The sequence below is a fragment of the Paramacrobiotus metropolitanus genome, unplaced genomic scaffold, assembly GCF_019649055.1.
Source record: "Paramacrobiotus metropolitanus isolate TYO unplaced genomic scaffold, Prichtersi_v1.0 Parri_scaffold0000110, whole genome shotgun sequence".
Taxonomy (NCBI): Eukaryota; Metazoa; Tardigrada; class Eutardigrada; order Parachela; family Macrobiotidae; genus Paramacrobiotus; species Paramacrobiotus metropolitanus.
Window position 1 is genome coordinate 339,816 of NW_026570330.1, and position 71,103 is coordinate 410,918.

Below are 71,103 nucleotides of genomic sequence, written 5' to 3' on the forward strand. Positions count from 1 at the left end.
GTGCAATTTGAACGGTAGCCTTCGAAAGTTCATGTAAGTTTACATCACTCATGGGCATGTTGACTGTTTCAGCCCACCACACGTATCAAACCATAGTGACTATCCAGACAGCCACTGCCCGCTTCTTATCACACTTGAGTGTGATCAAAATCTATTGTCTTTCGGTGTTTGCTTTGATTCCGCTGACCGGTGCTCTGTTTTATGGCTGGCAGTAGAACAAAAGATGCGTATTCCGATTCTGTGCTCTCCATTGATTTCATCGCAGGTGCGCTAACTTGCATATGCGTTCGTAATGGTGCCCCGGGTCAGTCACTGCTACCATCGTTACTCAGTTTAGGCAGCTAACTTAAAAAATTTATATTTCATAACCTTGGAATTTTATCACTTCAATGTTTTTACCATCGGATAGAGCAGCCTTCAATCTGTAAAGCGCCTTTCTCCTGCAAAATGGCCTGTTAGGAATAAAGCCGAACTAGCCATGGCCTTAATCGGTCAAATCCTACGTCTTATTGTACTCGTACAAAATAAAGAAAGAAACACGAAAACTACAAAAACAAAATCTTGTTCAGTTCATCCAGACCTACCGTCGTCTGTTCCTGGCCATGGGTCCCCGCCTCCAAATGCACACATGGATGGTGGTGTTCGTTACCGGATGCACATATGCACGGTGGCCGTGAATTATCATAATACACGGCTACCGTGGTCCGTATATTGTAACAGTACTTTATACGGTGAATACGCACGCTGCATGGAACTCGTCGTATCTGTGCGATCTGTGTATGAATTTTGCAGTTCGTAATATCCGTTTGACTAATTTGCTGCTGCTCTGCAGCAGATAAAATGCTGTAAAGTTTTAATCTGCAAAACACCGTACAATGCACTGAACCTAAATATAAGTTATTTATCTTACACTCCTGCTACGCTTCGACCCGTAAAAAGCGAGTGCACTTTCTTAGTTAGGTATTGGTCGTTATTCGTATACCATTACCATGTTTTATGCTCAACTGGCAGATAATCGAAATGAGATTCCGGATGTTGAAACCCATTTTTAAATCTAATATCATTTACAATAATAGTACTCGAATATTTTAGTATATATATATACTCATATATATTCTATACGTATATATTATAATATATACGTATATAATTTATTGGCATAATGGTTGTCAATCCTGGCGCTATTAGAAGGTCAACGTTTGTGACCCTTCCCGTGTCGGACCATCGCTCAGAAGACACATCAATCTTCTACAGCGCGGTACAAAACGGGACTGGTTTTCAACACGTCTTTAAGTACAGAGTACGTGTAATTTAATTTAATAAGACATGCACGGTACAAGCCCGAATGTAGAATGACATGAAAATATAGAGGTAATACAAATAACACAAATTCCTGTTACTACGGCAGAAATACAACAACAAATACAAAGGTCATTCAGTACATAGTGCTTAATACTTACAGCCTAGGATGCACAATATTCGAAATGTGCACAGGACAAATTCTTTATCCTGTATCCATGTTCAGTTGGAAGCTGCATATTGCTATGATAGAAAAATCAGTTGGACCTATCCCAAATTTATCCAAGGAATGGGAGCTGTCACCTTCTGATGCGTTGGAGGCTAAAGGTTATCAGCCGTTACGGAGTGTTCTCGAAATGCAATCCAAAATACCGGCCAAAGAGAAGAAGCACCTCGTATATCTTCTTTTACAACTTCTCCACAACGATCAGAAACAAAGGCCAAGAATGTCATCTCTAACCCAAATGGATTTTTTCCAGTCCCAGGCTGCAGCAAATGAGGCCGAAGGCGATGGTGATGATGACCCTGACGCTGACGATGATGACGATGCGGCGAATCGTCCTGATGAGGATATTGAGGAAGATGGGCATCGTGATGCGGCAAACGTGCACGAAGACGATGACTTGCACAAAAATTTGAGAAACAAGAAAAAAAGGGGACGCAAGCCAGTGTATCCACCTGGAAGCACGTGTCCGAATCCGATCTGTGGAAGAAGATTTGATTCTAGAGCTAATCTAAGAAGGCACATACGAGATCAGGTTTGCCAGAAGAAAGGTTACTTTCCACGTCGACTCAAGAAAAGCAAAGGCGCGTCTAAGCCGAAAATCGGCCGGCCGAAGAAGTATCCATCTGATAACACATGCGAGAGATGTGGAAGAATATTTAAAGTCCGAAAGACCTTTATCAAACATGTGCACAAATGCGATCCGAAGCAAAAGTAAAGGCCCGCGCAGTTTTGTGCGGAATTAATCAGCGCTGGATGGGCACGCAAGAATACGCTAGGCAAACACCTCGTGGCATTTTCTCGCGGACATTACATAGTGCTTAATACTTACGTGCTGATGTGCACGTGCTGATGTGATACTTACGTGCTGATGTGCTGATGTGTGGTTAGTGAAATAAGTGCAAACGCATTCGACAAAGAATCACAAATACGACCCATGCGAATAACTCAACCCATTAAAATTCTGTCAGCAAAATAGTTGTGCTGTATACTGCACTGCCACAGTCAAACTAGCTGAGTGCAGGTTATTTGAGTCATTTCTGGCCTTACAGTATTAAATTTTTTGTACTATGCTATGCTACCGTAGGTCATCTATTCTATTTACTGCGTTGCACTGCAAATGTCCTACATGTCACGTAAATGCAATATCTCCACTTTGCAAAGTTAATAAAAATACCTTAACTGCATTTATGTACATAAAATAAGACCAACGGAACTTCACGGAATTTTAACTGATGCCAGTAATTGAGCGCGTCCGTATCTCAGTTTAAGCGAAAGGCAGCAAGCAGACTGTTGTGATTAGCGGGGTTTTTTCAAATAGTATTTTTTCGCGATGACAACTTCCGTTCCCATTTAAATTTCGGTGCGTTTGATCCATGCAGAAATGGATGGTCCGAAAAGCACGACGGCAGAACACTTTGGCTTTAACCACGGAATGAAAATCTGTTTACAAGAGCAAGACGACCGACAGAGTCAATTGCTGGTATCGAATACCGTTTCGCTTTTCTGCAGCAAAGGACTCGTATATCAAAGAACTGAATGGAGTCGACCATAGTGCTTCATGTTTGTTGCGAGTTGATGATTTTGGCAATTGCAGCAGTGGACCCAAATAGGCTCGATCGATTCGCTGCACCGGAGGAAGCCGGTACCGTGAGGATTATCTTCAAAACATTTTGACAGCCCAACGATATAAAAAAAGAATTTTCGCCGTGTTCTGTAAGTAAGATCTCCAAAACATTAAACTACTAGACGAAGTTGCTTCACACCCGCACTGGTTTACTGGATGTCGTCACATTATGAAAGCCGCAGTGTCTTGAATATCTCATATGGAATATGTATCTGTACAAACTGTTCAACAGCTTAACTGCGCAGCTGCTAACGTTACGGTATTTGAACGGGTACAATGTACTGTGTACTGTGAAAATGCGATGCTTTGAAATATCAGCGAGTTACTTTTGGCGCCGACATCGTCATTCAGTGTGTGGAATTGTTGAGACGGGGACAAACCGTGGAGAGATGCGGGCGTACTTGCCAATGTGGTAAAAGGGCGGATGGGCGTGGTGGCACACGCATTGACTATATACAGTAGAACGTGAACTCGCACGCAAACACAAAACCAGCCACGAAGCAAAAAAGGCAGAGAAGGTTGAAAAGACGGTTTGAAAAGGCAGTGACGCGAAAGGCTTGCGAATTATGATGGGTAAAAAGCCGAAATTTCGAAGGAGTGTTGGTTCCGGACATTTGAACCGTGAGTGGTAGTATGTAGGCGTCGCCTGCAAGACCTGTGGAAAACGTGGACACCAGGACACTAGAAATATATCCAAATATTGAGGTTCGCTAGTAGTTAATAAGCGCTGCGTTCTCGTATGCCAGTCAACACCAGCACTGATTATTCGTTTTTTTTCAAGATGCAAGTGGATCTATAACGAAACAGCTGGCGCAATTACTACATATTAACCAGAAACTGAGTTTTGTGTCACTGAGTAGGGTAAAATGTGTAGTATTTTAATAAATTTTTGTTTTCTGATAAATCCATAATATTTATCGGAAAATAAAAAATTCATTAAAATACTACACATTGTTATGCGGGTCGCGACGGCGTTAGTTAATGACGGGCGATGGTTGTAGGCGGGTCACCGCGGGTGTATGGTGGCGGCGAAAGAGTAGAAAGCGAAAAAGCGTGCGAAAGGTCAGTGGTGTCTGTGCAGCGTAATGGGTCAGAGGGCAAGCTGGAAAGTGACCTTGTGAAGAAAATTGATTAATTAAATTATGGAATCACAGCTCCGCACTGCACTATTCAGCTCTTCGGTAGTCAGGGAGTAAATTCAGGCAGGCCGCGACATTCTTACGTCATAATACTGAGTTCGGGTATATTATAGATATTTACCAGCGTTATTTCCGGTAGAAATAACCTAATAACTGCAGTTAAATTATTGAGCATGTATCAGGCGCATAACATCGTAACTGCTGTCAGTTGCAGTTTCAATCCGATAATAATTATGGTGACGGGCCTGAGGGCTATGCGCCTCGACTTACGGGGCACGTGGAATCTGGCTTTGTGCCCCGAACTTTCGGGCGCAAAGAAATTGACTTTGTGCCCGCCATACGATTTTTATTGCTTAATAATTAAAAGTTGCTTAAGTCAAATGTTGACACTCTGGTAAGTCTGGTTTATGTATTGCTGTCATAGTGGGCGCCGTTTGCGCACTAGCCAGTCCACTATTGGGAATTTCATTTACTGGATTGTTGCACCCTTCATGGCTGCAGTGTATGTCACTGCCAGCCTGATTACACAATACAATCTGTAGTACGGTACAAAAGGTACGTGGTGATTTCGACAGCGGAAAAATTATTGCCCAGTTGATGCACAACACGCCGGATCACGTTGTTGCGCAAATACATGGAGACGCAGAAGCGGGACAACATCAACGTCCACGAAAGCTGGGATGACCTCCACACGCGTTTTGTAGGCGAAAGTTCATCGGAAAAGGCGAGATCCGATGTCGTTGACATAAAAAAACAGAACAGGGCCGAACAAGAACCCCGAAAAAATGTCAAACACGTACGGAGATTGCTTCAGAAGTCTCTGTAACGTTTATTGGGGCATGGAGAATGCAAGCAAAATCTGGTTGGATAACACTCAGTTCATTGGCTTATGACGTCCTTGGCTGAACTGTAAGAGGAATTAGAGAACGTGGAGGACTATTCGTACAAAAGGCTTCTACTGATAGAAGGCAATCGTATCCTACGCTGACGCGTGCATTGCATTTGGCTATTTGGCGCGTAACCATGCATTCGAAGATGCGCAGGAAAATATTGAAAAACCCAGAAAAGCCATTTCAGCGCTTGTCAAGAAAATATTTTTATAGACCTTCTGAAGGTGCAAAAAGTGGCGCGTGTTGTCCACACACAGCTGCGGGCTACCCTGACAAGTGACAGCATCACAGCTACCTTGATGGGACACAAGTGTCCCATCAAGGAAGAACTGGAGGAAAACGGGTTGCTTTTTTTAACCAGCTAATAATACTGTAAACGGACATTTATTTCTGAAAAGGGTGCACTTGCATCGGCCAAACAGGAAGATGTATTGGTTTGCTTTACCCCTGCCTGGTCGGCTGCCGCTTGTACTTCAAACAATAAAATGTCAATGATAAAGCAGCTGAAGTGCGTAATTAATACGTCGCGAACCTTCGTCGCTGGAACCGTCGAACGCCATTTTACAGACAGCTGCATGCTCGAGAAACTGACATTGCCAAGCGTACCTGTGCATCCGGCTAATGCGCTTTTCGGAATCCAGGCTACAGCCAAACTGCAAGGCCGCTAATTCAGTTGTCGTCCGGGCAATATCAAGGCAAGCTTTTAGGTTGCCTTGCTACTGTTGCACCTGCTCAACGCTGGCAACAACTCCGTTTTAAGCCCACTGGTACGGATACACAAGAGACACTCACTCTAAAAATTGATGTTTGCTAATGCGTGGTACAGAGCCTTACTATAAATTAAAACAAAATTAACTGCCTTACTGCCTTACTATAAATTAGTTTGCTTATGCTCTGTACGTACGCCTTACTGTACCATAAATTAAAAATTTCCAAGGAAACTGCACATTTCTACAGGTTTATCAGCAAGGCAAAAGGTAATGGAAATGCTAATTAATTCGAATTTGTCGTCGCAGATGGCGTTGTCATGGAAATCCCTAAAGTGCTGGACACTGCACTCCCGTCCGTCACAATAACCTCTGTTTCGATTTCCTGCATATTACTCCATGCCTACATCTACATCTGTCCAAGTAAATTTGTTAGTTTAGAGAGACCGGCAAAATAATATTCCGCACAATCATACAAGTGCAGTCTACAGGCCCGTCGTTAGACCCCTATCCGGTTTTCGAAGCACTACTCCTCCTACAGTTTCCATCCGATAATTTTTTTGAATACACCATTGAACTCAGCGTAAAATTCTGAACAAGATGATTGATGCCGATTTTTGAAATTCGTTTGCCCATAAGGTCTCATCAACGGGCGGTCCCCACTGCGACACCCCCTTTTGGGGTATTTCCCCTCGCAATTTTCAAAAATTTACTCCTCCCACAGTTTTCATCCAATATTTTTTCTGAATACACCAATGAACTCAGCGTAAAATTCTGAACAAAATGATTGGAACCGAATTTCAAAATTCGATTCTTCCCAAATCCGACTACCAGGGGCGGTCAGACATGCAACAACATATTTTCGAGGGCTTTCCCCCTGACTGCGCCAAACGCCCCAAAACCATTTGCTGTTAAAAACTGTATTTTTTCTTCCGCAAACAAGTAAACTCGACATTCTTGTTCGTTTGGGGTGGCCAGGGGAAACCCGTTATGGGTCGCATTGGCCGACCGACCATGATGTCGACTTTTGGGGTTCTAAAATCTGCCGCAATCATCTTGTTCAGAATTTTACGCTGAGTTCAATGGTGTATTCAGAAAAAATATCGGATGGAAACTGTAGGAGGAGTAGTGTTTCGAAAACTGGATAGGGGTCTAACGACGGGCCAGAGTGCAGATATGTATTTGCATAAGTGATTCTTTAAAGAGCTGTCGAGAAAGATCAGTAATTGTGCCGGCAATCCTCGTTCTGGAAAGTTTCCACGCCAGAGATACGACGTGGAAATGCGGGTTCAGTTCCAGGAATATTAACCACAGTGACGTAGTTACACTTACCATAGGAGATAGTAGTCATTCCGCTGTGTTACAGTTAACAACCCTCAATTAATGCTTGTAGGTTAAATAAGCATTATCTAGTATAAAGTATTCTGCAGTTTCGGAGAGCGCAGCACTGCTGTCCGGCAGGGTGTTTTACGCAAATCTGATGGCAGTTTTGGAAAGGTCACGTGCGGACCTGAAAGTCATTTTACCCGGGGGATATACTTAAGGCTCAATGTGACCGCACGTCAGTGTTTCTAAATGCAAGCAGTGTTTGTTGTTTGGCGCAACAGCTCAGTGGAAAGTTGAAACCTAATCAGTCTGTCACAAAACCCATGGTGGATTTCTGCCGCTAGACTAAACAAAATTGCGTTCATCTTAAAATTAAAAACATATCCATGAAGAGCTTATGCCAATGCACGTTACTGAGTTAACACATCGTTAATCTCAAAACAACATTACTCGGATTACTCGTACAACATTCCCAAGATTGTAAGTGTATCTTTAGTCGGTGTTGGTCTGGTTTTCTAGCATAAAAATGTGGTCCAGAGCCAGGAGCGTCAGTGCGTTCAAGTTATTAACATCCAGATCCCTCAAATCCACCGCCTGCCAGCTTTGTGGCGATCCATTGGGCCGAAATCCATTGAACCTACAAAAGTCCCACCTGAAATGTATGCGCTCGCTTTGCTATGTAATTACACAGTGCGCGCAACTTACAGCTGGATGATTTCTCGAATCTGGGCCCACTCGTTGGGATACGATAACGTCTGGAGCATTCGTTGATGGATAGCCGTCACTCGCGCGTAAATATTGGGATCGGGAGAACAGCTGCTATTGACAGCCAATAAAATCGTCCGTAGTAACTTCGCCGGCGGGTCACTGCAGCGCAGATTACACTGACTCACCGCAACATCGCGCCGGGGACGGCAAGTAACGCTAAGATACGCCTTTGCGCCCATTTTCGGAAGGAGATCGGATATACTGCCGCGTGTGTAATTAAGGTTGTATAGGAAATTCTTCAGCGTACAGTCGAGGAGGATCAGCTGGCGACAGACCGGAATAAAACGCAACAGGTGGTGGCAGGTGTATTTATATATCGGCGTCGGTACCAAGTGTTTGGCGCGGAGTACGCGCAGCCGCGCATGGCGGTCTTTAATGACCAGGTGATCTAGCATGACTCCCTTTATCTGCAACAGATGGAAGAGGGCGTTCTCCCACGGATCATCGTCCAGGTAGTCGTGATGGCGGGCTCTGCTGATGTACGTGATGCTGCGAGTTTGTTGCGTGATCGCCGCCTCCAAAGCGACTGCAATCCGGTAGTGATGGTTTTGGGAGTTTTCAGCCGTGGAATCGAAGATTGTGGTATCGATGATCAGATGCTGGCTGGCGTCGGGGTCAACCAAAATTGAACGCCATAAGGTGCATACGCTGAAATAAAAAAAAAACGTTTAACGGTGTTTCTAACACGAGAATCATCATAACAGCACCGCTGCGCTTCCACGTTGAGGTACAGTACAGTAAGTACTCTTTCTCAATTGTTTAATTCGGTATATTTTTGTAATTCAACAGACTGATTACCTTTTAGCAGTACTCTGCGACAACAGATCCAGACAGCAAAGAATTTTCTCCACTACACAATAGGGAAGGCTGTCAAATCGCCCAGTTTCCTCTGCAAAAATAGCAAAATGTACATACATTGTGGGAAAACGCACCGCTTTAGGCTAACACTATCAGATCGAAGCGAAGCTAGGACAGTAAAGGGAACATAGCATAGCAAGTCCTACATTCATGTCTTTTTGCTAAAGACCACAATAATATCAGATTACATGCTACGCTACATTCATGCTACGGCAGCTATGCTATGCCGAAGCGAAGCTAGGACAGTAAAGGGAATATAGCATAGCAAGTCCTACATTCATGTCTTTTTGCTAAGACCACAATAATATCAGATTACATGTTAATTTTGTAAAACATACATTTCTAAAACATGTACATGTATTATCTGTGGCTTCTGAAACTATAATATCGCTTATGGTTTATGAAGAGATTCGACATCCACAGGATAACGTCCAGTTAACAAGATTGGCAATGCCACTGTTGCCACAGTACCTTCGACAGCGGGAGTATTTTCTCGGCTGACGACTACCCAAGTATCTTCAGTCCGTTGTTCTTTGGGAATGACTATCCAGGCATGCGAATTCGCTGTAGGACTTTCTTCGGAACCACTGATACAATACTGCCAGTATTTCTTTTCAAGACAACTGCGGCTTAACGTTTCCTTGTTGAATAGCATCGCTTCATCTGGCACCTCACTATGTAGTTCAGCGAAGATAAAGGTGACTGTGTCGTCCTCAGCCCGCACATACATTCGCCCATCGCCGAACTCAGTCGGCGCGCCCCTGCGAGGGAAAGCAGCCTGCACGCAGAACATCAGATTGTACAGGTTCCTCTGTATCCGGTGAGCATTTTCAAAAGGCACGACATGCTTCGTCCAGACCAGGCCGTTGCGCCGGCCGTAAAGCGGCTCCTCGTTCGGAGCCGGCAGACGTGCCAAGAGCTGGAACCCACGAACAACCTGGGAGCGCACTATTCCGGCTTGATCGCTGAGATCGTCAAGAGCAACCCAATTGAACTGAATACGACCGGGACGAATCAACCGACCCGGACGAATCACGTACGGACCGTTGTCGTATACACGGATGGCAATTTGCGCTGGCACAGTGTCACCAAGTCGGTCGGCCGGCGGTGGCTGGCAGGAGAGCGGTTCGTAGGGCCAAACGTGGCGAGAGTGGATCCAACCAGGAGGAACGCTGGTCGACATGAAGTCGATGAAGAACTCTTCCCCTTCGATATCGGTAAGGCGTCCCAGCCACCACTCTCCAGTCTCTCGCTGGACGACCACGTAGTTGTTAAAAGCCCATTGCCGGGCGGTTGGACTGGGCCCTGGCCGGTGCGTTTGTACCACGTCCGCTTCCGAATAAAAAGCGCTTGCCACATTCCCCATGTTCCTACGGAAAATAGAAAGTTGGGTGTAGCCGTTTAGACGAGCAGTGCAAGGTTAATTATTGAAAATTTGCTATTTATCGTTATTGTATCAACTTTACATCGCCGTGATATTGTAGCATCACCGCATATACATGTACACCGCATATATATGTCGCCGCATATGTATCTCGCGTATTCACCGCATATAATTATAATTATGTCGCGTGTACGGTGTAACCGTTCTCTTGAATGGATGTCCGCATGCACACCTCTCATTTCATACCTCTCATTCATACCTCATACCGCATTCATACCTCTCATTCATACTCATTCTCATTCATACCGCATTCATACCTCTCATTTTCGCTTTTTTTGCTATTTGCATCTGATGGTGGAAATAATGCCTTGGACGCATAATTTCCACAATTGTTAAAGGATGTGAGTGCGTCCCGCAATCTCATCCCATGTTATTTGGACAAATTGATATTTCATATTTACTGAGCGAAACTCGTTGTGCAGTCTGTAGTCTGTACACATATTGCAAATAAAATTTATATTTCCTCGTCCTATGTCTTACTGCCATACGATAATTAGATTGGCCGTCCACATAGCAAAATGCATGTAGCTGTATTTAGTTAAATTTATTTGAGTCGGAGAAGGCGGCCCATTTCCGGTTCGGATAAGAATGGGATTTTGAAACCCGATTAAAAAAATGTCAAAACAAACTTTTGCAGGAGTTTAGGAGATTGTTGAAAATAGCTGAACTACATAATTATACACTAGACGCCATAAAAAATTATGTGGAAAAAATTAAAAACATAGCCAAAATTGTAAAAAAACTATTATATACATCAAAAACATCTTGCCGTTTTATGTGATCCCCAGCAACACAAACGTGTAGAGTCGTAAGCAACGCAGGTGCCTGATACCGAGCCGTAGATACCTGCTGGTCTCACGCAGCCACGCTAGTTATTTGCATACGAGTGCAAAAATCCAGTTTTGGGGAAAGATGTTATAGACTAAAAACGATGGTACCTGACTTCACTTCATAGGATCGGTGTAACAAAAAAATAATTTTCAAAGCACTGATTACAGCAGATTGCAGAATAAAAAAGTTACGGACATTATTATCCGCAGCCTGGGGAGGAAGAATCGCAGTACATGTTAACTAATTAGAATACAGAAGGTTTTAACATCATTACCACTTACTGTAAGCTGTACGGCGCGCAATTTGAGTGGGTTGGTAGTTACAACTGTTAATGCAAATGACTACGCTGTGAAATCTTTATTGGTTAAATCATACTTAGTGCCAAAATAAGGAAAGAAACACAAAAACTACAACCAGAAAATTTCATTTAGTTTGCCCAGCACTGACGCCGCGTTACCAGGTTGAATTTCTATCGACAAGCGCTGTCGTAAAAATGCATGCAAGCGTGCTTCGCCACCGCAACTACGCTTATGCAATCTGGAATTACTGTTACGACTGGTCTCCTTTGCAGCCGTGGCCAACTTTGAAAGCAAACTGCCATGCAGCTTTTTCTGCGTGTCTCTAGAATCTCTTTTGATAATTTTACCAAGACCGGCAGGGAGGAGCAGAGTCAGCATTTCAGCCCAGAGCAGGCTCGTGTTATTTATATCGACCAAACGGCAGTGTGGAGTGCAAACTGCAAAGAGATAGGGAAGACAGGGCGGCAGAGACAGCCAGGGTAGCATAGCCAGTGGCCACCGCTGAAGGCAAAAATGCTGTTCTACCTGACTACTGGCACGCCGCTGCTGGTGTCTTATTAGAAAAGTAGGTCAGATCGGCCTTGGGCAGGCCATGGTACGTTTTTAATAAGTACTCTCTGAAAGGGGACCAAACTCAGATACGGCGGGTTTACCGCTTAAATAGTTCTCTTTATTTTGTATACAGTACTGTATGTATAACATTTTGCTGTTAGTATTTAGAAGCTAAAGGAGGAGAGCATTGGTAAGCATTATGGAATCAAAATTGGAAAGCATGGGAATTTTGGAAAAAAAAAACAGATCAAAATAAAACATATTATTAGATACCATGCGGCCACACAACGCTGTTTCAACTGCGTAACCCATTGGAAGCCCATTCTTTTACTTAAAAGATTTACCTCTGACATCTTGCAAGAGTTGTGGTTTGTGGTAGCTGGTAAATCCTACAATGCCCTTACAATCTTACAATGACAATGCGATTTGTTTTTCTGATTCGAACTTTTTTTACACTAACAAGTAGGTGCTGATTAGCTGTTTGAAAGAGTATCGCATCGATTTACCTTCATTTAGACAAATCGATGCAGAACTTAACCGCTTTGTGTAGCAGTACCACATGATCTTGTGTGATGCAATTAATACTGCAGCGAATGAGCGGGGCTGATCTCCCGACTCTCGAAACCCGAAAACACCACAAGACATGGGATGAACCAGTCATCCAGGGTTCAGCGGAAGCCTTGCTGGCGGCCGCCCAGTCAGACATGTCCAGTGAAGCCCGTCTCCGAGGCGTGAGCAGCAAAGAAAACGCGGCATGGGTGGAAGCGCTCCCAGCAGCATCACTGGGGAATTTCCTGAACGATACCACACTCAGAATCGCAGTCGGCCTGCGTCTCGGAGTACCGATCACCACACCACACCGTTGCAACTGCGGTGAATCGGTAGACCCACGAGGATATCATGGTCTCAGTTGCAAAAAAAGCCAGGGCCGGAAGTCCAGACACAGCTGCCTGAATGCCACCTTAAAGCGCGCCTTCGCTTCAGCAGGTATTGAAACGGACCTGGAACCACCCAGTATTTTCCTAACCAATGGTAAGCGCCCCGACGGAGTGACGTTGGTACCGTGGGAAAGAGGAAAGATGTTGACCTGGGATGCTACATGTGTGTGCACAGTAGCTTTGTCGCACATCGCGGCAACATCGAAACAAGCGGGAGCAGCCGCGGCGCGCGCAGAGCAGGATAAAGTGGAGAAGTATCGCGACATCACACCGGATTACCTGTTTCGTGCAGTAGGCGTCGAAACACTCGGACCTTTGGGACCAGATGTCTCTCGCATGGTCACCGAGCTCGGGCAGATGATACGCGAAGAAACGGGCGAGATACGGGCGATTGAGTATCTGCGCCAGCGGTTCAGGGTTGAAATTCAACGCGGGAATGCGGCCTCCGTCATGGGAACAGCACCAGCATCGGCTAATTTAGATGAGATGTTCTGTATAATTAGACCGTCTGGTTTTTGTTGTCGGTTGAGGCTGTGGATTAAGTACGAGGCAAGCGGCAACTCTTTCCCATCGCTTCAGTAAATTACCTCACTTTCCCTGCTGTATTTTACCCGTGCGCAGGCGCTCACGTGATATTTGATTTCAGCCGTTTCACGTCTAAACCGGTTTGCGGCTATAGTTGATTACGCATACTGATAAAGAATATAGAGAAAAGCAACGGCAGGCGAGATTTTATCGCCGGCTCAGTAAGCGCTGATCAGTGATCACAATGGATACGTTATCACGTGAGCGCCTGCACACGGGTAAGATGCAGCAGGGAAAGTAAGGTAATTTACTAAAGCGATGGGAAAGAGTTGCCGCTTGCCTCGTACATCTTTATTATGATAGAAAAATGGTGCGAGTTTTGCATACCGCCAAATAAGAGTGCAATGCTTGAAAAAAAAATTAATACTTACCATATTGCTATACATGACAATGTTTCCGTTCCAAACTCACAGATTATCGAAACAGGTCTTGCTTGCAATGTTGAAGAATTATTCTATGTTGAAATTCTAACCCTTAATCTTGACACGGTGTGTTAAAACCGTTATCTTTTTGGCAACACTATTTTCAACACTTTTTTTATCTTTTTGGCAACACTATTTTGAACGCCGGCTGTTCGATTCTGCAATTTCTTTTGAGTAAATTTAGTAGAGAATCCCCTGTATGCGCACTCAACACAATTTCTCAGGATTGGTCGTCAGAAAATGGTACAGACTTGTAGTGGACTGCTGTCAATACTCACGTTAATTAGAATTAGTCGATTGGTTAACTAACGTGTGTGACCTTTCCCGTATTAGACCGTCGCTCAGGAGACACACTGGTCCTCTACAGCGCAGTCCAAAACGGGACTGGCTTTCAGCAACGTTTCAATCTTAAGCATACCAATAACCAATTAACCATGTCCTACGCAGTACCTCATATTTACGCATCCATAAGCATTACTGACTTTTAAGTTTTTGTGCAGTCATCTATACTAATTACCGCGTAACAATACGAATGTGCTATAATTATTTACGGTATAGAAGTATAAATCTGCTTTACTGAGTTAGTTGTGGTCATGTTGCGCTACAGTTACCCCTTACCAGTTACTCTTAAGAAAACACTGGAAATGCATTAAAAGAATAAATAAGACTACAAAGCTAAATTAATGAAAACTGATGTCTAGCATTGTCAGCAATCACATGCGCATTTGCCTACATCAACAGGCTTATGCGCTCACGGTGAAATTATTCGATACACGATGTTCTGTTCCAATTTGATATTTGAAGAGTTTAAGCCACTTGAAATCTGAACGATCTCAAGCAGCAGGGAGCGGACACTAGGACTTCAACTATGGAATACACGTCTGCGGAGCGCGAAAACTATTTTGACGGGCCATGGCTCCTGCACTACACAGCAAACCCGGTCACACATTGTAAGTCGCTACAGGAAGCGATGGAGCTACTGTTTCCACGCGCTTACAACCTCTTCTGCATTAAGATGCTAGACCTGATGGCCGACGAAAGCGTCCTGGAGGAAAATTTAGTGAAGAAAAGAAAACTAGAAACAGACGATACGGATACCGACAAAATATTTTTTGTTGTATCTATTTGATGTTCAACGGACACGAGCATTTTTTTGTCTGGTTCGCAGTAAATATTTTTTTTGTTAGTACACATTTTTTCTATACAGTTTGCAGTTATCGTTGTTTTGCCGATACGAGACGAATTGGAGCGAAACTGAAGAATTAGAAAAAATGTATAAACGAGAAGTGATGTGAACAACGAACAATCGGTCCTTGTTTAAAATTTAGTTCCAAAAACATTCACTAGTGTTGCCGCAAAGACACGGGATCCGGAAAGCCTAACGGAATCGGAAGCGGCGACGATACCGGATTCCGTTAGAAGCTGCACCATCGTTTATACATCCGCTGCCAATCGGCGCGAGATGCTGAGACAAACGTTAATTGTTTTTCGTTCGGTTTCCGCCGCTGACTGTGAAGAACACGCATCTGGCGGACAGACCGGCCTTTGCAGGTCCATCCGCCGACGTTCTGTACGGGGCAGCGCCGAACGGTTTCCACGGATCGACAATACCGTGAAGCAGTCTTAAGAACATGTGCTTGTGCAACGTGAAAACCATCAGAAGTGGCCTCCCAGTGACAAAGCGATCATATTAACCTGCTAACACAGAATTAAAATAAAGCGAGCAGCTGTGCGGGTATGTTCTTATAATTATGACCTTTAGAAACCCTTGCACTGCCAGATGTGGCAAAGCTAAGACGAAAACCTAAGGAGCTAGACTACGGCTAAAGCCACGGAAGTCCACTGAAATTCTCTCTGGCAGGCGGGAAAACTTTGAGCTGATCGCGCGCTAATAAAGGTCGTGGAGAATGGGCCGGTAGGAAAAAATCAACAAAGTTTACGTAATGTCATCAGTTCGAAACAAGAAGTAACGCTCCGGGACATAAAAGTAAAACAGAAGGTCTGGAACCAATTTGAGCTATCTTAAAGAGTTTTTTGCCTGCAAACACTTTCTCAGAGAGAACGTTGTGCCGAAGCGCGGCCGGCCACCCGAGCATCTCGGCGTACTCAATAGTTAAAAGCAAATCGTTTCAGAAAAATCTTTGCTTTGGTTAGTACAGTTGATAACAATGAAGAGGCTTGCGGAATTATTTGCCCGAACGTTGTGGCGCGCATAGTGTTCCACTATTGCATAGAGGCAGTCCACACTAACGTCTTCATTACGTTGGCGATGAAAGGTTTCATCAAATTTACAGTACCAGGAAATGAAAGACGTGTAGAAATGCAAGAAGACGTGAAAGACATGTAGAATTCCAGGGACGTCGACGAAACAAAGCTATAGTGCGCTCTTTCCGGCTACGAGAAAGGTTAAAATGTTATAGAACCAAATGGCAAATCGAGCGATATACGTGTAAAATGCCTTACAGTAGCAAAAAGTTAATAATGATAATTATTAACATAAATATTATTAATAACAATAATAATAATTTTGGATTAGAATAATATATTTTTAAAAAACTGATGACCTTTAAAAAATTTTATTTAAAGTGGCACTACGCGGTTTACAAGATAAATTAGATAATATTATGTTTATTGTGTTTACTGATATCTTGTTTTAAGAGCGCGTTAAATAACTATATAATTATCCATTATAAAAAGTGCTCGCAATAAATTCAAACTGTAAATATTTATATAAATTCTTACAAAAAAATAGTTACCAAAATCAACAATAATGACTTACTTTAGACGGTAAATTAACGTCGGACCCCGTATCACCCAGAGCCAGCGCCGCAGTACTGCTCATTCCACTCGTTGGCAATACGCTCCCGTTTCTCGGCCCCTTAAACCCTGCTCCGCACTGGCAATCCCTCACTGGGCTCGTGCTGGGCCATCTGTACCTTCACAAGATTTGGCGGTATGACGGTTCCCGCGAACCGCGGCTCGAGTGACGGAGGTGATGGACTTCTATTCACCGGTATCCAGCCCGTCGCCTCTTAGCCTCGTCATGTCCTCACCGAACCTGTCCCCACCAAGTACTACCCAGTTCACCAGAATCGCCATCACCCAGCTTCACTGTTTCCACCCCAAATGTTTCACCGGCATTGTTCGATTCGCTCGAGTCACCGCCGCCAAACAACACAGCGACGTACTATTTCCAATAATCACAACCCCAGTACTCGACGCTAGCGGTTCGGGACCCATCATCACCAGATGGAGACCCGGCTGCTGAATCTTTTGCGACTACCCACCCGGATTTCGAATGGCCCACCGCAGGCTCCCTAGCATCCTAAACCTGTCTGGTAAGTAACAACGCTTCCTTATGTTTTTTGTTCTCTTGAGTTTTCTTATGTTTCTTTATACCATACGGGTCCAGATCACCGTCAGGTTTCTTCAAAGATCTCATAACCGAGTACACGTATCACTCATCGGTGAGCTGCATGCCATTAGAGCACGCCTCACACCATGAGACCCAATTACACGGAAAGCGCCTCCGCCTCACTGCATAACTGCTAAGTGATTTGTTTCTGTTTGTTTTGTTATATAAAAATTCATATTTGGTGCACTATCTTTACTTACTTAATCGAGCATTGATTTAAATGCCTAACTGTGCGCCAAAACAGCTGTTGCGTTTGCTCTTACTACCACTGAACAATCTGTTGTTGTTGTCTTGCAACTACATCACTAGATTAATGACAAAATTAACCACTTTACACAGATACGTGGTCGCCAGCATCTTCGGCTTTACGCGGCAAGTTGGACAGGGCACAGCGGAAAGCACTGCGGGCGATTTCTGATTACAAGGAGCGGGTTACACCCGAGCTGTATCAGAAACTGCGTATCCTGCCGGTGTACGACCGTTGGAAGCAGTCTGAAGCGGTTTGGTTGTATAAGATCTACAACCACGAAGCATACCAACCACCGCGATATATGGTCGGGATGATCGACTTCACGGACCTGGGAATGCGGTACAACCTGCGGAACCCGACGAGAATTGGTGCCAATGCGAAGAAGAAGATCGGAGAAGGCACGCTGGCCATGCGACTAAAGAACATCTTTGAGCGCATACAAAATGTTAACATGCAGTTACCCAGTGTTGATGGCGTGGGTTTTTTCAAATTTGCTCTCCGAACTGTTGATCTGTCTTAGAAATTGTTTTCTTATGTGTTTAGTCTTGTGCCGACCAGACGTTGAAGTACCGTTAGCGGGTTGTCTGCTCTTGATGTAATAATAATAATAATAATGTTTTCATTTCTTCATAAATACCTGGAAGCTAATTTTGCTGCCTTTTTTGCAGTTACAGACATTGTTACCATGTCTTTAAATCAAGTAATCGAGAAACCAAAACAGGTAAGATTACGCATAGTAAATTTCATGACCTTTTTTAGTTAAACGATCAACTGGCAATTTTAGTTCTTAAAATATCAGATTTTTCATAGTATTTGTTAGTGAAAATAACACAACAACTGATGCAGTGTTGCACGAATAGTTTTTTAGGGATTATTAAGTGTAAGGAAGCCTTTTCATGTGTTAAGTTTTAGCAATATATTTTTTCATTTACATATACACCGCTGTGTCAAAACCTGTGTCAGAACCTGAAATGTCAAAACCTGAAATGCTCACCGCTGTGTCAAAACCTGAAAGTGACCGTAGGCAACTGGTTTCGAGAGAACAGCCAAGATGATAAAATTGGAAATTTTGCACTGTTCTGGCGAACAGTTTTAACCGTCCATTTCAACGCGATCGTTATTCGTTCCAAGCCGGCTTCAAGGCACATACAAAAACAGTGTACTGTATGGTTCATTTCCGTGTTGGCCGTTCGACAAATGTCGTTGACTGGCTTCCCAAGAAAGTTGGGCGCTATGAAAGGTCTTTATAATTACTGTGTAGCGGGAATTCGTGATGGCGTCTGCACAGATCATGGCACGCACAACTGCGAATATTTATGCCGTGTGATTCTGATTGCAGAGGATACCAAAGATCGTCTTCATGATCAAAAACCATCATCCACTGCAGGCCTGATGCATAACGAATTACCCTGTGTTGTTTAAAAAGGCCGCGCTGGCATCGCAAAATTTGTAGTCTGTTTTTGAACTGTCTGACTATTTTACTGATGTTTTTACATTCTGAAAAACGTCTGCAGCCTCTGTGAGCCACAAGGCGGCAGTTTACCGCAATTTAATTTGCAAGCTAAGCTCACAAACACCGGGGATGCTATTTCGATGAGAAGCAGGTTCCGCCATCTATCCTTCCCGAGTTCGCCAATTTCCAGGGACTGGAAAAGCAGAGCCTGATTGACTGCAACCTGTGATAATTGGAAGGAATGCCACGCCTTCCGAACTTTTGCGTGTTGATATTGGCCGACAACCATCTGTATGACCTGAGCCTTTTGCCCATTTACTTTGAAAATTGTCCATTAAGTTTGGGTTTTGGGATGAACTGGCTTACATCTTCCGAACGCGTCTTCCAAAACCGTCTTACGAAACTGCGGGCGCTCGATGTGGACGCTAATGAGCTTTGAGAGATTCGCGTTCACGATTACAAAACGGCGGCTTCTGCGTCTCTCGTTTTATCATTGCTGCCTATGACGTCGACAGAGACGAGGATGTCATTTCGTGGTTTCTGAGCGGTGAATTGAGAGTTTCATGTTTGTATAGGCGCATTATCAGTACTACATTGTTTACAGATGTAGCCATGGATGCTGCCAGTGAAGATGAAAGGGATTCTCATGTAAGCGGATTTTTTTCCTCGTTTTGTGTCTGTAGGAAGTTTGGGCGCAGACCCGGACTATACAAAGCTTGATAAGCAGCTGATAATGCACGACTTTCCAAACGATAGAACTGGAACGAAAATGGTAACGCAGTTGACAAACTTTGCGGCACTAATCGCTAAGAAGCAGTTTCTCCTCTACTAACGAGAAATAAGTTGTGGCAAGCGAAACTAAAAGTTCGTTCAAAGTGTCTCACAAGAAAAGCGGGGAAAATATCAGGTTATGATGGCAGCTAAGAGCCTAAGACCCGTGAGTATACTTGTCAGTGTTACGCCTCCCGTGTTTCGATCTTCCCTGTTTACCCTGTCGTTAAGTCAAATAGACATTCTGTATCTCAGTAAGCTTGGGTTCATCCTAAGTACTGGATGTTGTTTGCTCCCTCTGCCGCAGTTTGTTAAGAAATAAAAACCTGACAGGAATGCTGGCACTGGGATGGGTGCTGACGTGTCGCCGCCCATAGGCAGTTTTTCAGCAAGTACGAGAAGATCTGGCAAAACACGTTCAACCCGTTCCGGGGCTTACATCAATCCAGCCACTGTACGACCCGGTGGGAAAGCACTTCGTCAATTTACAAGTAACATGGGTGCCCGAACAAAAAGTCAGCGTACTGTCCATGCTGGGATGGGAGCCGACGGACTGGGTGAAGCTGCAGGTATGGACCTTATGCGTTCAAGGCGAGCAATAATGCGTACGATGTAGTATCATAACCCTGGAACCATGTAGTACCATAACCATATAGCACCATGGAACCATTATTTATGTAGTATTGTAGTATCATAAAAAATGAAGGGTGTACTACGAGTTCAAGAGCTTGGAACCACGAACTGTACGCGAAATGCGCAAGTGATTGCCAAGATACTGGAAAGTGTACTTAATGAATAGCGGAAGTTATCAGCTGCGGTTTATGTACGTACAGCGGTGGACTGTACAATGTCGCTGTACTCTATACCTAGCAGCCGTGTAAATATGCTTTAATAATATTGTCTTACTCAATTATTTCTACTAGTTATTAGTCGTACTAGCTGAGAGTTGGTTAATAAAATATATTAACCGCTAAGTCGACAAAGTACGCCAAAATCGATCTGGTCTCAGTCCCGAGTCAGGCTTCAAGTTCCAACAACTGCGGAGTTTATGCAGCCGCCTTTTCCATAGATCCCGTCCTGTCCTAGAAACCGAATGTGGAAACCGCTAACTGCATCAAAGAAGATTGAAGAAGATCAGTTGAGGCAGTGGATCAGCGAGATCATTAGCGCTGAAGAAACGGAAGTTACCTCGTAAGCGCGGCCCGAACAACCATGGTCCCTAAGCCAACAATAACGATAACCCCAACAGAAATAGACAGGATCTGCTCGAAGCCAAAATATACCGGTCAAAGTGCGATTAAATGCGGTGGGCGGTATGTCGTTAACAGCATGAAGGATGATGAAGCTAAATGTACGGGTTTTCCATTAAAGTCTGGTTAGACAAGGTCAACGCAGAGCAACTGGACGACTGAAAGCGCAAAAAGTTTTTAAAAAAAACTAAAAAGACAGCGAAAACAATTTCTAAAACAAAGTGCGGCGGTAAAATTATTTTTCTACTCGTTGGAAATTCATAAAAAAATCAAGTTCTGCAATAAAAATGTATTTACAGGACTTTTTGGGGCGCATATCATTTTTTTCCTTTATTAAAGCGTGTACACACGAGACTCTGCACACCACTATTTGCTTTTATCAGAATTACCGATAAAATAATTAGTCTTACAATGTTAGCTCTGTGATCATTCTATCGTTTAGTACTTGCTTATGTCACACTTCGAACACATTCTTCCCAATAATCAGCTTGCAGCAACTTACAGTTAGGCACAAATGCTGTTGAAATTTTGCACCACCAAGGTATTAACTAGCAGTGTCAGGAAATCGGAACGGACGGTGTCGGAGATCCAGGTTACCGTTAAGTCGGGAATTTATTTAGGGCGGTTATCTACGTAGTAGCCTGACATCACGCGGAGATTCCAAAATGTCATAATTATTATTTTAATCGCATGGGTTTCAAAAGTGACAAGGATAACTCCGCTGACATTGAATACTATTCAGTGTTTCAGATACTAAGAACGCTTACACTGAACATCGTCCTTATGTCGATAAACAGCATATAATCGAAAAGGACATAACATTTCTTTTATAGATAAATTTGTGAAGAGCTGAGCATACAGATACTCTCGTAAATTTCTGGAGCACTCCGCAAGAAAGTTACATTTGTAATTCGCCTTCGAAATGATTGTAGACTCATAGTTGCGACTGTTGCCGGCGTTCCTCACTGCCATGGAAACGACAACAAGCAACGGTGTGTGCAACATTGCACGTCGCACAGAGCTGGTGATTTACTATTAACTGTACAAGCTTGCCCCGTAATTTTATCTGTACTGTACACTGCCATACAGGGTGGTTTCCACCACATCACACACCGGAAGCCCTTATTCTTTAACTTGAAAAATTGGGCTCTGAGATCGTCTAAGAGTACATGTGATTATGTAATGTACATCACCACGTAAATCAAGATACCGGCCATATAGCTCCCATTTTGATATTTCAACAGTTTTCGAAGAATCGCATTGTACATTGTCGCTGTACTCGCCTAAGGGCCAAAGAAACCTCCGCTAACGATCATTCTTTGGGTCCATTGTTTTTCAATGCAGTAGTGTGTTTTTCGAAATTATTTCCACTGATGGGCTGTTTAAAAAGTGTCATCATTTGCTGACAAATCCATGTTAAGTTTTTACTGTTTGCATAATAGTGTGGCATTCTCTTGTATTATGCGGTACTTACCATAACGCAACAGCGATGTTTTCGTTCTACACTGGCAGATAATCGAAACAACGTTCGGAGTGTTGAAAACCTAATACTGGCATTTTACCGTTTATTTTTTGACAACACTACTTCAAACGCCCACTGCTCAGTTATTTAGTTCCTTCTGAGTGAATTTCAAGCAGAGAAGTTCCTGTAGGCGCAATCAGCACAGTTTTCAGGACCGGGCTGTTGTGCGTCAGCAAATAGAAGTGCACTACTGTCAATGCTCTCGCTAATTAAAATATTGTGTGACCCTTCCCGTGTTAGACCGTCGCTCAGAAGACGCACTGGATCTTCTACAGCGCGGTCCAAAACGGGACTGGCTTTTAGCAAGGTTTCTGTCCTCACATACGAATCACGAAGCATCATGTCCGCCGCAGTACTTAATACTTTACTTAATCATGTGCATTGTTTGCCGGTTATAATTTACGTACAGTCATCTGTGGTAATTTCCGTGTAACAAAATAATTAACAATACGACGATTGTTCTATAATTACTGCAGTTTCTTCACTTCATGCAGCTAGCTGTCGTTAAGCTGAGCACAGTTAAGACAAAAATCTTAACTATTAAGAAGATACTCGTACCGTAAATGCATTCTCATAAAAATGAATAAGAGTATGAAACTATATAAAAAAACTGAGATCTGCAATTGAGCGCGCCTCCACTTAAATTTAGGCGACAGATACCGTAACAGGCTTTTGTTCTAAGCGGGCCGTATAAAATAATATTCAATCATGAGAATTTTTCGCTCCAATTTAAAATCTGGAGTGTTTGATCAATATGAAATGTGGGCAGCCCAAAAATGCCAGGAAGAGAACACTTGGTATTCCACCACGGAATTCATATCTGCGTATCTCGGAAATTACTTTGACTCATAAGGGCTTCTGGAATAGGCCACAAAGTTTCAGCCTAACACATGTATTTTGAGCGATTGCATGCACAATTAAGCGAAAGCGAAAAAGCTTTTTGGCTAGAACACATCGTAAATGGAAAGCTTGCCATTGTGAATGCCCCAAACGAAGAACATGGCGACCTCTAGATCAAAACACACTAGCTACGAAACCTACACCGCAAGGAAATCCGGGACGTGGCCCTCCCGCCTTCGGCTGGGGTTGCGGAAAACCCGACCTACTCTTTCCGCAGTTTACGGAATCGAGACTGTATTGTGCTATGTGGCAGGTGCACCTAATGTACAGAAAACGACTTGAATCGTGATGAACTGTTCCATTCAGCGGGGTCGTGAACTGCTTAACTGCCTATCCCATGCGTGTTGAAGAAGAATATACTGCCAGCGTTTCTCCAAGACGGGACCTGGGATGACACGTGCCAGAACCTGATGACGAATGATTTCGCGCCCCCAAACTGCTACATCCGAACGACCAGGGACATAGCAATAAGTGCGCCATCAACAGGGAACGGAAGCGCTCAATAAGTGTATCGTACTCGGCAGGGCGTGTCCATTGTCGGAGGCAACATTAGCCGAAAAGTAAAAAAAAAACTAGGGAACCTCTAACCAGGCAGACGCTGTAGTGTCGGGGTAACCGGTGACCCCTCAACTGTAATTATGACCACGATAGAGGAACCTCTTCTTGCATCTGCCATTTTTGTCAGGGATCTTTGGAGAATGACCATTCACGTAATTCTAACAATAAACAGTTTCAGCACTGTCCATTTTAGCGACACCTTCAGTTGTTAACGGGAAGAATCGCTCGAGAAAGTGGACAAACACCACGGTATGACGCATAATGCAGAAAGCAAAATATTTCCAACAATGTACTGAAATGCCGAGCTGGAGCGCGGACAGATGGAACTGAGCATACAGAACGTTGTCAATGACATCGGTCTATGAGTCAGCGAATTACGGATATGGCCGACCGCTTGGTCAGAGCTGCCTACAGTGACAATTTTGGAAAGAGAAATCACATTGTGTGGATGTGACGAAGTCGAAGAAATGATATCAGCAGCGTAACAGCAGGTACACTCATAGATCAGAAAAAGAGTAATAATTCAATTAAAAAAAAATTCAAACTTTTGGATAATGATTCTTTTAAAAAAATTTCAATCAGAGTGCCGTGTGCCTGGTGCGGCGAACACGGAAAATCTGCGGAATTAGCGAAATCTTTAATTAACCCTAAAAGCAGTAACAGCTGAAATCGGGTTGCTTTCCTGTTGTACAGTTTGACTGGGAAATAAGTTTTTCCGACATCTTTGCTGACTACTGTGGTAGTACGCATTAAGTAAAGAATATACATAGTAGAACATTATTACTGTACAAATAGAATGTATTAATTTTCCACGCACCCTGCAGTTATGGCATTCGTCGCATTCCCCATACGTGACAAATTGGCGTGAAACTCATTGCTTACGAGTCCCTACTTAGTTCATTACTTTCGTTAAAAAGTCCAGACTTGGCAATACATTATTAAATTTTGATCTATCGTTTCATAACAAGTAAATGCCCAATTGAAACCCAAAGCCGGTTCAGTAATTTCCGGCGTCTGTGATTGACAGGAAAACGATACCCATTATAACTGCATGTAAACTGTACTTTCTTCCAGAGTGAAGCAGAAATCCTTTTCACTAATCTGATTTAAAGGCAGCGGAGAAGGTCAAGTCTCACTCATCGAGATTTAACGAACTTCTGCTGAAAGTAGCATTGCTTCTTCATATTCTCAATGGAAGCTACGGAGTCCGCGGCACAGAAAAAAGCGTGGGAGAAGAAATCAACGGCGAATCCGTTTGCGCCGCTTATAGAATTATACGGTTCACAAGTTTTTGCGGGAATCGGGTATACTGAGTGAGCAGTTTAAATACGTTTTTACGGTTCTGTTATAATGACTGAGCATAATTACTGTCTTTCACTATATGCTTCGCTCGACGAAAGGTCATGATCTAGAATTCATTTATGTTCGCAGACGGTTGTTCTTTTTTGCAGTCAATTTACACGGCAAATTTGCAACCACTGCATGTGGCCTTACTCAGAACCCCATATCAGTTTGTAATACAGAACATGCTGAAACACTGGAGCGCTTTTAAAAATATTCCGTCGCATGAACTGGAACTAGAACTGGAGCAACTTTCGGACACCAAGGTCCCAGAGGACGTGGGGTGCGTGCTAACGCTTCACTCGACGAAAGGTCGCAAATGATTATCTTCGCAAATTTATTGTTCTTTTTGCAGCAGTTCACACGGCAAAATCACAGCCACTGCAAGTGGCGTTACTTAAAACGTCGTTTCAGTTTGTGACCCTAAATATGCTAAAGCGCTGGAATGCCTTCAAGAGCACTTCTCCAGATGACCTACAAAGGGAACTGGAGAACCTTTCGGAAACGAAATTCCCGGAAGAGGTTGGCAGCTTTTTACGACACACGAACCACAACAACCAAAAAAAGCAATATCTTATAAAAGATCCGCAAATGGTGTCAGAGCATGCACTAGGGTATATTCAGAAAATCTGTTCTTTTAGGCCTACATTGGCGCCGAAATCATTGAGCAGGCGGAGCGCATGGAGGAGCGTTATGCCCACGTCGAGAAAGAAGCTAGCCTGCTTGGTCCGGTCGATCGTGAGCTGTCTGACGACCGTGTCCGAAACTTCCCCAGTACTGATCCCAGCTGGTCGCTCTCGCGGATCATGTCGTACCTAACGGGGGAGACACGGATTGTCACGGCGGCCATCCATTCGAGGGGATGGGCACATCAGACCTTACAAAGCGGGCGCCGCCGGTCGACATCACAAGCGGGCGAATGGTGGCCCAGCTTGGCCGATGCGGCGTACAGAAGAGGGGGAAGCGCCGTCGACGTAACATTAATTTGCATTAACGCTGTTAATTACCGTTAACACAGAGCTCTCCAGTATAGTACTTAGCAACGAGGTGGGCAATGAGTTGAGGGGGCAGGAAATATAAAGTTAGTGGTCAGTTCTCATCGTAAAATAACGTAAGATTGAGACATTCGAATAATTTCGCGCAACCCTCCCAGCCGGCCTTGGTTCTTATCTGGTCTCAGCCACTGACGCCAGAACGAGGTCCCGTAACTTCCGTTCACGCAGAGGCCTAACCTGCGCTTCTCTTGGGGTCCGCTTGGGTTCCCAATCTTCCCAGCCATCCGTCGGACAGTCTGCCACCACTCAGCTGCTGTACAATGGCCTCAAAGGCGTCCTTAACTGGGTTCAGGGCTGCGCAACGTACGGTTTACATTTGTTATGTTATGAGTGTACTGTTTTTATCCACGGGAACTTTCGCTTTCGCGCACATTAAAATACTTTGTAATTTCACCCTTCAAATTTTAAAGCGCATACATAAGGAACATACAACAAGGAACATATTCTGAAATTTAATTTAGAATTAAAAAAGATTCTGGAACTCTAGTTCGCTGCAAAAACGACCTTGATCCTAATATTTGGTTACATGCAAATTTTGGAGAAGATCGGTTCATATTTCATAATAAATGAGGCTTGCGCATATTATGTACCGGCACACCTAAATGCATTTAAACATTTTAGGATTTCGGTTTACTCGAATGATAACCTAAAAACGCGCATCCCGCGCCATACAATTTAGCAAAGGGTCCCGTAACTTTCGTTCACGCAAAAAGGCCTAACCTGCGCTGCGGTCACGTACGGTTCACGTTATTATGGAGTGTATTGTTATTCACGAGAACTTTCGCTTTCGCGCACCTTAAACTACTTTGTAATTCAGGGCTTTCTATAGTCAAAATGTCGAATGATTAGTAAACATTGGTGTGAAAAACGATTATGAGAATTTAATACGAGTAAAATAAAATTCAAAAATGTTTTAAAGCATTTAGGTGTACCGGTAACATGCGCAAGCCTCATTTATTGTAAACCGATCTTCTCCAAAATTTGCATGTAAACAAATACGAGGATCAAGGTCGCTTTTGCAGCGAACTAGAGTTCCAGAATATTTTTATAATTCTAAAATAAACTTCGAAATTTATGTTCCTCGCAGTTTATGCGTTTTAAATTTTCAGTGAATAAGAAAAGAGAACGCGCGAAAACAAAATCTTCCGTGCAGGTACTCGTAAATACATAAATTTGGTATCACGTACCGGTACACTGCACTTTACGAAGGCTTTTAAAGTTTTGAGAAATTTGGGTTCTTCGGTACTACCATAATTAATGAAATGGGCTAGTGTAGAACTATGTAATATTATGTACAATGAAATTTTAAAAAAAAATCTGTGTCAAATTATTGAAAGATGATTTTTGACACTTCACACAAAACCGCCACCGTTGTACATTGCTTTATTAATCAGCCGAGAACTTCGCGTATCAAAATAAAACTTTTAGTACAGTGTATTTACCTGCATAATCCCCGTATCGCAAAACTAGGAGAAATTGTGCAGTGCCAACTTACAGCAAGTTGCTCACTATCGAACGCATAACTTTTCACGGCTATCCGATACTGGTTCTGTCCGAAATCAAGGTTACAGCCAAACCGTGAAACCATATACGCCCGTTTATAATGAGCACCCGATATCGCCGAAAGATTCCGGAGTTCCAGAATTCCATGATCTTTTTCCATGAAGTAACACCCATTTCACAATGAAAACAGCTTGGTTTTTCGGTAATTTATATAAATACCAAAAACTGAATTCTTGCGCATCAGTGGTAAAGTACCACACAAATCTAAAAATTATAAATTTACAGGTGCCGTGTAAATTTAAAATTTTAATAACTTTTTATAAATTTACGAGCACCGTGTAATGTGCACGGCAAAATGAAATTGAGGAGTACCTAAGTCATTCGACTGTTCACGTGGGTACGTTGCTACCGGCGTTGCCATGGAAATCGAGGTGCAGATTGTCACGTAATCCGGAATGTTTTCACTCAGTATTCAGTGTACAGTGTACCCTGCACTCGCGCCAAAGGGACTGATTCGATTACTTGCTGCATACCGCTGATACCAGTAATTATTAATTTTCCTGCGTATGAGTACGATACATTCTCCATTCCTGACCGTCATAAGCTGCGGAGTGGGCTTATGATAGCTAAGAGCACAACAAATACGGGCGGTTTAATAAAGTCGCCTAATATTTGCCACGTCCTCGTATATATTAGGGATTTGTTGTGCTGTGCCTGCAGCGATGGCCCGGTCAGCAGATTTTACTTTCTCGACATCCCACGAAGAACTGTACGCTCAAATTCACAATTTCGTGTCTAGATGTCAAACGGTTAGCTCTTTTGCGCCCCAATTTAGCGTTATACCCATGCTAAATTGCAGTCTCACTGATAATTCCTGAAAATCTGAATCCAGATAGTTGAGGGCGACATGTTAAATCGCTTGGCGGCATTTGCACAGATGTTACTCAGTGCTTTTGTTTAAGCAGTAGAACCTACCCACGGTTCCGTTGCCGGTTTATGTTATACATGGATTGCTTACAGAAAGCTGCTCTGTAATAAATTTATTCCCAACGGCATGCAAGCAAAAACCGGCATTAACCGGAAATGAGACCAATCAAAACGTTACAGATCGTTTTCTTAGTGTTAAACTATGGCAGTTGTCAACTATGGTGCCGCTACATCATTTGAATCGCTATCGGTATAATTTTCGAGCATAAAAATGTCATGCAGGGCCAGAAGCGTCAGCGCGTTCAAGCTATAGACATCCAGATTCCGCAGATCCACCGCATGCCAACTTTGAAACGATCCATCGGGCCGAAACCCGTTAAACCTGCAAAAACATCCCGCCTGATGGTACATCGCCTTGCAGAATTATTGAGGCAGTATGCTGAACGTACAGTTGGATAATTTCCCGAATCTGCGTCCATCCATCAGCATTTGCTGATGGATGGCCGTCACGCGAGTGTAAAGACCCGGATAAGTAAACAGACTGCTACTGACAGCCAAAAGAAGGGTCCGCAGTACCTGCGATGGAGAGTCGCTGCAGCGCAGAACACAACGGTCCACCGTCACATCGCGCCGCGGGCGATCATAGTCCCCATAGTATTTCTGAGCGAACAGTTTCGGAAGCAGGCTATTCTTAATGCGAGGGTAGGTGTAATTGCAGTTGTGTATGACATTCTCCAAAGTGCAGTCAACGAGGATCAGCTGATGGCACACCGGCATTAGCCGCAGCAGCTCGTCGCAGGAGTACTTATACGTCGCTTCCGGTAGCTGACTTTCGGCGGATAAGACGCGTAGTTGTCCGTAGCGACCTTTAATGTTAAATTTTTCCAGCACGATTCCCTTGATCTGCAACAAATGAAAAAGGAGTTTCTCCCATGGATCGTCGTGGGTTATGCCGATAATCCGGGGTATGCTGATATAAATGATGCTGCGAGTCTGCGTCGTAATAGCGGCCTCCAGGGCCATCGCCTTTCTGTAGGCGTGGTTATCGTGCACTGTTCCGAAGAGCTCGCGTTCCCTAAGCTGGAAGACATTGGCGTCAAGGACCAGATGCCGGCCGGTATCTGGCTCGGCCAAAATGGCTCGCCATAATGCACAAACGCTAAAACCAAAGGAATTCAAGAGTCAGCGAAAAGACTAATAACTTTGTATAACAAAACCAAACCAAAGAAATGTAAATTTTAAAATTGACCAAACAATTGTTTAGATATAGCCTGGTTTGTATACGGATAATTTTTGCGCAAATTTTACAAGACACAAATGTCACAATGTGTGTGTGCTTCATTAATTTTATGTATCTGTAGGGTACCTCTTCGCAGTAAATTGTGACAGAAGATCTAAATGGAGAAGAACATTTTTGATGACGGAAACTGAGAGGCTTTCGAATTGGCAACTGTCTCCTGCAACGAAAAGCTTTACACGCAAACAAAATACCCGTATAATAATAAAGCTTTGTCGTTGTCTTGATAGCAATGCCGCCATACCTGGATCAGCGTGAACACGCAATCGCCTAACAGCCACTGAGCAATCCGTCGCCGGTTTTTTCGCGGGACCAATACAACGCGACGAGTGTTTTTCAGTACAACTGCGGTACAAAGTATCTTCATCGCACAGCACTGCATTACCAGGCACTTGGCTGTGTTGTTCGTAGAAGATAAATGTCACACGGTCTTCTTCGACCCGTACATACATGCGCTGGCCGTCGAACATCTCCCGGCCTAGGCGAGGGGGAAACGCATCCTGAACGCAGAACCTCAACCACGATAACCACCGCAGCTGATGGGCTTTATCAAAAGGAATGACTTTTTTGGTCCAGACCAGACCGTTGCGGCGACCGAAAAACGGCTCCTCGTTCGGCGCTGGCAAACGCGCCAGCACCTGGTACTTGCGGACGACGTGGCAGCGGAGCATCCCGGTTTCGTCGCGCTCGTCGAGCGTAACGTAACCAAGCTCGGTCCCGGATCGAATCACCCGGCCGGCGCGAATTACGAGCGGGCCGTTGGCATTCGCACGGATGGCGATGTGTGCTGGTACAATGTCGCCACGCGGTCCTGCCAGCGGGAGGTGGTCGCTGATATGTTCATATGTCCAGATATAGCGAGTGTGGATCCAGCCTGAGGGAACGGTCGTCGACATGAAGTCGATAAAGTACTGTTCCCCTTCGGTATCGATGTCGGTAATGCATCCCAGCCACCACACTCCACTCTCTCGTTGGACGATCACGTAGTTGAAGAAAGTCCATTCCCGGGGCGCAGGAGTGGTGCGAAGCCGTTTCGTCGGTGCGACATTCATTTTCGACAAATTAATAAATACGATTCCCAGATGACAGATGTGATTCTATACGAGTACAATAACAAAGATGATATTTTCTCTTCCGAAATGCTACACGGGCATGTATGGCTGTTGTAGTCAGCACTCAGCAGTGATTCAGCACGACATTGCTGTATCGCTGCAACCTGTATTACCCGCAAATTAATACCTTAATACCTCAACATTAGAATTTCACTATTTTACATGCCAGTACGACGGAAAGCAGCCTTGTTGCTGGTCAGGTACTTACCGCTGCAAAGAAAATCACTGTCAGGGGATAAATAGGCCTGGTATTACATATAAAATGGCAGTCCGGAAAAATTGAACGATACGGTGTAAATAACGCATGCAGTGCAATCCGATTCATAAAGCATCGCTGTAATGTTGTTACAGCGGCAGCGGAAATACTAGGGTGAGAATAGTGTAATTGGTAATTGCAATTTACAGTATAATGGGAAAATATAATTCTTAAAGTATAATAGTGAGAAGCGGGATAAACAATTATTTAAGCGGGATAGCAGTATAAAATTACGAAGAAGACTGAAATGCAACGCACCAGATGCGTTTTCTTCTGTACAGTCGTAATCCAAGGCAGATAGACTCTCCTACAACTCTCTAAGCACGTCTCCCTTGCGATAGTTGACGAGGCTGGCAAACAGGCATGAACGAGGAACAGCGGGGCCAGAGCGCACGTGCTATCGATCCAGAGGCAGCCGTTTGAGTACAGTAACAGGGTGGACTGATGGCCCAGAGCCGGTATCGTAGACTAGCTGAATTATAAATAGGCTGTCCATGGGACACAGTACACACTAGAGCCCTGCAACGGATTGGTAAATCCGAACCGCTCCGCATCCACTCCGATTTTCGGAGCGGTTTGGACGGGTTTTCGTTACCAAACTTCGGATTAGGAGTGGTTTCGGAGATTAGGCCGTTCTAAATGGACTGGTTTCGGATGCAGTTGTGAATCCGAATTATCCGTAATTATTATTTAAATTTTTAAAAATTTGTTTTGTCTGTGATTATTGCGTGCTCCCCATGCGTGGCGTTATCTAGCAAACAATAAGCAATAAGAGCGGAAGTACAGTACTTATTCTCCGTAAAGCGCTACCACCCTCACCCAAAGATTACCGACGCGCGCGCACGCCATGGTTGCCGCGTCGCATGTGCGCGCATTTATTCAAGTCAAGTGTCGAAAACTGCTAAAACAAATACCAAGTATGTAGTTGTTTTCATCAATTTCTGCAACACAAGCTGTTTATTTTTGTAATTCGCGATGTCAGAAGATGCGATCGAGATTTCCAGCGACGAGGATGCTTCAGCACCTAAGACTAGTTCAGGCAAAAAACGTTTGCATTCCTTTTCGGAAAAAGTGTATAAACGCGAAGATGTAGTATCTGGTTTGGACGGTGGCACCTTGTCGAAGGTGCAGGCCACCGGGGCCAGCAGACGTTCGCAGGTGTGGGAACATTTTATGGAAATCCATGAAGTTGGATCTGGCGATATTTTACCATACGTATACTGTGTCTCGTGCAAAGAGGTTTTCAAGCACATCTCGCGAAACGGCACTTCCCATTTATCCAGCCACATCAGGGACTCCTGCAGGCCAGTTGTTGTGAAGAGCCAACCAAAAATCACTTCCTTCGTTCAAAGTGGAAAAGCTCCAGTTGTTTCTGTTACTGCGAAGACAATGGTCACGGAAAGCTGCGTTCGTTTTGTTGCAGAGGTAAGAAACGAAATGGTTCAAAATTTTAATTTAATTTGATTTTGCGCTCTGTACAAACCTAAATTATTTTTAAATTTATTCACAATTAGAATTTTATATTTTATTGATTTCTGCATACTTAACGCCAATTTTATCATAGCCAATTGATGATACAAATACTGACAAGTTTTCATGTATTTTTTGCAGGACATGCGGTCGTTCGAGTCTGTGAAAGGGAACGGGTTTATTCGACTTATTCAAACAGCCATTGACATCGGCGACCAGTACGGAAAGGTTTCTGCAGCCGAACTTTTGCCACATCCAACGACCGTGAGCCGAAATGTAGAGAGCACTGCAAAAAAGTTGAGAGCAGCCTTATTTCCAAAAATAGCTGAAATTCTGCGCACTGATGGTGGAGCCGTGTCTTTTGATTTTTAGACGGATCCCTGCAACAGCGTGCATTATATGGGAATGACAGTTCACTATATCTCCGATTGGAACCTAATGGAGTATGTTGTTTTCGTTTCGTGCTATGATCCGTCGGTCCGAAAGACTGCCATAAATGTGAGAAAGTTTTTATCGGAGAAGCTTGCACTACTAGGCCTTAAAAAAAGCGACTGCAGTGAAGTGACGTTCGTCATCGACGCTGGGGCGAACATGGTCGCTGCACTTAAACTGGCAAACTACCCTACCCTTTCAAGGGTGCTATGCGCTGGACACTTGCTCAATCGGGTATCCAAGAACGCTGTGAAAAATATGCCGGAAGAGCACCAGATGGTCAACGAAGTTCTGCAAACGTCCAAAGCTCTTGTTCGACACATCAAAGCCACTACCCTGCAGCACATGCTGCCCCGTAAAGTGAAACAGGAGGTTGATACACGTTGGAACACTGTGATTGACATGCTGGACTCCTTGCTTTCTGTGTACGACGAGATTCAGGTAAGAAAATGTTTTCTTAACCACACGACAACCCAACTTGCGCAACGATTTATAATTGTAATCTGCTTCATCTAAGTAAGACAACTACGAGCGCTATTTAGTAAAGAATACGACTCGTACTGTAAGTACTTAAACTTAACAACGATGTCGTGGTTTATAAATACAAATACGTAACAAAACTTTATCATTGACGATTGCGTACTCGTACAGTCGTTTTTCTAATCACAGTTTACTGACAATGTCGTATGTCCGCCAGGATGCACTGTGATTGTCTAACGATTGTATAATTTTGCAGGTTTTGTTGGGCGAGCGAAAGGAGGATGAAATGCTGCCAGAACCGCGTGAATTTTTAGAGCAGTTAGTTGAGCTTTTAAGACCGGTCAAACAAGCGACTGCAGAACTGTCAGCGAGCAAATTTCCCACTATGCATTTGGTACTCCCTTGGCGAAAAAAGCTGGAAGGCTTTTATATGGCAGCTGCTAATGATGATGAAGCGCCAGCAATTTCGGCCTTGCGAAAGATGATGTTGCGTTACCTACGAGAAAAATTTGTGATCGTGGACATTCATCAGATTGCGGCTTTTCTGAATCCTCGAATGCGCACGTTGAAAATGTTAACCGAAGCGGAGAAAAGAGCCGTACATGCACGCGTGAAAGCGTTACTGCCTGTGATGGGTTCTGGTTTAAGCAGCTTGCATTCTAAAAAACCGACTACAAGTAGAGCAAGCACGTTTGCTGATTTCGAAGATGATTTAGTACCTGATCAAGAAGACGACGAAATTGGATTATACTTAAAGACATCCGTGCCACCAAGTTCAGCTGACGACGATGAAAGATGGATACTTGAGTTTTGGAAGAACAAAGAGACCGAGCTGCCCAGAATGTCGAAACTGGCCAAACAGATTTTTGCTGTACCGGCGACAAGTACTGCTTGTGAACGAACGTTTAGTTTAGCTGGGTTCGTTATAGATGACCGTCGTAATAGTCTTAAGCCGGAAAAAGTTGATGATTTACTTTTCTTAAAGAGTTACTACGCTAATGCGTCGGCTGGTGTTACAGAAGACTTTCCCGAGTTTAGTAAAAAATTTAATAAAGTTTTTCGGAGTGGAGCGGAGTGGATTCGGATGGTAGAAAATATTTACGGATCGGAGTGGTCGGAGTAAGATTTTTAAAATTCGGAGTCGGATTGGATTTGGTAAAATATTTATAAGTTCGGATAGGAGTGGATTAAGTTTTCTACTCCGTTGCAGGGCACTAGTACTACACACTACACAGCTTCGCTACGCGATAATCATAAGTATTATTCTTATTATTATAACATAGGCGACAACTCAGTCCGGTGCATTCCCGGCTAACCTTGCAAGCCCGTTGACTACCCTACAAACTACGTGTTACCGCCGTATTGTTGTTAACTATAACATCTACACCGCGCAGGCTCCAGTGTCAATGTACAAAAAAATGTACTTGGAAATTAATATAACAACTATTACTTTATTTGTGAAATTACTGGGAATGTGAATATTCTTAGGTTTATTTTTTTAATTTTTTTATTCCTATTCTTCGGTTTTTTTCCCATTTTTCTACTCTAGTTTTTGCAAGACATAGTTTAATACACTATCTACTCACATGCGATGTATGCATGGGTCTTGAGGGGACAGTTAGTGGCGCATTATTCATATTCCCTGTACTACTCCAGACATTTGACTGGGGTATTAGTGTACTGCCCGGCAGTCGTGACGCGAATCTCCGGGCGGATGACCGGAATAATAATTATAAGGTAAATGTACAGTGCCTTTACTGCGTTACTGACATTCACCGGTACAAATGTACTGTACTTACACCATACACCTTGACATACATGTTGCATGTAATGCGAGCCTTACTGTTCACATGATCTGAACAGTCCGCGTCTCAACAAGTGTATTAATCTGTTACAAGGAAGTTTTTCTTTAATCTGTTATAATAATCTATTAATGTGTCAGAGACCGCACACTCGAGGCGGCAGACACCTCTCGTGGCTTTGCTCTGTCGCCCGCCCGCACATGGCAACGCCATTCGTGCCGCGCTATCACGCTGCTTACTCAGCGTTCACTTTCTCTCGCTGACCAATCAGCGCATTGCTGCACTCTTGGGGGCGTAGCCGACCCAGCGCCTACGGGCGATTCCATGCTTTGTGGCATCAGCTGTTGCATACCTGCAGCACGCTGAATCATTATCACGATTCTGACGAGCGCGCTTGCAGCTACTTTTTTTCCACAGCTTTTCCCCATCGGGTTTTCTGTTGGTTTTTGTTGTTGCTTTATTGTCATCACAATAAAGGCATATTTGCCCCCATTTTCTCCTGCTTCCGTGTCATATCTGACAGATGTGTTATAAGGAAGTTTTTTTAAGAGAAAATTTTTGTACTGGTTTTTTGTTTGAGAGTTACATAGTTTGTACTCGCATTACGATACTTATTACAGGTACTGTCGAGTGTATAGCAAGCAAAAGGGATGTTGACATGGGATGTGTTGACATGGGATGTGACATGCGTGTGTACGATGGCTCTTTCCCATATCGCTGGAACATCCACACAAGCCGGCGCAGCAGCGGCTCAGGCCGAACGAAAAAAAACCGAGAAGTACCAGGACATCACCCATGATTACCTGTTCCGAGCGGTCGGCGTGGAGACAGTGGGGCCACTCGGACCGGAAGCCTCCCGGCTGATTAGCGAAGTGGGCAAGATGATTTGGCAGGAAACAGGCGAGAAACGTGCAACGGAGTTTTTGCGCCAGAGGTTCAGCATCGAAATTCAACGTGGAAACGCGGCATCCATCCTGGGAACGGCACCGGCCTCGGCTAATTTAGATCAAATGTTCTCTGTAATCCGGCCGCATGTTTCTGCTGTTTGTTAATATTACGATGTGATGTTTCCTTTGTGAATTGTAATCTTGTCTTTGTATTCGATTAAAAATGCAGATTCGTGAGCAAAAAGGTGAAAGGTAGTTTTAAAAATATTCAGTCCAAAAAACTGGGACTTTTTCTGGATGACTTTGCTGTGTACATATCTGTAAGGTAAAACGCAGTTTTGGTATGCACAACGACAACGTTATGAATTACCTTATACTGTAAATGAGGCAAAGTGGTTTTGCGACAGCAGCTACTCTGGTTGAACCAACGACAAATAACGTGGCATTTATATACTGTAATTGCCGTACCGTGTGCGATTTTTAAGTTGTGAATCGTTGTTACTAAATACTTGCGAAATTCGATCAATAGTTTATTAGTCACAATAACGAACCAATCTGATAACTGATCTTTTTTATTTTACTTCCTCTTTTGCTCTCCTGGCAGTGATCATTACTAAAATTTGCATTCCACACGTACTGCTAACGATACCACAAAACAACAGTTGTGCTAATCCCTTCAAGAACAAAGGCTAGCCGATCGTGTGACATACTCCGATAAGGCTCTAAACACCACTCGTTCGTATAATGCTCTAAAACATCACTCTTTCGTACATTTATTTATTGGCTAAATGACAACAGATTAAAATTCAGTCCATCCACCTACAAAAAACTCCAGAAATACACCAACAGCAGCTTCTATTTGCCTTTCAACTTACATTACAGATGCATGTGGTGAGCCACCCAGTACAGAGTACTAGTTGGTTGTCGCGAAGTTATCGCTGTCGGTATAATCGTACAGCATAAAAATGTGGTCCAGAGCCAGAAGGGTCAGTGTGTTGAAACTATAGACATCCAGATTGCTCAGATCCACCGCCTGCCAGCTTTGAAACGATCCGTCCGGCCGGAACCCGTTGAATCTGCAAAAAGCCCATCCGAACAGTATTAGTCTCGTTAATTCCTTTTTTTTATTAAGACGAGGGGTACCCAACATATGGTCCCCATGCGCTAATTTTTTGTGTGCACTCGGTGGCTAATGTACAGTCACTTTAACTATTGCCGTGTGCCACCAGATGTTGTGCTACCATCTGACAATTTTTTTATGAAGTTTTATACGGTCATTAACAAAATAATGAGGAAATTAGTTTTCAACTTCGACCCCGGTAAAAATATTCACTATTCAACCAGTTAAGAAGACATCATGCAGTATAACAAATTAGGGTATGCAGTGTCGTTAGTTATGAGATTATGGGTTTGGTAACTCACAACTGGATTATCTCCCGAATCTCCGTCCACTGATGGGGGTATTTTAAAACCCGCAGCATTCGCTTATGGATAGCTGTCACTCGCGCATAAATATCGGGGTCCACAGAACAGTTGTTATTGACAGCCAGAAAAAGCGATCGTAATAACTGCGATGGAGAATCGCTGCAGCGCAGAACACACCGATCCAACGTAACATCGCGCCGGAGACGATCGTTTGCAGTATAGTAATGCTCAACACCCAGTTGGCAAAGCAGATTGGTCGAAATCGTGCCTCGCAGGTAATGGAATTTGTGGATAACATTTTCTAGAATGCAGTCAACGAGGATCAACTGCCGGCACACCGGAATGAATCGCAGCACTTCGTGGTAAATGTATCGATAGGTCGGCTCCGGTAGCTCAGTCTCCGCGGCGTACACGCGCAGCTGCCCGTGGCGGTTTTTAATAATCAGCGCATCCAGCACGACACACTTGAGCCCTAGCAGATGCAAAAGCAGCGTCTCCCATGTTTTGTCGGGACTGTTGTTGTAGAAATCGCGGGATTTGCTGATGTAGGTGATGGTACGCGTTCGACTGGTAATGGCTGCTTCCAGAGAGACCAATACTCTGTAGTGATGGTCGTCATGTTTCTTGCCGTAGAGATGGTCGTCATCATCGAGTCGGAAAGTCTTAGCATCAAATACGAGATGCCGGTTGGTTTCCGGATCAGCTAGCATGATGCGCCATAAGGCACAAACGCTAAAAGCAGAGAAGTACTGAACTGCAGACAGAATACTTAGTTTGCTTTAGCAATTACGATATGCATTTTTTAAGGATTTAAAATTTTACAATATAGATTGGACGAACTGGACACCAGAGACACCGTATTCTCGGCGTTGTTCCATGAGAAAACTTTTCGCAATTGATTACGCGATAACTGTTATTATTCTTTTATACGTACAAGCTTGTGCATGGAATTAACAAAAACGTATCAAGTTACCTTTTCGCATTAAACTGTGATAGCAGATCTAAACGGAAAAGAACATTCTTCACGAGGTGAAGTGGGATATGGCGTAACTGGTAAGTGTCCGCTAGAATAGAAATTACATATCGTTAAAACATTTACATTTTTGTCGTTTTTTCGTGGTCGAAAAGACTAAGTAAACTGTGTTATTGAACGTCGCAGTACCTGCATCAACTTTAGGTGGTAGTAACCTAACGGCCAACTGGACACTCTTTGCTGCCGGGCGATTCTCCGGACCAACGCAATATTTCCAGTATTTTTCAGTGCAACTGCGGTACAAGGCTTCCTCATTGCAGCGCAGTGACTGGCCCGGTACCTCACTATGTAGTTCGTAGAAGATAAAAGTGACGCTCTTCTCCTCGGCCCGTACATACATTCGCCGCTCACCGTAAGGCAGCAGAGCGGTCTGGCTATTACGACGGGGAAAAGCATCTTGAACACACGACACCAGACACTGTAAATTACTCTGGATCAGGTAGGCTTTGTCAAAAGGAACGACTTTTTTGGTCCACACCAGACCGCTGCGTCGGCCGTAAAACGGCTCGTCGTCCGCTGCCGGCAGTCGCGCCAGGACCTGGAAGCTACGGACAATGTGGCAGCGAAGCATCCCAGTTTCGTCACGCTCGTCCAGTGTAATGCAGTTCATCCAGCTACGAATCGCTCGGCCGGCACGAATCACGAATGGGCCATGGTCATCGGCACGGAGAGCAATCTGTGCCGGCACAATATCACCGGACGATGCACCCGGCGATTGGTGGTGGGTGAGGGGCTCGTATGTCCAGACGTGGCGAGAGTCGATCCAACCAGGAGGAACGATCGTCGACATGAAGTCGATGAAGAACTGGTCTCCTTCGATGTCGGTTATTCGTCCCAGCCACCACACTCCCATCTCTCGCTGGACAATCACAAAGTTCCGCAAAGACCACTCCCGAGGGGTTGGCGTGGGTCGAACCCGTTTCGTTTGTGCCACATCCATTTTCGATAAGCAACGTTTTCCAAATTTTACACGTACTTCTACTATACACATAGAAACGGAATGTCGCACTTGGCACAAGAAGACCCGTCTCTAAACCAATAGTTACAGTACATCGATACACGCGATAACACGGTGTTCACTAACAAGCGAATATTTGCTCACCTGATATAAATCAAAATAATAATCACATGGAACAAATAAAAATTAAATAAGAGCATTGACCTTCCTGCCGTAATTGCAAGCAGGGATACTTTAGCGCCAACCGTCCCCCAGAGTGACAGCAATAACATCATGTACGTGTCGCATTTCAGAGAGAAAAATGGAGAGGTCACGGCCACAGTTTCCCCATGACAAGAAAATTCCTCTATAACCCTTTTTGGACACCACCACGCTACCCTTCTTTCAATATAGCGCCTGCTTTTAGCTTGGTAAAAGGCAGGCCAGGAGAACAAAAGCATGCCTACATCATACTTTTGTTAATAAGTAGTAAACCGTCGCGATCATAATGCTGAAGGAGGCTGTGCCCCAGGACATCTTAATAGTTTCAACCGAAAGGCTCGAGTTAAGTGTAAGAAGTCAGTGCGTTGCTGAAAGGGCGAGAGAAGTTCGTGATGGGACGAGGGACAGCTGACCCAGATTTTGCTGCTGCGCTAACTGCCTGCACTCTGAGTGGTTTTGAAAGTTGCTGAGCAATTCGCCCTGCGTCCAGTTCTTCTCGGAAAAGTTGGTCAAGTAGAGGCTTTGCTTCAGAAATTAATGCTCTGCAATAATTACAACATTCAAACGGAGAGACTGCGCTTAAATCAACAACAATATGAAAACTGGCAGAAATGCTGTTTAACGAAAATTCTGCATCTGGGTCATCGAAAACGTCATTCTGCCAAACGGGAAAATATCTCGTCAGACTGCATCGCCAAGAAAGGTCATCATCATTCATCATAACATAAATATAAACTTTTCCAAAAAGACCGTCATTATGAAAATTAACAAAGACATTTTCAAAGGACGCATCAAGCCCGCTTCCCGTGAAATGCACACTGTACTGCTGCTGCGGTTGCGAAATGCCCGCCCCGATTGGTTAAACCGGCGGTATGCTCCCTGCCTGCCCATGCATTCGCATGAGCAGCATGTGCATGTCCATGCATTTACTTGTACAAGCAATGCACACGCTATGGGTACTGGCTTCCCGTACACAAACTCTGGTATAACTTGGTGGCTATAGCACTCGCACAGTTTTACATTATTTTAGCATTGTTGTGTCCTAAAAATAGTGCTTTAGTTTGTAAATTACAAGGTTGATAGACGTGAAAACTACCGCCGCAATGATCCACTGGATACGGCTTTATCCTTGTGGCGCGTTGACAGAATCTTGAATCCTGTGCCTGATATAATGCGCCGCCGAACAGTTTCTTGCACTTGATTGTTGTTACAGTCGATTGTTTGCTTGATTTTCTTTATTAAATCTCTACGTGCATGCTCCTAGTGCGAAATCAAATCTACGTCCCACGGCAGTCTGTGGAGGGACGAAAGGCAATACAGTAATATCTAAGGCTGATGTATTGTCTATCCTTCGAAGTACTGAAATTTTTTCCTTTTGGATGTTGATAATGCTGCATGGCCGTGCGAAAATAAAGTTACGGAACTTTGACCCTGATGCCATTATACCACTTTGAGTGAATCATTCTTCATTGGCGAGAACGGTTGAATAGTTGATATCATCGAATAGTTTAGTATTCATTGTATTGCGAGTATATATTGCTGCAGTTGCACAGATTTGCATGAGAAGAGACAACACTAAAATTAATATAAATAATGAAAATTAAACGTTAATAAGTACTGCAATACGTTAACTCTCATGTGTTTAACGCAGCACAAAAACTGAATACCGTAATTTTCGAATTATAAGCTCACCCCGAAACAGAAGCTCCCCCCGTAATTAGAGCCCACCCTTAAGGTCATTTGAAAGTTACAAGCTCCCCTCGAAATACAAGCCCATGGGCTTAATTAAATGCTATATGGCCCATATTTGCCAAAAAAGCTGGTTTGAAAATTGAAGCCCCCTCCGAAATACAAGCCCATGCCCGTAATTGGAGCCTACCCCGTGAGGCGTTTGAAATATTTGTAACCCTGGGGCTCTAATTCGGTAATTACTGTAGATATGAAATACGCTATATTCTAATAATCTGCTGCTCATAGCCTCAAGCTACGTTCCAGTCATCTCGAGTCCAGTTAGTTGGCAGAACAAATGGCGGTCCAGGCAGTCCTCTCGCATCACCCAGATAATCCGTCGCGTAGACCTGACAGCGTTTGTAGCCGCACGGGGTCGCTGCCCAGGCGTAACGAAGGAAACTGGCTGCAACGCCGCCACACGGTGTGTTCACAATAACGACGTTTCCCGCTAACCGATCCGGCTGACTGGTGGTGTTGCGCCACACCCGGCAGTCCTTCCAGCTGTCCCCAGGCAGTGCTAGGGGATCGCAGCATACCTGTGAAAAGAAAATGAATTTATGACCATCATCGACCCGAGCAGAGCGAAGGTCCTGTATATTCAAGGCCAATGCCTTCATTGATGTCTGTCCGTTACGGAAACCCGTTACGGAAGGTCGTGACAGTAGTAGCGCTATGACGTGAGGCTGTTGCCCGTTATGGCTATGGAGACTTGTGTAGCCACCGCAGCGAAAACTTTGTTTAAGCCTCGCTCCGGTCTGTCAATGCACGCCAACGTGCATTTTTCTAGTACATAAGTTATGTAGGCAGAAATCCCAGTTACTAGAACACGCACCTCAAAATTATTGGGAACGTCAGGAACAAAGTTACTCTTTGCGTCATATTCGATGTGCACGGAAACGTTATCCTGACTCAATTGCACACGCTGCGGGAAGGGCCCTTGAAAGGGAATGTGTCGGTAGTACACGACGGACACAATGCCGGCCAGCAAGCGCTGCGCGATCTCTTCTTTGTAGCGCGGCAGCTCCCTGTACGAACACGACGGGCTTTATAAACTTGCTGCGACCGTATTAAAAGTCACGCAAGTATTAAAGTTTAAGTTACGTGTGACCTAGCGAGTTACGTTTAACAACATCAGTGCCGCGCTCATGAATATCAAGGAGTACAGTTATCTTACGAGCCAAACGGCGATTCCGGGTCCGGCAGATCCATGGCCGTCGCCATGAAGACGCGCAACAGCGCTGTGTTCGGCACCTGCCCGAAACCCGCTGTCTGTTCCCAGCGCAACCGGGCGGTGGCTCCCGGTATGGTGTCCGCATTCCTCGTACCCAGCTGCACGATACCGAAGGGCAACGCGATATCGTGGTAAAAATGCTCCCTCCATCCATCCAGCATGGATTGGAATAAACAGCCATACGTGTCGGGATGGATGGCGGCATCTGCCTCGCCCTGATACCAGATGACACTGGTTAACCGCAATTTCTTCAGCGGGGCAATCATCGCATTCCACAGCATGGAATCGTTTGCCGGCTGAGGAACAGTTCCGGGGCACTGTCCGATACTGTCCGGAGGTGTCCAGCTGCGTATTGTAGAATCAGCCTCTTCGTAGGCGCCAATCAAGCCAATCGAAGCTTTCTCGTCTACTCAAAAAAATCAATATATATAGCACATAAAATGCACAAAATAGCCAGAGATTTATTTGTGTGTGGAGGTAGGATGTACCGAATCTTGTGCGAAGATCTTCGTACACGCGCCGGCCCGTCGCCCAACATAGTGCCGAAAAGTCCCTCAGTGAATCTGGACTAGCGACTGTCCAGTTCTGAAGGATGCGCGGTTCCTGCCACTCGGTGGAGGACGACGCCGGGGCGATGCGCAGCAAACGGATGCGAGAAAATTGTGAGGAAAAATCCAGTTCTTCCGAACCGTTGAACATCTAAAGCGATAATTATATACCATTATTAGTTTGCAAAACCATTTTGTTTGCTGTTGTTGTGTTACTGAGAAAATGCACCGATCTGCGTACTGTGAGACCGGGGCGCAGCGCGGCTGCCGATGACTTCGGCCGCAATACATTTCGGCCGGCGCTCGAATCTAGGGTGAAGGGTTAAACTTTTCTGTTATGCCTTCTGTTTAGTGCTGCCATGGTTCTACTAATAAGTAATAGCTATACTGTCTGCAACCAGAACATCACAGTCGAGAGGTTAAAAGAGAACTACTTCTATTTTAAAGAATCTGACGAGCGACGCCGAATTTTGACGAAATAAATTTACGTACTTTTGATATCGAGTATTTGATATTCGTATGGTTAAACAATATTTTACACTGGAGGCACGGACACAATGGCGGAGATGACGATGTGCTCGTACCTTTTCTCAGCTTGATTTTTTACTTTTTCAGTTTACTCTAAATCGTCCAACTATACTTGTTTTACCTATACGCGAACGTAGGGCGAACAAGTACTTTTCATAATCTTTTATACGAACGTTCTTTTCACGATGCAGCGAGAGAAGTGTGCGAGTGCGACAAAACTGAAGCGGAAATATATGTTTTACGTGTACAAATTTCGTCCTAATTCTTAGCGGGATGGCTGACCTTTTCCAACGGAAACGCCATGTTGGTCCCACCGCCGCATAAAAACACTTCTCCAAAATAAACGTCGCGGAGTCTGATATGACCAGTGCAATTCCCTTGCTCTGTTTGATATACATCGATCTGAAATGGTCCACCCGGTATATGAATCCAGAAGTTTGTTTTCCATATGCCTGCATCTAAATAAATTAGACACACGTTATTAGATTAGACACAAGTCTGCTGTTATGAAAGACGGAAATCGGCGAATCTTCTCGGCGTACTGTTATCACTAAAGTTTATCATGTGTATACCAAAATTGATTGGTCTGAAAAACTACTCTCACCTGACCCGTTTGTTCGTTATAATGTACGATTGTTATTCGTTTACTGTGGGTAAGAAATGAATCGAGGGGATGGGATGCATAACGCACTTGAACTCACCATTAACGTCGACAGAAACTGATTCGCCATAAAGTACAACCTGTGCTTTTGCTCCCGGCTTTCCGTAGCCCCATAACACCGAGCTAGGCTCATCAAACAACATCACCATTCCATCCTGGAAATAGCTAGCGAGTCGAAAAGTGAATGTAGTCTGAGCGTCGTTTCTCAAAAGAACCCCCCTGACCGAATCCACAGACAACAAAATTGCCCAACATAAAATGAACATCTTAGAATCACTGAAACCGTTCATCGTGTAAGTGAAAGGATAATGAGCAGAAATAAGGAGGCTGTGCTTAGCTCAAGTTTTTCGGATGGAATGCTGATGCTCATAGATACAACGCTCACAATTTACAAAAAGCAAGATCTTGTTCACGTCGTGGTCTGCGATAAAAAGATGCCGATCCTACAAAAAGAACGCGGCCTTACTTTGCAAATGATGTATGCGGACACTGTTTTCGAGCACGAGCCGTGCTCGAATTTCGAGCCTCGGAAGAGCAATATTAGGCTTATACCTCGAAGTATGGTATGGTCAGCAGTGAATATAATCAGATGATACTAAGAAAATTACCGATTTAGTCGGTTGTGATATTGGGCCACGCTTGACACCGTATCCTGTTTAGTCTGCACTGTGCAACACTGCTAGAGTAGCACTTCGATAATTGTACGCCACATGGTAGCCCATGCTCTTTATTTCAAGTTGATCGCAATGAAAGCCATAGCCAAGCCGTGATCAAGCTGAATAAAGGAGAGAGAGTTACAAGGTCCTGATATCTAACGTTCTGCCTAAACATTCGCCGATACGATGACTGCAAACAAACCGTTCTATTGCACTGGGACCCCTGGAGTCATAAGCCAAGAAAATCCATTGAAGGGATTCCTTCAAATCGGCAGCACGCACAGAACTTTTTATCTACTCGGTACCAATAGTGGACTAGAGCGAAGCCATGCAGATATACAGCACATATAGCTGCACATACAGCACATACAGCTGTGAAGTTGTGGCAGCCGACAGATCTATCGACCTGTTGACCGTTGGCGAGCCCGGTGGAACAAGACGGGAGAATTGTCAGGCATAACCGCCCAGGCCACTTTTTGTAACCAAAAAAAATATAGGTTGAACTGTAGTGAGGCTCTTAAACTTGTACATTGTACTTGTGTATTCGTGTATTCATAAATCAATACAATTCTTGAGATTCAACGCGGAAATGCTCGTTATGTATAAAATTATCTGTAAGAAAAAGTGCTGTTATCGTAAAAAATTAGAAGCAAGATTTCTTTCTGCCTCACAAGAAAGCGTAAGCAATTTAAATACCGAATTGAGATACCTACCATATTAACCGCACATTAGTACATTAATACGGCTATGTCTGCTTGGGTTTGCAATGTGATACTTCTGTTTTTGCAATGTAATACTCGTCATATTGATTCCATACGAGTACCAACTTTATGTAAACTGTAATATTTTCAGCTGTCGCTGGTTGTTTGGCAGCGCGATTTTATCCGTTCGCTTTAAATTTTCTAGTTTGTTACTATTGTTATAACTTGTAAGTACCGGTACATCAAGCAAATGCATTGTAACTCTCACACAGCACTGCACCCGGTAGCATTCAAAGCGCTCTACAATTGTACAAAATGCTCACACAAACGGCTACTTGGGTATGATCCTTCCCGTGCTAGACCGTCGCTAAGAAGATACAGAGATCTTTTACAACGCGGTCCAAAACGGGAACGATTTCTAACACGGTTTTATCTGCACCTATGAACTGATAAAAAACACAGTAAATGTATGTCAAGACTAGGAAACAGTGTTAACTTAAGGCAGTGTAAGGAGAAATCGAGCGCATGATCAGTGTATGTAAAGTGAATAGGTGAAAAGCAGCATCATGCTTTCGGGAGAAAAGGGGGACGGCGCTGGAGCGATTAGGTTTAAGCCAGCTGCGATGACCTGGCGATCCTGGCAGTTCCGATATAAGAACTAGATGAGGCTCTACAAGGTCACGGATACGGCCGAGTGGAACGAATTGCTACTGGACACACTAGGGATGCAGGCGCTGGAGATCGTGCGGGAAAAACAATTCCTGTCGAGTGTGCAAGAGCACGCCCGTTTGGATAATATGTGTGCAAAACCGGTACAATCACGTTTTATACATAATATTACCGTAGTACTTCACAGTAGTGGACAACTGGTGACCTTTAATACCAGAAACAAAGAAAGAAAGGTTCGAAAATTTCGTGGAGTGGACTGAGTTTCCGCCGAAAAAAGGAAAGACCTATTGCTCAACTCATTAGGCGTCAAAGCATTTCAGAAGCTCGTTTCCCTTTGCCGACCGAAACGTCTTATGGAATTTGCCTTTGATGAACTACTGCAGAAACTGGATAGCGCAGGAAAAACCACATCTGTGAGCGATGCCGCGCAGTGTGCAGTCGATGCGGAAAGAAAAGCCATATCGAAATGCCTGTAGATCAAAAGATTCCGAACCGGATAAAAAGCTTATTAATACTGAAGAGCATAAGGCACATGACATACTCGATTAAAATGTGAAATTTTGTATTCATCGATATGCGATGCTTCAGTAATTTTTTTCGTTATTTTTTAAAGGAAGGAAGGAATGTAGTGTACTTAGCAACGAATGATCTTCATGTCATATGCCAGATGTTAATTGTGTCAGTTACGATCTGAGAAGATACAATAAATCTAGAACCTTCAAGATATCACAGTTTATAAAAAATCAAGAATTAAATCTGTACATTTGAGGCCAAGCGTATGAAGTAGTTAAACCATCGGCGCGGCCGCGCAACAGAACTTTCAGAATCAGTGCTACTATATAATGCATTGATGCACTCACGGTACGGAAACGGAAGCACAAAAGCGGCGCGGAAAAAAGTAAGCCAGACTCCAAGAATACACAGCTTTTTTTTAAAATTAAATTCAGACACAGATCTATACCGCGCACGGCCCCCCATGCTGTAGCTTTGGAATCCCGGTTATCCCGCTAACGTAAGTGTGGGCTTCGCCACACAATGCGTACGTTCGTTGATGCGTACGTTCTTCGTTCTGTATCTGTAATTGTGTAACGTTCGTTCTTCGGCCAACGTGTTGTGCAACACGTTGGCCTTGCGTGTATGTTGAGTGTTTAGAGAGCTATATAAAGGCCCGTTTCTGCTTGCAGAGCGGGTGGTGCAGTCGAGTAGGTTTCCCATTGTATGGTATAAGTCATATAGCGTAGGCCTTTATGGGCCAGCTCCCACACTGGTAGCAGAGCGTGGTTCCGGTCTTATGTGATTTTATAAAATTTTTTTAAACCAACGGGAGCTGGCCCAAATCAATTATCTCACTTTTTATTATCATCATTCTGCCTTAATTTTCTTTCCAGTTCCATTCGAATATTATCATTCTCGATGCCTTATGAAGATACCCGGATGACTTATAAAAACACCGCCTGTTTTCTCCCTTCCGCAATGGCCCATTCACCTAGTGACCTTTCTTGATTAGTAAACCGGCCCAGTACGTGAGTGCATTAATTAGTTCTGGCCTGAACTCAAAAATTAAATATAAAATATAAATATTATTAAATTGATATTAAATTTTGCTACGATATATATGATATTAAATTTTGCTACGATCAAGCTAATGCAGTATGGACTGCTCAAAACAGCGAAATTTATTTGCATCATCTAACTCTTCTCTAGTCAAAGCGGTAATAAACTATGTATGCCCGAAATAAATATGTCTCAGTTCGCCTCTTTGAATATAAGCAGCTTGTTAAAACTTTTGCCTTCTGAAATTACATTTTTGTTTGCCCGTAGTAAATTTAGACTTGTTCATTAATTCTATGTGCCCCAAATAATCGCTTATTATAAGCTGGAACACAGATTTTGGCCAATTTTCTTCTTGCCGGCTTAAATAAAATTATCCATGGAATATGTTAAGCGCGCGAATTTATTGACTCAATGAAGTGCTTTGTCCGATTGTAAATGAGGAAATTTTCAAAATAAGCGGGTTTAAAACCTGCGATTTACATGCCATTTTTATCAATATTAACGGGAGCTTTGTGCTGTTGTCCCACTGTTAGCGAAACGCAAGGCGTGGGACCCTTGCACGTTAACAAACAACACAAATTGCGACCACAAAAATAAATCGAAATTCATGAAATCACGTGATAGTTGTGTTACAGAGAATAATTCCATTTATAGTCAATAAAATTGCTGTTATTCTTGTCAAACAGAAGATGGGCTGATTTTGATTTCCCCAAACTTTGATTTGCTGATGCTGAGTGTAATATCAGTTATTTGAAAATTTTTTATAACAGGGCGCAGAATGTAAACAATAAATCGGGCACTATTTTTAAAGACGTGGTTAATACTTTTTCTGCGAAATTTTAAATTTTGGGCAATTTGCATTACTAATTACAGTTTTAATGGGCATGACATGATCAAAATGTAGGCGTTATTTTACCCTCAGAAAATAAAACTAGAGCACATTCGATGCGACTGAGACCGTAAAATCTGTTATTACTAGCAAAATTTATGCGAGTTCGAATTTCTGTGAAATATTACATAAGCAAGCTATACTTGCTTATGTATACTTGCTTATGACATCTAACTCAAGCAATCGGGTTCATCAAACGGCCATAATTATAATTTGCGTTGACTATACTGTATTATACTATACTATAAGCATATAATTTTTTTAATTGTCGTTTAATTTTTTTTTGTTTAAATGCTATGTATAGGTACGTCCGTTAGTATCATAATAGCGTCCGTATTACATAGTACATACATACATAATACAAAACCTCATACTAATCACTCTGCCAACATTCTTATGAACGTAGATTGCCCTCAGAATGAACGAACGCTGCCAAATTGCGGCCATATTACATAAGTACCTGACGGACATTACATTCTCAAGCAGTTTAGGTTACATAACAAAAATATTGTGGAAATAAAACTTCGTTATGTCATATTTCATGTGGTTGTTCGTTCGACAAAACAGTTCTTATTAGTTAACTATGTCATAAGCCAGCGCGGTCCATAATCAGTTATCTAATTTTATTACATAGTTGCCCAAAAGTTATGCAACAACTTGTTTGTTGGCACTTGTTCGGTCCCTTGCAATTTGAATTATGTCAGTGAACACCGAACGAGAGTCAGCGGACGCGGTAGTCCATATAAAATAACGTGGCTTGGCTAAAACCAAAAAATTTCTTTATTAGTGCAAGGATTGCTTAATGCCAACTTAGTTGACCTTCACACAAAAGTCTCAGTACATAAGGGCAGGTACTTACAGATAAATTAGACCTTTTCACAATTATGACTCAATGCTTTAACTGCGGTCGGTGGGGTCATCGCTATGTAGATTGCCCATTCCCACGTTGCTGCTTTAACTGTCACAGCGCAGGGCATATAGCTCAGGAATGTGACCTCGATCCTCCAAAATACGATAACGACAATCGTGGCAATACAGAAAACTGCGAGAATTGTTTAAATTGTGGTGGTTGGGGACACCATTTTGCGGTCTGTCCATCTCCCCGCACCTGCTTCAGTTGTCACAACGAAGGTCACGAAGCAAGCCAGTGTACTATCGATCCCAATAAATATGATACGTATGATTACGATGATGAGGGAGACAATTACGATAGCCAAGACAAAGAGCCAATTTATGGATCCGATCAGTATTATTTTTGCCCCAGTTGCAAAAATCCCAGCTTGGAAATTTCAGATGCATGCATTGAGGAAATTCGATGTAAGCGTTGCCAATTTTATTCACATGATTTGAGCCTATGTGAATGTACACAGTAATTGGACGCAATAGTAAGTCAGACTAGCGCATCTGGTAATACTACTTTTGAAAAATGCAAAAAACAATTCGTAATATAATAATCCCCCAATATTTAATTTGAAGCAACACACTCGATAGAACTATACAAAAACGTGATGCATTATACTTTATTTCAATAAAAAGATCCACACGCTGGTTAAACTTATTATGACATTATTTTGTGCCGTGCCGTTTATTACATTGCAGCCAAAAGATCGCATTAGCGACATATATTTTTTTCTTCTCTCTTTTAGCAAAAAGATCGCATTAACGACATATTTCCTATTTTATCAATTGAAAAGATCGCATGAAGCGACAAATAAAAGTTTACTTTACTTTAAAAGATCGCACGAAGCGACATTCAATTGTTTTTCGTTCAACAAAAGATCGCATATAGCGACAAGAAAATAATTTTTTTATTTTATAAAGATCACGCCAAGCGACAATAACATGTTTTTTTTTTATCAGAACTAAAGATCGCTTAAAGCAGGAGTTAAGTTTTTTTCCATTCAAGAAGTCGCAACTTGCAACACTTAATTTTTACGTTTCACAAAGATTGCATAAAGCGACCCATAAAATTTCTTTTATTTAAAAAGATCGCAGGAAGCGACAATTAATTTTTCAGCATTCAAAAAAGATCGCATAAAGCGACAATGAAGATTTTCAACACCATTTAAACAGATCGCATAAAATGATAATTACGTTTCCATTATCACCCAAAAAGATCGCATAAGCGACAGAATTGTTAGATGCCTTTAAATATTTATCGGCAAAAATTGTATACACCATTATATTTACTCTGACTGTGAGCGCTTCACAGCGCCTTTTCTAATATTCGATTTTGGTTCTGTTGTTCCGTTTTTTTTGTACGCTTTCTTTTAACTGTTAGCGCGTTAACTATACCGGTCAGTTACTGTTCAACTCTACTCCGCTTTCTATACAATTTCGATCGCATGTACAACTTCATCTAATACAAATCGTTGTTAATTTGAACAGAAAAATCAATTGCAGCAGCAAACAGCCGTTATATATTTTTTGAAAAGATTGCATGAAGCGACATTAAGCGACATGAAGCGATATCGCATGAAACGAATAAATTTTTCTCTTTTAGTAAAAAGATCGCATCTGCGAAATACATATTTTTTTCTCTTTTAGAAAAAAAGATCGCAATTAGCGGCATATGCTTTTTCTCTTTTAGTAAAAGATCGCAAAAGCGACATAACATTTTTTTCAACAAAAGATCGCAAGTGCGACATAACTTTTTAAGTTACAGAAGATTGCTAAAACGACAAACGAAGTGTTATCAGTAGTTTTCTTCCCTTGATGTAAACATAATAAATGTGCAAATAAATCAGCAATTGTGAGTGCTTCACAGCACCAGCTATTAGTCTTAATGCTTTTGCGCACAATTCTCACCCTTCCAATTCTCACATATGCTGGAATCCATTCATCATATATCTAGCATGGAGCTAAGACTGACAACGCTACTACGTGATGTGCCGAACACCACAGCTAACTGCTTCGAGGCTTGTCAACAACACCAACAACCAAAAGAACCACATTTGATCACAGTTAACTGCAAAATAAAATGATGAACGATGATGAAGGATGAATAAGCTGCTTCACATCGCGGATGGTCCTACGTTTCCCATTTAACTCGCTCGCACAATAATAGTATTTCCACCCTAGCAGTCAAGTGGTTGATAATTGATATCGATTTTCTTCGTTTTACTCACTACCATTTCCTTGAAGAAAACCGCCTCCTTTACAACAGAAAGATCTAAGCTACATAAAAGAACGCACATTTCGCTCAGAGCCTACCACTTCGTGCAACCACCAATGAAAAACTGACACTGTGCACCTTTGCAAACGGAATCGTCGCATAACGCGATCCACCTGATTACAACAAATGAAGCTTTAAAAGAAGTGAAAAACACCATCCCTGGTAATATTTTCATCAGAACTTCAGCCTTCACAAAGAGAGCATCGGAGCAAACACTCAATAATTAGGAATTCAGCGCGCACAACACAGAATGACCAGTTCGACTCGAAGCTTACATCGCCCTAGGCAAAACCGAAGCGGTCCAAGCAAATACCATTTGGTCAATCGCTTCTCACTCACAAACATGGACAATCAGTTACCACCTATGATCTATTTAAGTTCTAATCGGAATATTATCAAATTGGATATAACGATCGACGGAGATACTGCTCGAGTTACTTACGAAGTTGACGCTTTATATACAACCCACATTTCTATCATTGCGTCTTATCATGTCAAGATGTAAAAAGAGACGAAATGGACGAATATGGTTAACACCCCCTATTATCCTGAAGCATCAGCGAAAACGCCGAAAGGACAAGTATCAAAGAATTCTGAACTGGATTCCCGAAGTATATATACCCACAGCGAGGGATCCGCAACGTCCGAGCGCAGCATTACAGCCAATTCCAGCAGCGTTACAGCCAACTGTGACAGAGCTACAGCCAATTCCAGCAGATTTACCGCTAATTCCAGCAACACCACACCCAATTCTGGCAGCTCCACAGTCGACCGAATCTGCTACCATTACAGCAGATACAACGCCAGTTCCTACATCAATCACGCAAGCTGATACGGAAACTGAATGCCCGATTTGCTACAGAAATTACATCCAATTCAAGACGCTGATCAACATCCTAAAATTTCACTGCGGTCACACAACATGCGAACTTTGTGTTGCAAAAATGTTTACGATATTTGTTGACGATTTTCGAAAGGAAATTGTCCGTGGCGACATTCCTCAACAACGCCCCCGATGCCCTATCTGCCGCAAAGGAATCCGAACGGAAAGGATCAAGTATGCTTGATTATCGTAACCACAGAAGGACACAAGCGAAATTACCTTCGGAATAAATGCTGCACATGGAGTACATACGACATTTACGGTCTGAATAACATTCCTTCTTAATTTCCGTCTTACTTTCCTTAAAGTTTTTTTCCCCTTCTAACAGAAATTGTGTTTAGTACATGTTAGTGATATACTCTTACACCGATGTTTTCCACATACAATTGTGCTGCTTCTCTATACTTTTTTTGTTGTTGTCTCTTTTTCATGCCTGTTGTTTATGTGTCTTCCCACGATGGAGGGAAGTGTGGGCTTCGCCACACAATGCGTACGTTCGTTGATGCGTACGTTCTTCGTTCTGTATCTGTAATTGTGTAACGTTCGTTCTTCGGCCAACGTGTTGTGCAACACGTTGGCCTTGCGTGTATGTTGAGTGTTTAGAGAGCTATATAAAGGCCCGTTTCTGCTTGCAGAGCGGGTGGTGCAGTCGAGTAGGTTTCCCATTGTATGGTATAAGTCATATAGCGTAGGCCTTTATGGGCCAGCTCCCACATAAGCATTTCAGAAAAAACTGAAATCACCGTTAGCTCGGCGGTGGTCCAGAGCTGAAGCCAACGTATTCGACTGCGCCGTGTCCAGATCTGTGAAAATGCCAACGTATTCGAGTGCGCCTTAGATGCCGTACTAGTATCCATGGTAATCAAATCAAAGATGTCTAAACTCCTCACTCAGTCCGTTAAGGAGTACTTGCATTATCGCTTCCAGTTCCGAGTAACTTTTCGGTCTCCCGTGCGTGAAAATGTCGTAAAGAGCGTTCATAGAGAGGATACATCAACCGAAGAGCAAATAGTGCTGCTGTCGCCGGGGCTGTTAACATTTCGTATCGCAAACGAGACGGTGGGATACACAAACCGTGTATTCAAAGGAAATTAAGCCCTGTTCAACCGCCTCTGGCAAACGGGGAGCTTCGAAAATAGTGGGCAGGCGTTGTCATGTATTCATAAAAAAACAACTTTAAATATTCCTCTTTGAACTGATTACATGACATTCGCGTGAAGGCATGAGATAATTTACAAATATAAGGCTAACATGTGTACGGGAAATAATGCTAGTACCGCAATGCCTCCAGTTCCATCCGTATCCGAACCCCCTACTGCTGCCGAGGCGGAAGCAAAAAAGGGCCAACAGTTATCGAGGATCGTGTCGTTCGATCCCGCCACGATGGAACGGCCATACTGGGAGCTGAGACTAAAGAAGCATCTCTTAATGATCAAACTGCCGACGGACTACCATGTGTCATTTCTGTTGGAACCCGGAGCCCGGAGTCCGGAGCCAACTTTCGGCGAAGATGGCACACCGCAAGAACCGATGGATCTACCGATAGCGGACCTATACTGTGATAACTGACTCTCGTTATGGTTAATAATACTCGTATTATATTTATTATTAATTACCAATATCCGCGAGATTACATATACGCTCGTAGCATCGGTTTAGGTCGGTGTACCAGCTCGTATCTTGTTGGTCGTTTGCGTCGTGAGAGAAATCAGTTGTTGGTGTTCAGGTCTGAGAGATAAATATGAATAAACTTACATAATAAGTACTTCACATATACGCACGCCTGGATTCTGTTTTTACGTTGCCGACGATGTGGATCGCCCACTTCTTTAGCACCAAGCAGAAGCCAGAGGCCACCTTTATCCAGTTTTTTTGTTACCTTCGGGCAAAGGCGGAGACATGAAACTTTCCGGGCGACCTCAAGGGCAAGAATGGGATCGAAAGATGAAGTGGCGACAAAGAAACTGGGCACCAAGTCGCTGGCAACACTTCAGGACGCTTTGAATGCCGCCACTGAAAAGACTTAACCAGGGAAGAGTTGCAAATGGACGATGTGAAAACTGGAGTCAACTGGTTGGCCCATGAAGTTTATATCTGTAATTCGGACGTTGCTTTCGTCTGTAACACCAGACCTCAGCGTTTCGTCAGTCTCGCTGGAGGATGCCGGCTTCGTCCCGCGTCTTTAAAACCAGAACTAATGGCGGTTATAGTCCGCCTACGAAAGTAACCAACATCGCTGTGCGACCAAGGGTTATTTCCGTCCATGAGTATTGTGACGTAGCAACGTATATAGTTGCCACCAATTGTGGTACGCTATATGCGGTCAGTGTGTGCTCAGAGGTTGTGCAGTACAGTACTGAGTCGTGACAGTGGCGTGAAGGTACGGCTAGTGTGATACTCCGCGAGCAGAAATGCCGAGTACGGGTAATGTGACTGCTTCTAATGTGACGGCTCCCGCAGCGCCCCGTGAGGAGAATGGTGGATCTGGCCTTCTGCGGTTCGAACCTGCGGTCATGACGTGGAGGTCATGGCAGTTTCGATACCGCAACTATATCAAGTTGAGGAAGGTTACGGACACAGATGAACAGAAGGCTATCCTGCTGGACGCCTTCGGCGTGGACGCGATGGACATGCTGCACTCATGTGGTGCCCGCGTGACCCGAACGACTACACCAATGCCCAGATTGTGGATAAACTGGAGCAGGCATACGTCCGGAAGACCAACACGAGCTGTAGAGTGGGCGATGTATTTCCAGCTGCAGCAGGAGGCCGAGGAAACGTTGGTGGAGTTTTCCAACAAGCTGCGACGGAATGCAATTAATTGCAACTTCCCTGGAGACGTGTTGGAAAAGAACATATCGTCCATGTTCCTGAACGGTATGGCCAGCAATGCCACGCAACAGCATCTCATAACCAAGGATTTCACGACGCTTGAAAAGGCCCTGCAGATGGCGCAGCAATACGAGCTGGCCAAGACTACCAAGCGTGGCCAAGCGTCCACGGAAGTGACTGAAGTAGCCATCATGCGCACCAATGCAGAAGGGCGTGGCCAAAGTCACAGTCAAGGTCAATCGGGCTGAGCAAAGGGAACAGGTCACGGCACAGGGGAAAGCCGCAGGAGTGGCGATGAGCGAGATGAAGGGAGCAGCTAGTTTTACGCTACAAAAGCTTCCCGCACTGCGGATTCCCCTGCCAAACGAATTACTCTGGAGGCAATTTTCGTGAAAATCAATGAATTCCGATTCAGAACTTCTAGAACCGCGTATTTGTGGTTGGACGATGATGCACTAACAGAATTGTTAAAGCCGGAAGATATCGAAAAATTAGTCGGGTCGGAGTACGACGATAAGTTTATCAAGACCTGTGGAAGTTCCAGTGTATTCGTCGAGTGCATCTTAATTAATGCCGTATAGAGACGAGTAATCATATCTGTCATGTATTGTCATGTGTAGGAATCGTATCTTTATTGTATCGTAATGGTCAGGAAAACAACTGAAAGGAAACTGAGGAATCGTAACTAGAGAACCGGGAAAACACAAGAGAAGTTGCTAAGAAGACAAGGACAAAGGACAGAAATAGGAAAGTATTAGAAGGACAATAAACACGTGAACTCAGTATACTACATTCCCTTCCCTCGCCCAAAAAGAGCTGGGTTGAACCATTGCATCAGAACCATATATTTAGCAGCATACAAACCATAGAACCATAGCAACAAGAACCACGGCAACAGAACCATATAGTTAGTGAACTCTGAACCACTGAGACGAAGCGTCGTAGGAACCGGAACTGGAATCACAGTATGTCGTATGGAGGACGCGGTGCGTAATCCGTAATGTAGTTATTCGTAGCGACGTCGGATTTCTTCTGTGAGCGGCATGCCTTTGCTATATGACCTTTCTTCCCACAGTTATGGCATACGTGTTTCCTGTAGAAACAGCGCTCGCGCATGTGATCGGTTGATCCACAGGAATCGCATCTTCGCTTAGGGAACTGGAATCGGAATCGGACTCGTTTTGATTGCTGGTGGGTGGCTTGTGGCTTCCATTTGCACTGGATTGACCACTGGAATTGGATGTCTTTTGCTTGACAACCGTTGACCTTCTGCTAGCTGTGACTTTCATCACAGTTTCACGGTCTTGGCTGGACGTACTGGCCGTAGCTTCTTCAATGCCGGTTTCCATCTTCCTGGCGGCGTTCAGGGTCTCTTCGTGGGTCTGGTATTCGTTTATCAGTAGGTGACGGCGGACGGAATCCGACTGGATGCCGTTTATGAAGACGGCGCTGAGCATCGGGTCGATGATGTCAGCGGAAACTTGCATACGGTACTCCTGTACCGTAACCTGCTGGAGTATGCCGCCAGCGATTCGTCCTTCCCTTGGACAGTTCGGAACAGGTGTGCCCACTCGCGACCTTGAATGTGTACTTGTTGTACACTGTATCCAATTTGGCCAGCAGCATTTCTATGGTGAGTTTCTTGTCCGTGATGGCAGTCGGCCTGCACATCGAGACAAGCATCTCGAATGGCTTGACCTCCAGCGAGTTCAGAAGCAGCCCTTTCTGCTTCTCCACGGGGATGTCGGCGAATTCGATATAGCTGTGGAGGTTTTCTTTCCACATATCCCACTGCATCGACTCGGGATTAAACCGTAGGATGGGATGAGTTTCTGGTGTCGCCATATTCGAACGAATTAAGAAGCGAACTAGCGCTGTTAAGCCGTATATAAAGAACTCGTACACTTCAATGATAGAGATCTACAGTATTACACAAGCTTCACGCCATTGTCATGTATTGTCATGTGTAGGAATCGTATCTTTATTGTATCGTAATGGTCAGGAAAACAACTGAAAGGAAACTGAGGAATCGTAACTAGAGAACCGGGAAAACACAAGAGAAGTTGCTAAGAAGACAAGGACAAAGGACAGAAATAGGAAAGTATTAGAAGGACAATAAACACGTGAACTCAGTATACTACAATATCAAAGATGTCAAAGCCCATCACTCTTTCCGCTAAGGAGCACTTGCGTTATTTCTACCAGTTTCGAATAGCTTTTGCTTTCCCATGTTTGAAAATGTCGTAAAGAGCGTTCATACAAAGTTTGGATTTTGCACTGACCGAAGAGCAATTAGTGCTGATGCCGCCGCGGCCGTTAATAACAATTTAACATTCCGTATCGCAAACAAGACGGCAGGATACGCACACCATGAATTCACTGGAAACGAAGCCCTGTTCGACAGCGTCTGCTCAAATTTGGCAAATTGGAACCTTGAAAACTGTGATATGGCGGTATGGCGGTATATCAAGACTTCTGGGAGCGGTTGCTTCGATTTTGGTGCCACCGTTAACAAGCATGGTTAACAACTCACTGCGTAGTGGCGTATTTCCATCGTTGTTCAAAATGGCCGAAGTATGTCCCTTACCAAAAGTCCACAACACACACAGCCTTGACGATTTTCGGCCCATATCGTTACTGTGCAATATTTCAAAAGTGTTTGAGCGCTGTGTGCAAATCCAGCTGTCCGCCTTCCTGCAAGCGCACAACCAGCTGTCGCAGCGGCGGTCCGGCTTCCGCAAGGGGCATTCGTGCGAAACTCTATTGGTTAAAGTCACTGAAGCGTGGAAGTACGCAATGGATGAAGGTGATGTTACAGCAGTTGCCATGCTCGATCTGAAGAAGGCGTTTGACTCCGTCAATCACGAGCCGCTACTGCAAAAATTAAAGCAAACTGGTATCGGTGAGACCGCCCTTGCATGGTTTTATTCTTATCTTACCGGGCGTCAACAGCGCGTGAAGACTGACAAAAAATTTTCCACCTGGTTGCCGTTCGTGTCCGGTGTCCCGCAGGGCACGGTGCTTGGCCCGATATTGTTTATCATATATCTGAATGACCTGTTGCACATCACCGACTGTGAGATCGAAGCTTTTGCGGATGACACTATCATGTACTGTCGTGGTAGGACGAAAGCAGCAGCCGCGGATAAGCTGAACACAGCATTCCTTTCAAAGCATTTGCGTTTTTCCGCAAAAGAAGCCGAAGCTTTCGAGAAAGCAGTCTAGGTGCCGCGCTAGCGCAGAGATACTGCTCTTTGAACTCAAATTGTGATTTTTGGATTATTATCCGTAATGATGCTGCGTTTGTGTCAAGGTGCGGTCTATTATTATTTGTTTATAAACATAAAAAATAAGCAACAAAATAATCACGCGTAGCTGAGTCGGTACAGTTTTTGCTACGGACGAGAGCTGTCGCGCTCAGTCGAAGTACTAGTTGCGTGAGTGGTGTAGCGCGTAGACCTGACCAAAATAATGTTCTAAAGTTCAAATAGGTATTGGCACTGCCTAGCAGTGCATCTGCGTGGTTTTTGCATTAATTAAAGGGTGATCTACCATATTTTATCGAATAGCGGCCCAGCGTTATAATTTATCGTAAGGGCATTAGACAGGGTCTTTATTTCCGGGAAAAACGTTTTTCAAAGGGGGAAGTATTGCAAAAAAGATCAGTTCGTGGGGTTTACATTTCTGTTAGTTTTATTTATTACAGTATATGTGCTGCAGACAAAACAATCCTCAGGTAATTTTTCTCGTAATTTTGCCTTTTTAACTGGTAACTGTAATACAGTTATACAATGTCAAGCAAATGCGCAGTCGTAAAGTGGAAGTCTCATAATATACTCGTACATGCCGAATTTAATTGGAGAAAAATCAAATCTGAATCGAAAACCGGAAGCCACTGCCGACATATCTGCGCAGATTTACAAGACACAAAAATATACTTCTTTACTTCGCCTTGCCCATTATTTCAATCAGTAACGCTTTAGGGATCAATATATTAATCACTTTACCGAATTGAGAGCCTTTGTGGCGGGCGGCTACATGAACAACCACGGCTGACTGAAATGCAGTGTATGCATTACCATTCAGTCTATGCAGCCTACGCAGCTTATCAGTGTGCAATCTATGCAGTAAGATATGCAATTTTGTTTTGTCTGGTTGTGCAATATATCGTGGATATGCTAATCACGCAACTAAACGCGTGGTTCATGGATGACGGGACGCTAGGAGGCCGCCCACAAGAAGTGCTTTGCAATTTTGATCTCCTCATTGCGGAAGCCAAAAAAATCGGTTTGTCTGTGAACCTTTCAAAATGTGAACTTTTTATCTGCGGTGGATCTGAAGAACAACGAGAATCTACAGCCGCTATTTTCCAGACGAAATTCCCCAGTTTGTCGGTGGTGTCTAAAGAGAAGCTGAGCCTCCTGGGATCACCTTTGTTGCCCACCGGAGTAACACCTGTGACTCAAAAAAGAGTGGAGGAAGTGAAGAACATGTGTGAACGACTAGTGCTAATCCCAAAACACCAAGCACTGTTTTTGTTGAAAAACTGCCTTGGCGTTCCAAAAATCGTCCACCTACTTCGGACCTCCCTGGCGTGGCAGTTTTCGGATGAATTATACGCCCTAGACCAAACTTTCCGCGCCGCTGTGGAGCAGATCACCAACGTCAGAATGGATCATCCAACGTGGTTGCAGACATCTTTACCGGTTCGACTGGGTGGTTTGGGAATTCGACGCACCGAGGAGCTAGCTCCCTCCGCCTACTTGGCATCGGCTTCCTCTGTGCGCTCGCTTATCTCTAAATTATGCCCCTTTCTACCACCGACCGACACAACTTCCGCAACTCTGGCTTGGAAGTTGCTTACGGGCTTGAGTGATGTGCCAGCTGAACCCCTCCACGGCGTCCAAAAAGCCTGGGACACTCCTGCGACCTTGCGTGCCCTCTCTGACCTTTCAGCACTCCGTGTCTCTGCCACAGAAGTCGCACACTTGAAGGCGGTGTCAACACCAGAATCGGGCTACTGGATTCACGCATTACCAGCTGCTTGCTTAGGTAATCTGTTGGAAAGTATCGATTTCCAGACCAGCGTCGCTCTACGTTTAGGCGCTCCGATCGTAACTCCCCATGAATGTAAATGGGGCGAATGAAGGACGAGTTCGGGAGACATGGACTGCGGTGCAAACGATCAGCCGGACGACTACCTAGACATGACGGCATCAGCAAGGAGTTCGCTCGCGCGTTAACGACGGGTGGTTTCCCCGCCAGAGTGGAACCGAAAGGATTGGCCTTAGTAGGTAACAAAAGACCGGATGTAGTTACGCTTGTCCCATGGGAACGTGGTAAACCACTCGCAATAGACGTAAGCTGTGTGGACACTCTGGCAACTTCATATCTCGACCGTACGGCCGTCAATGTCGGTGCCGCAGCGGAACTGGCCGAAGCAAAAAAGCTCGCAAAACATGCGTGACTTCAGCCAAGGTACAATTTTGTTGCCGCTGGCTTTGAAACATACGGACCTATGGGCGACGGAGCTAAGAAGCTGGTCGATAAAACCGGACACGTCATCGCGACCACTACTGGGCAAGCACGGGCGAAAGAATTTTTCCGACAGCGGATCTCCATACAGATTCAAAGAGGAAATGCTATGTGCGTGATGGGCACAATACCGGATCAGGAGAAATTAGAGGAAATTTTCTTGTTATAGCCTGTGAAAACTGTAGCCCTATCTTGTCTGAGGCTTATATGCTTGTGTTATGTACCATCTTTTATCGAATAGTTTTTGTGGTAGCCAATATGCAACGAAAGTTAGTAAACTGTTTATCAAAATGGGCTGCTTCTTCTGTTTTGTGTACTTTTTATCAGCGTGGTTCAAACACGATCGGAATACATTGCAGTAAGACCAGCACTGCATCTATGCAGTAAAAGTGATTAATATATTGATCCCTAAAGCGGTACTGATTAAAATAATGGGCAAAGCGAAGTATGGAAAGTTATGGTGGTAGTATGGAAAGTTATGGTGATACCCAAGTGAATGTACCGATTCGTTTAACTGGCCATCACAACTACTATTATTTCTGTTATCAAACTACGCATTATACAAAAATCAGACGCTCGCAATAAAACTTTTGCGGTAGTTAGAATTTACAAAAGTTAACGAAGAAGGCAGAGATTAGCCTACCTCAGGTAATCACAGCTTTCCCATTTTTTCCCCTTGCGAAATTGATTAAATCATAACAGTTTCTCGAAATCCCGACACAGAGAAACTAGGTACATAATGTACTGCTATATCGTGCACAGCTTGTCGATGGCGGGAAAACAGTCAGTAAATGATAGGCTTGTTCTTGTATCTGTACTTGATAAAGCGGTAGCCTGGAAGTATTAGACTGCTTTCCTTTACGGAAAAAATTCTTTGCACTGCTAAGTAAACAACGGCTATAATGTGTTGTGAACGTGTAAATATTAAGACGTTTAGAAATAGCTGCTATTTTGGGCCGCCGCGACATTTCTATAGCAACGGCGATACACCATTCGAAATAACCGCTACAAACATACTATATCTATATATCTGTAGTACATAAAATAGTAGTGAAAAAGCTGCATCAGACACATCATGTGCTAATGGCAATTGACAGCTGAAAGAGAAACCTTTTAGGATGGACAGCATTTACATGCAAGTAAATTACAAGCTGAGCACGGATGAATATCATCTTGCGACCATCTCAGATTTTTTTATCAGAATAATGCAATATGTTGCAACATGGTTAGAACATAAGCTGTCTCCCTGGAAATTTGCAAATTAGTAAGCACACGAGCGTGAACCCGCCCATGTTAGCCCAATGGCATCCATGGTAACAAGCTTTTGAGTGACCACTGGACTGGAGGTTCTGTAAACTGGCAACGACGATTGGTCTTAGAACACCCGCGTGATCGGAAGGTTTCGAAAGCATTTTAAAGCAGGAAAATTGGATGAGTAGAAGCTGAGATCACCGGCGCCAAAGGAGAGGGGCCGAAATCCTGGCACAGATAGTTAGTATTCATGTAATTAAGAGCGACTGCACTGTTGATTGTTCGGCACAGTAACGTTCATTGCGTACTCTGTACTTACTCTCTCCGCTCACAATCAGTCACACAGTGCTAGTCGTAAAGCAACGCAGACTGACCTTTCCCGTTGAAAACCGCCGATCAGACGACAGTTTGATCGTCCATAACGCGGTCAAAAACGGGACTGAACAATATGACATAATAAGAATTACTTCTTCATGCCTGATAAGCACTTAGCGCTAGGCAGGTAACTACACTTTCTAGTGTAATGCACTACGTCGTCGATTTACTGGCAGATGCGGTGCAGTGCGGATATGTCGCATAATTTGTAGCCGTGCTTGCCAATGCGGTTGTAGCATGGATGAAAACACGGCAACTTGAAAAACGCAACAGATAAATTATATAAATAAGTGAAAGCGAAGCATTTACATGAATTATGAGAGCCGACATGGATATTGCACCGTTTTTCTACGATTTCGGTCTCGATCGAAACTATCTATGTGGAACGACCCGGCATGAGCAGATTACATACAGCTATCACTCGAAAATTAATTAACGCCCAAGGGAAGACATCACTACTTGTGTGTGGTTCTCCTGGTTCTGGAAAACCACTCTCATGCTACACGTTAGCTCTGAATCTGTTTAGGAGTGAGAAGAATATTACTGACGTTTGGATCAGTCTAAAAACAGAGGGGGGAGACGCCAAGAGCGGTCATGGTCATTTTGTGGCACTCGCAAGAACCCGATCAGATTGTCTGGAATGTTAAAACTTTCGATTTCAACAGAGATACATTCTGAAAACTGCTGAACGAAGAAGAATGTCTACAGCTGACCGTAATCTGTATAGCATATCGTAGTGCAAAACAACAGTACTTTGTTAAACGAAAATTGCTTTGTAAATGCTTATTTTTACATTAGCGGTCAACAAAAAGCCTGATATTCACTTTCCTAGGTTGTCGCCTCTGAAACAGCATAAAAATATGGCAATCGCCGGCTTTCGCTGAATTTGTACATTTTCACTGCAACGAGGGCCTGTGCGGGTGTGCCAGTGAAAAAATGCGGAACACGCACAAGAATTACAGAAAACAAGTTTCACGCTATCCAGTGAAATTTGGTGAATTTCTACCAGTGAACCATACAAGATGGTTCGAATACCCATGCAACTAGTTTGTATAGGTTTTTCGGGAAGCAGATTACCGGAACACGTCGCATCTCGCCGTAATTCGCCACCGTCGCTTCTCCAGAAAATCACAGCGAGCAGTGTATTAGGGTAAAATGTGTCTTTCGATAGCAGTTTTAGGGTTAAAAAACTAAAACTGCTATCGAAGGACACATTTTATCCGTTACGTCTACTGCAACTTGCTTTGTAGGCTTAAAAAGTCACCCGAAAGGTCATCGGCACTGCCGCAGTAAATGTCGCCCACAGCATCAGCCGCACGCGAGCGATTATCGTGGCTAATGGTGACAAGTGTAACGTGTTGGGTGAAGGTTGGATCTATGCTTTGAAAATTAATCGGTACAGTTCGCGGGATATATAGGTACTCAGCTTCCGCGTCCTACAACTGGACAAGCAAATTTACGTGTTACGTGAAGAGCTTGGCCACTGTAAACAGTGCAAAGTTATCAGCCGCTCCTGTAGTTGAATACGTACTTGCTCAAACGTACGAATAAACGTACTTGCTCAAACTTAAACCACGAAAAGTCACAGCCGAGACGTAAATTATATAGACCACATACTAGAAAAAAAACATAAAAAGTTTCGGGGTCAGAGTCCAGTGGCGAATTTAAGGGGGTGCTCCGGGGCTAATGCCCCCCCGTAACTCGGACGTGAAAAAAATTCTCAAGAGTACGTTGCGAATTTTTTTTCGGCAGAGGTCGCAGAAAAACCGAGAGAATACTCCCTTTGGTATGAGTTCTCTAGCCCCCCCGTCGAAACCCGCCTAGATTCGCCACTGGGTCAGACTGTTTCCCAAGCGAATGCACGAATGCGTTTATTTTTGCTTTTTCCGGTATTAAACCAAGTAACGCAAGAAATTACATTTTACATATTGCCAGCATAAGCAGTAAATCTGTTGTGGTAATTACAAAACTTAACAAAAATTAGCTGGCACTAGCTTACCGGTGAAATCACAGCTTTCCCAGACATTTCATTGGGAAATATATATACTTCTATATAAATTTATTCATAATAGGTCTCCCAAAAGTCTTGATTGTTGGAACGGCTAGAGGCATTTCTTAGGTCGCGGCTAAAATTACTTACTGTATTAGCAAGTGGAAAGAGGGCTTATTGTCGTCTGTGTTAATGCTGTACTTAGTAGTGCCGAACCGCTCTTCTATACGCAAAAGTTCACGTGCATACATACGCAAACAATAATAAAAGTATCGGGAAATGGATCTAAGAAATTACTGCGATTTTATACCGCCGTGACATTGCCATAACAGCCGCGAGCCGCTGTACGAAACAACCGCTAGACATGTACGTACTTTAATTGTACTGCAGTTAAACAAAATCATCAAGTATTCATTACTACTGCTGACAGTTGTAAATGACATTTGAGAGAAAAATTTTCAGTGTCTACAGCATTTTCTATGCAAGTAAAATAATGCTGTATTATTATGTACGGGCCAAAGCCAGCACAACAAGGAAAATAAAAGAAACGTGCTTGAAAATTAATGAAAATAATGTTCTGTATGTTTATTATTTAGACACTTCAAACGGTCTTATATAACCCTTTTCTATGATGCGCATATAGCTTTTATGTAATCCTTTATTCTACTCTACGACTTATTTCTATGACAAGCTCAGCTTTTAATTTGTTACTGTTATCGCTTGTTCAGCAAGCAAAAAAAGGGGTGCAGCACTGTACAACTTTTTAACGGAGGTAAACTTCCATTCGTAAGGAAAGGCACCGTAGCTGTACAGAGTACTTGCATTAACTGCTAAATACGAGTATTTGCGTAATCTTTTCCGTGCTAGACCGTCGCTAAGAAGGCATGTGCGCCTTCTACAGCGCGGTCCAAAACGGGACTGATTTCTAAATATGTTCTTTCGAGTTTACACACATCATATGAACCGACATATTGTGCACTATCGAATAGCACCGCAACTGCATTTAAAAGACCATGGAACAGAGATTGAAAGTTGACTTCAGTTCCGAAAAAAAAAATGTTTGAATATTGCGAAACGGTAACGATGATCAGTGATTGCCATTGGGAATTATGTAGCGCAGTTCCAGCATTGCTTCTGTAAATTGGGGGGTTTTACGAACGCTCTTTTAGCCTCATCAAATTGTGAATGAGAAGTCTACCGGTACAGGTAAAAATAAAAAAACCGGAGCAATTCCAGACCAAGCACCTTCCAGAAAACCCGTACTATCTGTAACTTCGTCACGTGCTAATTGCGTTATTGGTCTGGGTCGAAAAAAAACGCGACGTGCTTATCCGCAGATATGAACGGTTCAGTGTCAACTTCAGCCAGAAATCGTTCGCAGTGCCGCAAAACCAACTTGGCTACGTTTGGCTTACTTTTTAAAATAACAACTGGTTCACTGACCTTTCAGAATACCTTAAATTAGTAAAATGTTTCGGAAATGGCGACTGCATTTCATGTGATGATGGAAGCCTGTGTTATTTTGAAAAAATTTTCGCTATTGAAACGGCTACATTTTTTTCACTCGGCATGACAAGTGGCAGTAGTACATGCGGTGTCGCCTTTTTACTAGAGGAAACTGATGACATTACACCGACTAGTTCGATGTTTTCCGTGACACGCGTGGTGTCGGTAAGCGTTAATCTTGAACAAGAACGCGCTCGTTTGCCAATATGGTTATCAACAATTATGTAAAACACCTACTGGGTCGGCTGGAAAGACCGTGAACGAGTCGTAAAGATTAAATTAAATTATAATAAATAGTAAAGGATTTCAGTCGAAATGAATCACTATAAATAATAAAGGCTCTGAGTGCGCGTGTGCGCAGGCAATGTGCAAAGATCAGTTAGGTTTCATTGTAGCAAGCGTTCTTGAGTACGACTGCGATGCCTTCCCGGTTCTTGTTACAACTAAACGGATGAAAGATAATGAGTGAGCGACTGTGCCCTACAAAGCGGCAATGGTTCGAGATGCAGTTCAAACGCTCGAACTTCGTTAAGAAGAGGTTCTACCATGTTGAGTTACAAAATTTTGATAGATTATCGCTTTCATTCTTTCTACCCGATTGCGAATTAACAAAATCATTTCAGTGGAAGCTATGTGTGTGCGTTATAAGTACCCGTTTACTGCGCTTAACTGGACGCTGAGTCTCCTGAGAAAGCGCAGTTAAAGGAAAAGCCAGTGTTCCACTAATAGTAAACATTCTAATGTTTGCCAAACATTTCTGGGATTTATTGAATTTTTGTTTGCATAATATTGCTAGGGTAAATACATTCTTCATTTATCCAATAAAAAATAAAAACACCTTACCTTATACACTAATAAAATAAAAGACGTTATTTGGTCGATACAGAATTCGTGGCGACATGCCGTGCGCAGAGCAAAAAGCAAGTTTTCGTTTGTGCATAACAGCTTTTCCTTTTACAACGCCAGTGTGCGGCAAGCAAATACTTACAGCCTCTTGGGCTGTTACATTCATGCTGATGAACGGAAATCGCAAGAACAGTACATATTCTGATCGCATTTAGACAACTAGTGCTTATACACTATAAGTTGCGGGAAAAGGCAAACACCAGCTTACCCCCGGAAATCACAGTTATCTCCAAATATCCCTTCGTCAAATAGATTGAATCACAATGGGCTTCTTGAAAGCCCCGATACAGTACAGCTGGTACACTAACATCGTTTGTAACTTTCGAGAAAAACTATCAGCAAATAGATGGCTTATTCTCATCCGTGTCGAAATGATAGACTATAACTTATAAGTGTTGAACTGTCTTCCTGAACGGAAAAGTTTACTTGCACCCATACGCAAACATCAGCAACAATTCGTTGCAGATAAGTACAGAAATTGCTGAGAAACCGCTTCTGTCAGTGTCTTGAACTGCTGAGGCATTACCATAGCAACCGCGATACGCCAATTACCCACTAAACACGACGGTATTCTTGTATTACAAAAGTTCCATTAAATACGTCCGCGCTTGAATGGCAGCGGACAGAGAAACGTTTGCGAAACGGGTGCATTCGCTGTTCAATCAAATTAAGAGCGACATGTTAATGATGTCATTAATGTGTACTCTGTAGTCTATAGTCTGTACTTACGACTATTGATTTTGATACAAGCAAGTAAAGCTCGCCCGTATGAAACATAAGAGCAAAAGTAGCGGTACCGTAGAAAGTTGGTAGCCAATTTTATAACTTGCGTCAAACGGCAAGCTGCTTATTTAGTTGTTGTTTAGTTTGCTGTCTGTTTGTTTACCATTTTAGCCATACGCATACTATGTAATCTTGTTATGTTTCGTATAAATACTAGGCTGCATTTTATTACCACACTGCGCACATGTTTCAAAGAAAGCGTCCCATTCGCAATCAAGGGCACTGCAACTGTACAGAATACGGACATTATCGAGTCATCGACTACATGAGTGTAATCCTTTCCGTTCTGGACGGTCGCTAAGAAGAAACCGAGATCTTCGACAGCGCAGTCCAAAACGGAACTGATTGGCAACTAGGTTCTTTCTAGCCTTTTATAATTATTACAGTAACTAGCCTCTTACATTAAGTACAGTACAGTATTACAGTCGTAAAGTAAAACTTCCTATAATCGCTAATCAGTAAAGAGTTTCAGTAAAGTGACAAGATAAATGACAAGATAGCCTGGTTGACTCTGAATTCGCACTACTGGCATCATAAACACAGAAAGGTTATGAAAAAGCGAAATCTTGAAACAGTTTCTACGCAGCTTTTTGTGCATAATGGTTGTTAAGACAAAAAATCAACAGGATAAACAAATTTGCATAAATCAACAGCCAGCGAGAAGGCGAGCTGATAATAATCGTTCCGAAAGCGGTTCGGCTTCAACCACCAAAAAAATACTTATACAGCACAAAACGCTGATCAGTGATTGCTGCAGGAGCTACCAGAGCTGTAGTATTACAGCGAACCATGCAAATCTGGGTGGTTTTATGGAGGCTGACAGCATGCTTTATCATAGCCGTATTAAGAATGGAACCTTACGGAATGGAATTAAGAATTAAATGGAATGGAATTAAGAATGGAACAAAGTATGGAATTAAGTATAACTGAATGGAATGGAATTAAGAATGAAACCAAAAACGGAAAGGATTGCGAAAACGCGGCGTACTTTTCCGCTTTGAACACGCACAACGCCTCGATACTACTGGGTTATTCTAACGCATACAGCTCACGCTAACATTTCAAGATCCTCACTGCATCGCAATGGCAGAACCGTTCAAGAAGACCCCACGTCGTCACAGGAGTGCGAGTGTGTGAGAACTCTGGGCAATTCGGCTTTTACAAAACTCGACTAGTACGTATTTTGCAATTACTTGCTATTCGATTTCGGCATAGAACTGCGGCTTGCGGTCCGTGGAACCGCTGCCGTGAATGGAGCTGTTGGAGACTTTAAAGTTGGAACCAATACGCACTTACCGGGTTCGTCCTCCTGGCCTTGCGCCCATGCGTCAAGCTGCCGGAGATTCACCTGTCCGGAAACGGATTCACCTCGGCCGAGCAGTTCGCGCCTCTCCGGAGGCTGTCGCTGGAACGTCACTTTAAACCCGGTCAACCATTATGCGTCGCTGCAGGAAACACTGAAACTGCTGTTTCCCGCGCCCAGTCCGTGGTAGTCACCAGTATTTCTGACCTAATGGCAGGCGAGAGCGCCCTGAAGAAAAGTGAGGACGAAGGGGAAGAAATGGATGATGCAGCTATTTGAACGTTGGCGGAACGTTGGCGCGATGCTGCATATACAGTAGCTAACCCGCCGTATTCACTCGAACGTAAATTTATTTTTTCATTTTCGAAACCAACTCCATATCTAATTAATTAAAATCGCAGTTTGCCTGAACAATTATAATACCAGTGCTATTATTGTGAGTTTTATTTTGTAAAGATTGCTAAACTTTTAGTATGCACTAATAACTGTTTAAGTGGTTATTACTCGCAGATATCGTAGCGAAGTTTTAGTTCCCTGCCTAATTCGAAAAAATTTCATCGGATTGTTCACATCCTAACCATTTTTTAAGTGCTTCAGGATGAAAACAACGGAGAAGATAGAAGACCACTTCGTATGCGCAGCAAACAGCGCATACATAGACCTGAGGGAACAGTTACCGGACTCGCTATGGCCATTTATAGAGGCACAGGCCTGTTATCTGCATTCCAGTCCCGAGGCAGTGTTCGGGGCGCTTTTTGCGCTTGTAACTACGCTCGCTTGCGGGCGAGCGTTTATCCAACCTTTCCAGAACGCCGAGAAACGATATAACTGTAGCCTTCAGTTATACTTAGCCGGTTACGCTTTCAGCGGGAAATCGCCGCTTTACAATGGACGTTTCCTAGATATTATCGAGCAAAATCAGAAGAATTACAACGTGATACTAACCGCGGATCCCAAAACTGTTCCTGGTAAAAGACTACGCATAGTTCCATATTAGGAAAACTTAACACGGTTACACGCGTCTAGGTGTCATTGAGAAAATGCGAACGACTGAAGGGAACCCTGCTATTGTCGCTGATGAGGCAGGGCAGTTTTTGTCACAGATAGAACCGCAAGGATCTGGCATGATTCGCATGCTGAACGCTGGGTGGGATGGGGACGGCCAGAAGGGAGATTACTTTCTACGGAAC

At 43.6% G+C, this 71,103-nt stretch overlaps 6 protein-coding genes across 9 annotated transcripts; 3 read left to right on the forward strand and 3 right to left on the reverse strand.

The window, feature by feature from the left end:
• Positions 1–7,480: 7,480 nt before the first annotated feature.
• LOC129597859 (uncharacterized) lies at positions 7,481–21,812 on the reverse strand. 2 transcript variants are annotated; one of them, XM_055495554.1, is made up of 5 exons: positions 21,550–21,812; positions 9,309–10,207; positions 8,778–8,868; positions 7,917–8,627; positions 7,481–7,848 (listed from the first exon to the last, which is right to left on the reverse strand). In XM_055495554.1, exons 2-5 carry the CDS (start codon positions 10,201–10,203, stop codon positions 7,704–7,706), a joined length of 1,842 nt encoding a protein of 613 aa, XP_055351529.1. In that variant the 5' UTR covers positions 10,204–10,207; positions 21,550–21,812; the 3' UTR covers positions 7,481–7,703. The 2 variants fall into 2 exon arrangements, with proteins under 2 accessions (XP_055351529.1, XP_055351528.1); XM_055495553.1 differs by lacking the exon at positions 21,550–21,812 and adding an exon at positions 11,394–11,576.
• Positions 21,813–29,056: 7,244 nt separating this feature from the next.
• Positions 29,057–31,743, reverse strand: LOC129597865 (uncharacterized). Of its 2 annotated transcripts, none has more exons than XM_055495560.1 (5): positions 31,471–31,743; positions 30,395–31,247; positions 30,220–30,310; positions 29,303–30,012; positions 29,057–29,235 (listed from the first exon to the last, which is right to left on the reverse strand). In XM_055495560.1, the coding sequence occupies exons 1-5, from the start codon at positions 31,585–31,587 to the stop codon at positions 29,156–29,158; spliced, it is 1,851 nt and encodes a 616-aa protein (XP_055351535.1). In that variant the 5' UTR covers positions 31,588–31,743; the 3' UTR covers positions 29,057–29,155. The 2 variants fall into 2 exon arrangements, with proteins under 2 accessions (XP_055351535.1, XP_055351536.1); XM_055495561.1 differs by having other exon boundaries at positions 29,107–29,235; positions 29,430–30,012.
• Positions 31,744–32,083: 340 nt separating this feature from the next.
• Positions 32,084–33,520, forward strand: LOC129597860 (uncharacterized). Of its 2 annotated transcripts, XM_055495556.1 has the most exons (3): positions 32,084–32,943; positions 33,130–33,284; positions 33,361–33,520. In XM_055495556.1, exons 1-3 carry the CDS (start codon positions 32,494–32,496, stop codon positions 33,395–33,397), a joined length of 642 nt encoding a protein of 213 aa, XP_055351531.1. In that variant the 5' UTR covers positions 32,084–32,493; the 3' UTR covers positions 33,398–33,520. The 2 variants fall into 2 exon arrangements, with proteins under 2 accessions (XP_055351531.1, XP_055351530.1); XM_055495555.1 differs by having other exon boundaries at positions 33,130–33,520.
• A 145-nt stretch (positions 33,521–33,665) lies between these two features.
• Positions 33,666–35,023, forward strand: LOC129597881 (zinc finger protein 618-like). The gene is made up of 2 exons (XM_055495577.1): positions 33,666–33,861; positions 34,157–35,023. Exons 1-2 carry the CDS (start codon positions 33,679–33,681, stop codon positions 35,021–35,023), a joined length of 1,050 nt encoding a protein of 349 aa, XP_055351552.1. The 5' UTR covers positions 33,666–33,678.
• A 7,162-nt stretch (positions 35,024–42,185) lies between these two features.
• Positions 42,186–44,590, reverse strand: LOC129597882 (sialate O-acetylesterase-like). The gene is made up of 5 exons (XM_055495579.1): positions 44,527–44,590; positions 43,657–43,867; positions 43,112–43,574; positions 42,770–42,962; positions 42,186–42,473 (listed from the first exon to the last, which is right to left on the reverse strand). Exons 1-5 carry the CDS (start codon positions 44,545–44,547, stop codon positions 42,186–42,188), a joined length of 1,176 nt encoding a protein of 391 aa, XP_055351554.1. The 5' UTR covers positions 44,548–44,590.
• Positions 44,591–55,843: 11,253 nt separating this feature from the next.
• Positions 55,844–56,512, forward strand: LOC129597883 (uncharacterized). Its single transcript, XM_055495580.1, has one exon. It carries the CDS (start codon positions 55,844–55,846, stop codon positions 56,510–56,512), a length of 669 nt encoding a protein of 222 aa, XP_055351555.1.
• Positions 56,513–71,103: the final 14,591 nt, after the last annotated feature.

Coding starts and splice junctions, on each gene's coding strand:
- LOC129597883 (XM_055495580.1), top strand. CDS start 55,844: ATGCCGAGTACGGGTAATGTGACTGCTTCTAATGTGACGGCTCCCGCA.
- LOC129597882 (XM_055495579.1), bottom strand. CDS start 44,547: ATGGCGTTTCCGTTGGAAAAG. Junction 43,868..44,526: donor TGGCGTTTCCGTTGGAAAAG/GTCAGCCATCCC, acceptor TTATCGCTTTAG/ATGTTCAACGGTTCGGAAGA. Junction 43,575..43,656: donor AGATCTTCGCACAAGATTCG/GTACATCCTACC, acceptor TTTTTTGAGTAG/ACGAGAAAGCTTCGATTGGC.
- LOC129597859 (XM_055495554.1), bottom strand. CDS start 10,203: ATGGGGAATGTGGCAAGCGCTTTTTATTCGGAAGCGGACGTGGTACAA. Junction 8,869..9,308: donor AAATACTCCCGCTGTCGAAG/GTACTGTGGCAA, acceptor CTATTTTTGCAG/AGGAAACTGGGCGATTTGAC. Junction 8,628..8,777: donor TCGCAGAGTACTGCTAAAAG/GTAATCAGTCTG, acceptor TTTTTATTTCAG/CGTATGCACCTTATGGCGTT.
- LOC129597865 (XM_055495560.1), bottom strand. CDS start 31,587: ATGAATCGGATTGCACTGCATGCGTTATTTACACCGTATCGTTCAATT. Junction 31,248..31,470: donor CAGTGATTTTCTTTGCAGCG/GTAAGTACCTGA, acceptor GTACTCGTATAG/AATCACATCTGTCATCTGGG. Junction 30,311..30,394: donor GCGTGTTCACGCTGATCCAG/GTATGGCGGCAT, acceptor TTTTCGTTGCAG/GAGACAGTTGCCAATTCGAA.
- LOC129597881 (XM_055495577.1), top strand. CDS start 33,679: ATGCCGGAAGAGCACCAGATGGTCAACGAAGTTCTGCAAACGTCCAAA. Junction 33,862..34,156: donor CTGTGTACGACGAGATTCAG/GTAAGAAAATGT, acceptor ATAATTTTGCAG/GTTTTGTTGGGCGAGCGAAA.
- LOC129597860 (XM_055495555.1), top strand. CDS start 32,494: ATGTCAGAAGATGCGATCGAGATTTCCAGCGACGAGGATGCTTCAGCA. Junction 32,944..33,129: donor GCGTTCGTTTTGTTGCAGAG/GTAAGAAACGAA, acceptor TATTTTTTGCAG/GACATGCGGTCGTTCGAGTC.